This window comes from Ochotona curzoniae, unplaced genomic scaffold, assembly GCF_017591425.1.
Source record: "Ochotona curzoniae isolate NIBS_2020 unplaced genomic scaffold, NIBS_Ocur_1.0 scaffold_461, whole genome shotgun sequence".
Taxonomy (NCBI): Eukaryota; Metazoa; Chordata; class Mammalia; order Lagomorpha; family Ochotonidae; genus Ochotona; species Ochotona curzoniae.
The window spans coordinates 12,184,585-12,236,891 of record NW_024467120.1 but is presented as its reverse complement, the minus strand read 5'-3'; the positions used below and the strand labels follow the sequence as shown (position 1 = coordinate 12,236,891).

Here is a 52,307-nt window from a genome sequence, read left to right as displayed (position 1 = left end):
ACACACAATCCCCCACAGGTGGACCTCATCATGTAAAAGCACTGTTGGCTTGGTTGAATAATGAACCTAAGGGGAAATAGTCATCCTGGGCAACCACTCCAAAATCAGGCTTTGATTCAGTGCTGCTGCGTTCCTGCTCTGATGCTTAGCCAGCACCGAGCAACTGCCAGTCATGTGGAGTGGGGCAGGGCAGTACCTCAGGCTCCAAAAAGGGAGTCTCCACAGTCACCTGCCAGAACAGGTGACGGGAGGGGAGGAGGGAGAGGAGAGGGATGAAAGAGGAGGGTGAGAGGGTGTGCATGGAAGAGGGGCAGAGAAGGAGAGGGTTGGAACGCACCCTGCTCTGCCATTGGCCACGCAACTGCAAACCGGCCTCTGCCAAGGGTTCTAAAAGGCTGAAACCTCTGGGGACCTAAGAGTTGCCTAAACTTGCAGGAACCATGACTCCACAGCTCTGGGCTGCCTGGCTTTTGTCCCTGCTCCTGGTCAGCTTTGCTCAGGAGGAGCCAGAAAAGGTGAGTGTCCCACAGGGGATATTGGATAATGTCAGTGTGCTGTGACGACCCTGCTCATCACAAAGGCCAGAAGTTCTCTCCTCTCCTCTCCTCCGAGACCAGAGCCGTGCTTCCAGTCTTTGCAACTTTCTGCCAACACTGTGGGGAGGGGCAGGGGGAAGGAAACCCTTGGTGCATTCCCTTTTCCATTTCCTCTTTTTTTTTTTTTTTAAAGATTTATTTATTATAATTTTTTAAATTACAAAGTCAGATAGGAGGAGAGACAGAGAGGAAGATCTTCCGTCCAAGTCCAATGATTCACTTCCCAAGTGACCGCCACGGTCGGTGCTGCGCTGATCCGGACACCGATGCTGGGTCCCAAAGCTTTGGGCTGTCCTCGACTGCTTTCCCAGGCCACAGGCACAAGCAGGGAGCTGAATGGGAAGTGGAGCCGCTGGGCGTTCAAGACAGGACTTTAACTGCTAGGCCATGCCACCGGGCCCTCCATTTCCTCTTGAAAGCTCTGGCGCCAGTCTGATCCACTCTTGTCGGTAACTTGGGACAGGAAATGAGGTAGTCATTGGGCAACAGATGGCATTTGTGGGAAGCTGAGCTGGTTGCGGGGAGGAGCTGTTTAATGTGCTTTAGGAGACTCGGTCAGGGAAATGGAAGTCTTCCCCAGGAATAATAAAGCACTACACCAGCAATAGTGTTTCCCAGTATTAATTCGTGGGAATGCAGCAGGAAGTTTGTTCGCAGATGTTAATGTTGCTTCAAATCTCCTGACACTTGATATTGTGCAGAAAATTTCCACACTGTCGCAAGTCGTCAACCTGGTAAGAAATGTGGGTGCAATGTGGGAAGGTTAGGAGTGAGGGGATGACTAGAGGGAAAAAAGACATTCAAGGGGCCAGCGTGTGGTTCAAGTCCTGGCTGTTCCACTAGCAATTCAACTCCCTGCTAATGTACCTGGGGCTCACCCACATGGGAAACTCAAATGAAGCTCCTGGCATTGGCCTTAGCCATTGTGACTATTTGGAAACAAACTAGTAGAAAATCTCTCTTTCTCTCTCTCCCTCCCACCCTTACCCCCCCCCCCCCAGTTTCTCCTTAACTGGTATATCAATTGGATAGAAGATATCTCTCCCTGTCTCTGTAATAAAATAAATAAAATTTTAAAAAGAAAGACAAAGGCATTCAATAACTCAGTCTCTTTTAGGGCCTTTTACAATTTTTATAGTTTTGATATGACTCCTTTCTCTAAAATGTGGTGAACAATACCTCATTATATGCGAGAACTTTGAAAAGTTCATGGAAAAGGAAATGAAAACATGATCCCAATATTTTAGAGTATAAGCATGTTTTTCATAAGTCACTCTGCATGAGTTTCTTGAGGACCCTTCCTGTGCAGTGTGGAGATTCCCAGCCCTGAGCCCACAGAAGCATCACCTGGGAAGCTGCCAGGAAGTATGAGGAGTTCTTTAGGTCTAAGGGGGAACCCAGGAATTTGCATTTCTAAAGTGCCCCCCCCAAGAGATGTTGATACAGGCCCCCAAACCTTAGCTTGAAGCTTTTGTAGGGACAACTGTGGAAGAGGGGTTGGTCAAGGTGGAGGAGCATCAACAAAACTGCTAGGGTGGCCTTCCACTCCTCCCATTACAGGTATAGAGCTTTACTGAAAATATCCCCAATTTCCAGAATTAGCTGACTGCAAAGTTCACTAAGACCTATATATAACTTTCTATTTCACTAAAGCCCTACTCCCACCCTACTTGCCAGTCAGGTGCCTCTGTCACCCCCAAACACCACTCTAACGGTGTGACTCCAGTGGCCCAATGCCTCCCTTGGATTGGTGGACCTCACCCGGAAGTGTGGCTAACAAATACTCTTTGCTTGTTAGCCAACTCTCTTCTTTTCCTGGGTCGACCATATTCAATACTCCAACCATACAACTTTAACTTTTGTTATTGGGTGCACAGCAAATGTAAGGAGTTGTATACAAAATGCTGAAAGAATGGAAGCTGAGTTAAAATGATAGCTCACTTGCTTTCAACCAAGATGACTACTTACTTGAAAGGGAAACCTCTGTGGGGAATCCAGGTCTTTGTAAGCTACTGCTGCCTGATTGAGTGTGAAGTCCCTTCTGTGGAAAATCATCCTAAGCATGCGAAGCTGTGCTCTATGTCATCCTTCCTTTTTCTGATAGACCTAAATCAACTGAAACAAAACTGGAAGCTAGACAGGAAGGACTGAGCTCTAGCTAGCCTGCAACTTTCAAAGATTCTACTTCACAGTGCACAGGGTGATATTAATGCTGGAAACAAGCTTTGGAAGTTGTTGAGTCCGAGCTAAAGTAGTGCAAAGACCAGGAGAATGGCTGCACACAAAAAAACCAGCTCACAGGATGATTTCCATGTGACTTTTCTTTTTAAAAGATTTATTTATTTTTATTGGAAAGGCAGATAAGATTTATAAAGAGCATAAGAGACAGACGGAAAGATGTTCTGTCTGCTGGTTCACTCCTCAAATAGCCACACTGCCAATTTGAAGCAAGAAGCCAGGAGCTAGGAACCAGGAGCCAGGACATTCTTCCAGGTATCTATGTGGGCACATGGTCCCAAGGCTTCAGGCCATCCTCTACTGCTTTCCCAGCCCCATGTAGAATGCTGGATGTGAGGTGGAATATCCAGGACTAGAAACGAACTCTGATATGGAATGTTGGAATCCCACATAATAGTTTAACCCACTGTGCCACAACACCAACCTCATATTCTATGAAAATAGTTGGGATATTGTATTGTTTAGGAATAATGGTAACAAAGAGTCATCTCTCTATGTTCAGTACATATATAACTTTTTCTGAATATTTTTGACTTACCATTGGTTGAGTTCATAGATATAGAACCCAAAGATAGGACAACCTAATGGTAGGCACAAATGTTAGGATGCATAGGCCTATCCAAGTTCAAACTTCCTTCTCTGCAAAGACAATGAAGTAGAGGCTATTGTTTTCAGTGTTCTGACAAGAAAACTCACTGATTTCATGTAGACTCATCCATAGCCAATTTCCCCTCCGTGTGGCAGACCTTAAAGGCTGAGATGTCTTGATACTCAACTTACAAATGCTATGGCTTTTCTCCATGTAGTTAAGAACCTGATCTGTCATGAGAGATAACATCTTGCCTCTTATTCCAAGTTTTGTCCACTCTTTAATTTTTCTCTTGACATGCTTTGGGTAGAAAAGTTTTCCTCTGTGCTTTGTACTGTATAATCCCTAATCCTTAGGCAGTCCAGGGTGGTTCTCAACAATGTCATGCTGAGAAGTGGGTACTGAGGATGAGTTCATGGGTGCTGGCGAGTCCACCATTGACAAAGCCTGGAAAGGCCCTTTAGTGGGTTCCAAATGCAGAGCCAATTATAAAATTGTAGATCCTGATTTTCGGGGAGCAGTGATTGGAATATCAAAGCACACAAATGAGCAATTCATGTAAAGTTTATGTAAGGAGAAATTCTGTCAACATCTGTTAAGAATACTTGAGAAGGATCATATGTCTATATTGGAGAATAAGGATGTGGGAGAAAAGTACAAGATAGAGAATAGGGGTAGATGATGGTAATACTCCAGAGGACAGAGCACTCTGAAGTACTTGCCTTGTTGTACATACAACAATGGACTTTAAAGGGTAAGTTATTCTAGTGTGACATCAGGCCTTGTGAGTATTTTTAGTTTACAAAAGTCCCTTTCAGTTCTTGGAATTTTAAGATATTACGTGAATGCTTTGAAAAACTCACAGATGTTGGGAAATATTCTTTAGCTTTTTCATGTCATTACATTTCAGGTGAATTGCAACCAAGGTGTGTCAGGCACCGTCTATGATTACAAAGCCAAAACCCTTGATGGAGAAGATATCCAGTTCTCCAAGTACTCCGGCAAGAACATACTCTTTGTCAATGTGGCCACCTACTGCGACTATACAGCTCAGTATCCTGGTAAGAACTCAGGTTTGAACTTTCTTGAAACTGGCTTTGTTAGACAGCCAGAGTCTAACTCCAGAAGATTTTGCTAATGTGTTGTTGGGACGTTGGGATAAGGGACCACGTGACAATTAAATCTGGCTATTGGCTGCAGTTTTGGGAACTAACACTTTCCGAAGTCCGATAGCAGCACATCTGTAATTACAAGTTGAATAAATTGTTCAGTACCTGAGGGAAAAGAGATACGGTAGGGAACCATGAAATTTATTAGTAAGAAGGTGTTAGGAAACCTGGGTTTGTGCTAAATGATTTGGGAGCTGTTTCAAGGAACAGAATCTTCTCTCTGGCTTGGATGCCTTCAGGAAATGAAGATGAGGCCACCAATGCAGTGCAGTGACTTAAACCACCAGCCATTGTGCCAGAATCCTATATGGCGCTGATTAGAGTCCCAGCTTCTCTATTTATTATCCAACTGTCCACTAATGTGCCTAGGAAAAGCAGTGGAGGATGGTCCAAATGCTTTCGACCTGCCACACGTGTGGGGGAACTTAAAGAAACATCCTGGCATTGGCATGGCTCAGTCTTGGGTATTGTGGCCATTTGAACAATGAACCAGTATGTTGATGGTCTTTGTCTTTACCTCTTGTAATTCTGCCTTTCAAAAGTAAGTAGATAAATATCTTAATAAAAAGAAGAAATAAATGAAGAAATGGGGGCAATTGCGTGATTAGATATCTTAATATACATACCTAGAAAATGAGAGGAACAAAGTAACTGAAGAAATGCAATCACTCACATTGTCAAGATTGGAGCAAAGTTTAACCAATTTTTGTGATTTGTTTTTGGTGATTTACACAAATTTCATATTTTGTCTCCATGTGGCTATAAATCTGAGATAGAATTATTTTTGTCCTGATCTATCATGGTCACTTGTTTTGTGACATTGATGAGCTACAAAACTGTTTCTTACATTTTAAATTTTATTTTTAATTTGTTTACATAGTTAAGAGGAATGCATTCCCATGCGGTCCTTCAGTTAGGATGGGGAAGGTTGAGGTATGGAGGAAGGTGGGCGGGACAGATGTTTCAGTTCTTTTCATTTTATTCTGATCTGCTGGGGTGGAAGACCACTCCTTGCTGTCAAACTACATCAGCATCCAGAGGGTGGGAGGGACAGTCATTTGATGATGCCTTAGAGTTCTCTAGTTTAGCCTGACTCAGTCCATCACCACCCCAAGCTCTCATGCAAACCACTGGGTGCTGCAGTCCCACAAAGGTGAACCCACAAGTCCCCTGTAGAATCTGTTCCCGGATGTGGTTCTCTCTCATTTTTGGTGGGTGCTATGGCTCAGGCTGATGTGTTCCACCCTCTCCTCTGACATTCATGGGTGATTACTGTGGTATAGCTTTGCCAGGCATGCTCCAAGCTCCAGCTCCTGTGTGTACCAGCCAGAAACTAGTGAGGCTACTTAGCCCAGCCTTGGTCTCCCACATGAACAGGTGCCTTGGCCTGACTCAGACATATCCTCCAGTTTCCCCCTCTAACCCACCCCATCTCAGCTCCCTTGATTACCTGCAAATGCAGTGTCCTCATTTGTGGAAGACCCCAGAAGTCATTCCTTCCTTGTAAAATATGCCTGCAGCAGCTCCCACTCCAACAAGTCAGCAGATCAACTTTACCAAGCAATCTGAAACTCTTAAGGTCTGGATTGATGTGTCCCTACCCAGCATTTCCAACTTCCTCATACATCTTTTTTTTAAAAATAATAAATTCAGTTTGTTTTTGATGATGCTTACATAGTTAAGAGGGATGAATGCCCATGTGGACCACCAGTTAGGGTGGGGAGTGTTGAGGAATGGGGAAAAGTGGATAAAGTAACTGTATCCAGTCTCCTTTTATCTTCTGGTATCTGGGGAAAGTGGAGAGAGAAGGGGAGAGGGCTGCTTCCAGCAACCTAACTGAATTAGTATCCTGGGAATGAAGAAAGACTACCTGATGTCATCCTGGGGTCCCCAATATGAAGCATATTTCAAGGATAACGATTCTGATGATTCTCGGATACTGTTGATTTCATTGCTCCAAGATTGAGAAAAATCCTCCCAAGGCCAACCAACTGACATAGTCTTCCTTAGAGTCTTGTCTGGGATAGCTGTTTAGTTCTAGATGTCTCCCATGAGCATGTGACCATATTGCACAGGCCTCAGCAGGCCCGGTGACCCAGTTCTGACACATGCACTCCATGATCAGACCTCACAGCCTGTGATTTTCACTGCATTTGGAGTTCTGAGTCCAGTGATCCAGTTGGGGGTGTCCCCAAGAAACCTCGTGAAAGGTGACCCAAACCTGACTTCTGTGTGTGCCAGCAATATGGAGTCTGGCTCAGTCCATCACCCATATCAGGCTACACACACTGGTGGCTGCAGTCACCTGGTCAGTTCTGTCCCTAACCCCATCTCATATGCAAAACAATGGATGCTGTGGTCCAGCTTAACTCTACCAACCACACACTCAAGACTCACATACACCAGCGCAAACGGCAGCAAAATTAGAGTAACCACCAATCACCCCACTAGGCCTGTTTCCTGCCCTGGTACCTGTGCATGCCAGTATATTCAGAAGACTAGGGTAGCCTATCCCACTTCCCATTCAGCTTTTGCATATGTCAATGGGCGTTGGAGCTTAACTCAACTAACCCCGCTATCCAGCCTATACTCATGCTGGCACATGCTACTGCATATCTCGCCAGGTCTGCCCTAGCTCCGCTTCTCACGCAGCCCATCAGAGAGGTGCCACAGTCTCCCTACAGGGCCCACTCCCTGCTCTGGATCTTGCACTTTCCAGGTGGTTCTATGGTGTAGTCTGACAGGACTTGCCCCCAGTTCCAGCACTTGCCAGCTGATGCTTCAGCAAGCTCAACCAAACTGTACTTATTATGGCTCAAGTATGCACCAGTTTGGGAGCATACTTTGGCATGTGGCCAGCTCACATGCAGGCCAACAGGTGTTGTAGCCCTGCCCAGCATGATCTGTTCCCAGTCCTAGCCATCCTGGCTCCCACACATGCCAGTGTGTTATGGTTGGCCTGTAACCTGGACCAGCACCCTGCAGAGCTAAACCACACTTGCTGACAAGTGAAGCAACCCTACCCAGCCTGACCAACACCCAACCCTGACTCATATGCTCACTAGCAGGAGCTATGGCCCACAAGGGGCATTATCCAAGTTCCCCACACAGGCCCACTCCCAGACCCACATCTCACATGTGCCAACATGTGCTATTCCCTTACCTGGCAGTCTAGCAAGTCAGTCTGCACTGTCTTATTTTGTTGTTGTTATTTTTAAATAAGAGCCCTCTTTGCACTGGAAAGTGAAGTCACTGGTGGAAAACAATGCACAAGGTGAATCAGCAGCCACTTGGATGAGTTTTTGGAAACCTGTGTTTTAAAATACTATTCTGTCTTCTCAACTTCTGTAATCATGAACCATTCCCTTCCATGTCCTTAGTTCATTCATGTGATAAATGGATAAGTCCAGTGTTAATCCTTGCTTGTGCTAGGGCTTCTGACTAGCCTACTCCTGCTGTGTATTCTCTACCCACAGAACTCAACAGTCTCCAGGAGGAACTGAAAAATGACATCACTGTGTTGGGTTTTCCTTGCAACCAGTTTGGGAAACAAGAACCAGGAAGGAACTCAGAAATTCTTTCTGGAATCCAGTGAGTACCCTTCATAAGAACTCATCAAAGGTCTCTTAAATATTTTGCTTCATTTGCGTCTTCTAATTCTGTAAACTTTGAGAATGAACAGTAGATTAATGGGTCAAAGAATATCACCATATTGCTTCAAATTCAATCTAGCTTTATTGGTAGTGCTCAGATAATCTCAAAAATACTGTTTTCCCATTTTCTTAAACTAAAGACTTACTCTGTCTACACCCCCCACTTTAGTTCAGATTTCCTTTTATTGTGAGTTGGGAGTGGTTATTACCAACCATCCCTTTCTTAACTTGGATCTTCTTGGGACTTTCTGGTGCATTGCAGGTACGTGCGCCCAGGTGGTGGCTTTGTCCCCAACTTCCAGCTCTTTGAGAAAGGGGATGTGAATGGAAAAAATGAACAGCAAGTCTTTACCTTTCTCAAGGTGAGTAAACATCAGCCAGGCCTGGATTAGTCAAGAAGGCGTTTGCTGAATAGAATGAAGCTCATGTCTAGGATTGGATTTGGATTCTTTGGAAACAGACGTTCAGGTAAGTTCAAGGATTATGGCAATATCTGCTGAGAGGGCATTATCCATGATAGCTCCGTTGTTGACTAACCTCCTTTTTTGAATCATAAAGATTCATTTACCAATCAGTTTTCAGATTCCTAGTTCATGCAATGAACTGTGCTATAGAATGATTGGGAAGACATTAATAGGGCATATTCTCTTCCCCGAGACAAGCACAGAAATGGATAAGGCAGAGTATCGTATAATAAGGATCTTTAGAGTCACAAAATGTTAGAACCACAGGCTATCATGATGGAAGCATCCCAAATACTTGTCTACAAATAAGGTTGATCCCTGTTGAAATTTTCACCCATCAACACCAAACAGAAAAAAAAAATGACAATGAGAGGAGCTTTTCATAAAACTGATCTTATTATACATAAAGATTATCTTTTATTCTGATATTAAATTATGATGAATTACATCTTGTAAACAGATCTATTTCTCAAAAACAGTGATATCATAAGTTGTATGTGGCTCAAACTATTACTTTAATAATTCTTAAATTTGGAATCTGTGATTGTAATAGATTTTATTTTTCTTATTGTAAAACGAATGCTAGTTATTCTACAGTGGTCTCCAGAAAAACAAATGATTATTTTACTGGCCTATGAAGATCCAAACTCTGAAAACCACAGCCTTCAATCAACTAATTGGTTTTCATCTAAGGAAATAGAAACTGTGGAAATAATACAATTTTCCATGGAAACAGAAGACATTATTTTACTGGTGCACAAGGATAAAAACATAAGAAAAGAGGGGAGAGAGGGGAAAGAAGGACTGCTTTCTATTTAATGTTATTCTCTGACCTTGGGATGTTTGGATGGTAGTTGAATTAGAGATGATGGGTTGAAGTGACTGGGATTGACTGGAAGTATGATAGTCCATATGTTAAAATAGATGATGTTGAATAGCTTCTTTAGGGACAGGGATAAATTTATATGTCCATTTTTCACATTTCTGCTCCAGAACTCTTGCCCTCCAACATCTGAACTCTTGGGCTCACCGGACTATCTCTTCTGGGATCCCATGAAGGTCCATGACATTCGTTGGAACTTTGAGAAGTTCTTTGTGAATACTAGTGGAACCCCTGTCATGCGCTGGTCCCATAAGATTCCAGTCAACAAGGTCAAAGAAGACATCAAAAGCTATCTTGGGTAGTCCAGTGCCCGGTAGGAAGGGCAGAAGGAGCCGCCCTGCCTTACACTCACAACACTACCTAACAAAAGATCCTTTATTCCACACTCTTTTCTATTCAGGTTTCCGTATGACCAAGTGATCCCACACTACTCCAGCACCTGCTGTGCATGTGTGGAGCTGTGAGTGGGTGTTTGTGTTTGTATATGTATGTTTTATAGACATGTGTTTAAAGGTGAAGGAAAAGAGAACTTTGACTATCTGGTACTGAAATTTCAAATTTCCTCTTCAATTGATCCTGAAGGAAAATAGTATTGTACGGCAGATGTTTCAAACTGTTCATAGCCCTAAAAAAAATCAATCCCTAGAAGTCCCTGGAATCCATGTTTTTCCATCCTGATGATTTAAAGAAAGCAAGGTAAAACAGGATATTTTAGGATATTCTGGTATTGCTTAAACTCTTTCTCTTCTACTTCTTTATTCTTTATACATCTGTAGTTTTGAAATAGGACTTTGAGGGCAAAGCAAGAGCAGAAACCTAATCTCTATGAAAGGAGAGCCATCTCCAGGATGGACTTGGGTTTCAAAGACCCTTTGGGTTGGACCTACCAAAGCCTTAATGGGGTCAGGTGAATGGCACATGGGCCGGGATGTCCATTGATTCTAAATGATGGGTTTTAGCCTCAATCTGAGACTCCCTCAGTCTTAACCTTGTTCTCCCTGTCTCAAATAAACACAAATTCTGCAGCAACCTGGCTCCATGTGGTGTTTTCCCAAGCCCATATCATGTCTTTACTTAAATCCCTTCATCTCTCACTTTGTCTATGTTTTTTTGGTACTCTGTGCTAGAACATCAGTATTTTCTTCAGAGCTGCTGTAGTTGTGAACACAGGTCTCTTGGGATTGAACCCCTCCCATCCAAGTCTTCTGGCTGACCCTGACATGAGAGAAAGCCTCTCTTTACAAGGAATCTTCTCTTCTCAATACATTTTTGTTTCTAAAAAGAATGCATGTCACTGTTAAAATATAAAAACAGAAGCAGCAGAAAACATTAAGGATAGGGAAACAAAAATCATTCCTACTGTCAGATCTATAAAGGACCTGCTGGGAAGCCCTGTTTGCCCTGTGTTGTTTCATAATTTAAAATGTAATCTTTTTTAGATGGATGCATTCTTCAGGAAATCAGAAAGGAAGAAAATAGGATTAGATAAGGAAATGAAATAAAATTATTTTTCCCTCATTTTCATAATCATTTTGAATGCATTTTTATTGATTTAAAGTTGATGATGTTGGGGGAGTCAGGAATGGAAGATCTTCCATCCTCAATCCTGTTCCCCAAATGCCTGAATAGCTAGTACTGGGCCAGGATGAAGCCATGAGCCAGGCAGTCCATGCTGGGCTCCCTGGATGGTAGGGACCCAAGCATCTGAGCCATCAACTGCCACCCTCTCAGGCATGTCAGCAGGAAGCTGAAACAGAAAGGGAGAAATCAAAAAGACAGAAGGCAACAAATGCTAGCAAACACGTGGAGAGAGGACTCTTACACAAGGTGGTGGGGATGCAAACCAGTTACAGCTGTTGTGGAAATAGCAGGGAGATTTCTTTAAAAACTAGAAACAGCTTAGTGAAATAAGCCAAACCCCAAAAGACAAATATCCTACATTTTCTCTGCTATAAGGCCATCTTCACGCAAAATACGAGTCTATAGATGCATAGGTAAGCATGTATATACATACATTTATCAAGAATGGAGGCAAGTATACTGTGGAGATGCATCACAGTATGCATCTCTACTTCTGAATAAAAAACTCCCAATAAATTTGTTAAATATATCTTTTCCATAGGATGCTGGAATGTATAACATTGTTTATACCTACAATGTCAGGATACACTTAAATAGAAGAATGATGGACTATTGTTGAGGGGCTGTACTGTTGTTATAACGTAAAGAAAAACAGTGTGTGGACAGGATGGAAGGGGAAATCCTTGAGCTTAAGGAACTGTATCTTGATAAATTAAAAATTAAAAAAAAACCCATAAAAGTAGAAACAGGCTTGTCATATGATCCAGCAACTCCATTGCTGAGTACTTTGTGAACCAAAGAGGTTTATTTAGCGTTCAGTTCGTAAGCTGCAGGGCACTAGCGTCTGCCCACCTGCTAAGGGCTTCCGCAGCCTCCCTGCACCTGCACCTGCACCCCTCGGACCCCTCAGCGTCCCAGAGCCCTTTCCCCTGCCGTCCTCCCAGGGTCTTCGCTCTCCCTGTGCGCTGGGCTCCCTGCAGGTGCGCGGCAAAAACGCCAGCGGAGACAATCCAAGGGGGAGTCACGACAGAGGGACGAGGACCACGTAATAGTACCCCTTTGTGTGATTGAAGTTTCAGATATGCCTGAGTGACATAAACCAAGCCCACGAGGACCAGACAAAAGGTGGAAGGAAATCGGGTTGTGCAGATTCAGGCTTTTCTCGCTGGCGGATGTTTTATTGTCCCTTACGTTCCTGCGGGAGGAAGCTGACCAGGCAGTGGCCAACCCCGCGCCCCTGGAGAGCCGCTGCAGGTGGAGCAGAGCTTTGCGGTCCTTTTGGAAGCGGCTTTCGAGAAGCAACACCAGTAGACGCGGATCGCCCCGCCCTCCCGGGCAATTGCAGGCATCCCTAAGCGGGTCATGGGCCAACAACTGTGGCATAGAGGTCCTTGAAGACTCCAAGATACGCACACACGCACACATCAAGAACTTCAAACAGTTGGTGGAAGACGGGGTGCATTTTCCACGAACTTCGTGAAGTTCTCTCTCTCTCTCTCTCTCTCTCTCTCTCTCTCTCTCTCTTCCATCCAGTCTTTACCATCGCTGTAGAGCCACGGCTTTGCGTAAATTTGTGTAGCGCTCCTTTTTATGATCTTGCCACCGCCTGATGCTTTCCTCTGTGTGGTTTTAGTCTCCAACTTGCGTGGTGAAGAAGGGAATCTTTTTTGGGAGTTGGCATCTTCTCCAAAGAGCGTGTAAATGCCTCTGTTTAACAGCTGTAAAGTGAGTGGAATTCAACCGCAGGGGCTCCTTCACGTGGCTCTATGGCTTAGTTGGTTAAAGCGCCTGTCTCGTAAACAGGAGATCCTGGGTTCGAATCCCAGTAGGGCCTGGATTTGTGCGGGTTTTTTTCCCCCCAGCAAATTAGCTTTTTCTGAAAGTTCTCGTTTGTTGGCCTGCTGTCAAACTTAATGGCCTCACAGGACAACCACGTAGCTTATAAGCTATTCTGCAGCAACCTACTCAGATCCCGGAGTTTTAAAGACAGTCTTAGGATGATGACCATTCAAATGCAAAACACTTCCAGTTATCACAATCATTTTTCACTAAAGTTTTGCATAAAACTATCATAAAACAGGGCCAATATTGTGACCTCATTAGTTCAATCATCATAAAGTATTTCTGAACACCTTAAATATGTTCTGTTTACAGCACCTCCAGACTTAAGGATGTATATTTTTGACTCCAACACTATCCAATTACAAAATTCACCTCTGATGAGAAGATAAAATAATGGATGCACTGCTGGCCAGTACGGAAAACTAGGGTACTTGCAGGGGGTAGGACTACGTCGCTGTGAGTAAAGTTCAGCTTGGGGAATTCTACCAAATAAAATGATTTAACCTTGACCCTAGGGTTTCATGGCAATTGTACACTTTTTTTTTTGTTAACCTCCCACTCATTCTTCTGTTTAATAAATATAAACTCTTGGTTTTTTTCACAATTCAGGCATATTTCTGATGTGAGAAAATAAGCACTGAACACAGCTAGTAAGTCACTGCTCTAAAGGGTCTTAAATTTTCATAGGGGCATTTCTTTCTCTCCCCCCACCCCCGTCTCTCTGTCTCTCTCACACACACACAAAATACACACACACACACATACGCACGGATTATGTGCAAGAAGCAAATGTATCTGAGTCTGCTGATGTCTATGGAGAAGCATAAAGCAAGGAAAGAGTAAGGGCAGTGTGTAGGGTGGGGCCTGGGTAATCACAGGCCCCTTCCTGTCTCTTGGATGACATTAGAAGTGACTGACTTCCCACTGTTCAATGGGAAATCTTTGCAGTGTGCTTACTATTGTTATTCAAAGTACCATGGTAGCAGGATCAAGCTCCGCTAACCTGAAAACTCTCCTCTCTGCCTGAGACCTTTTGATTAGGACTTTGAGGTAGGTAACACTGCCTGTACCCAAGCCTTAGCGGCTTCACTGAGAGCTAAGGGACCTGTGGCACGTTGCTTTAGCTCAATGGGCAGCCTCTTTCTCATTTGTGAAAGGCAGTAATGATAAGCTGACCTCATACAGCAGATGGAAGAATTGATGAGTAAGCACAAGTGACACAGCCAGAACATAAAAATCAAGTTCACTTCATTATCTCTAATTTGTTGCTACACTTGTTTGGAAACTAGTATTTATTTATTTTTAAATAGTTTTTGGTTTTTTTTTAATTGTAAGGGGAGATTTACAGAAAAAAAGAAGGGATAGAAGCAGAGATAGAAAGATCTTCCATCCACTGGCTCACTCCCCAAATTACTGTAATGGTTGGAGTTGCACCGATCTGAAGCCAGGAGTCAGGAGCTTCTTCTGGGTCTCCCACACAGGTGCAAGGTCTCAAGGCTTTGGGCCATATTTGACTGCTTTATTAGGCCACAAGCAGGGAGCTTGATGGAAGTGGAGCAGCCAGAACATAAAATGGCACCCGTAGGTGAGCCCAGTGCTTACAAGGGGAAGATTATCCAATTGAGCCATCATGTCAGGCCCCAGATATTATTTTCAATTTGTGAATAAGTCCAGGCATATTTTTGGTTGAATTATGTACCTCTCAAAGATGTTGAAGACTTAATCCTCAATAACTGTTAATGCGACCTGGAATGTCATCTGAAAGCAGGCACTTTTTAAAAATTTATTTGTTTGTTTGTTTTTCTGTATCTGGAGTAAGCAGAGATAAAGGGAGAAGCCTCCCACCCATCCCAGGTCCCCAATGAGGGGCATGCTCCAAGGGTTCTGCTCAAGTGGTTTTGACAGTTCAACAGTTTTGAATTGCTGTCAATCTCACCATTCCAAACACGATGATATCTCTCCAGAATCCACTGGTTGACAATAGTCCACTTTGGAGTTTCCGTTTGCCCAGATTTTCATTGCCGACACGTGGCTGGGGCGGATATCAATTTGTTCTGTCCTCTGTTGTGGTACCAGGTGTCTTCTGCAGGTTCCGATGGACTGCCATATCCTCCTTGTGCACTTGGATATGCTGTCCACTGCTCCGTCTGAGCCACTGTGGAGGCTCAGCTTTGACACATGGAACCTGCACTTCTCTTCATGGTTGGGGTGCTGAGATCAGCAGTTCAGTTGGAGGGATCTCCAAAGAAACTTTGTCTGATTCTTGAAACTTTTACCTGATTCTTGTGTGTGTTTGCCAGTTCAAGGTCTGGCACCATCTGTCGCCTCAATCAGCTTATGCACATACTGGTGGTTGCAATTACCAAGTCAGTTCTGTTTCTAGCCCTGTCTTCCACGTGAACTGATGGGTGTTGCAGTGCAGCCCGATCCTGCCCAACACACACTTGACCCTCACATAAACCATAGAGAGCTGCAGCCTAGTCAGAGTCACCCACAATAACCCCCACCAAACCTGGCCCCTACCCAGGTTCCCATGCTTGCCACTATGTACAGCAGACTTGTTCAGTCTGTCCCACATCCCATTCAGCTCTCGTACGTATCAATGGGCATTGAAGCCTAGTTCATCCCAACCAACCCCACTATCCAGCCCACACACATGCTGGCAGGTGCCGTTTTGTCTAGCCATGCCTGCCCCTGGTTTTCATGCTCAGCAGTCGAGTAGCAACCCAAGAGGGAGGTACCCACTATTACCCTACTGGGCCACTCCCATTCCTGGAACATGCTCTCTCCAGGTGGTTCTGCAGTTTAACTTGACAGAATTAGCCCCCTCTTTCCATGCCAGCATCTGCCAGCTGATGATGTGGCAAAGCCCAACCAACCCTCACCCACTCTGATTTATGCTTGCACCAATTGGAACAGTCAACCAAGCTTGGCTTTTCCCTGATCTAGCCCACATGAAGCCCACAGGTGTTGTAGCCTGGCCTGATCTGGTCTGCCCCATTCCAACTCATGCTTTCTGGTGAGAGTGGCAGTCCAGTAGGGGGCCCTCCACATTCATCCTGCTGGTTTAACCCCCCCCCCCCCTCAGTTCTCACATGTGCTGGTTGGGTACTATGGCCCAGTCTGGCATGGCCCCTCTTACTTCAGCATGTGCCTGTGGGTGCAGTAGCCTGGTCTGGCCCACCCTCAATTCCAGCTGACATTGGTGGGGGTTACAGCCTAGCCCAGCCCAGCAAGCAATTAATCCCAGCATACTGTGTCCTGGTATGTGTTGGCACCAAACCTGGCCTGATCCACACTCTGTTCTGGTACTTGGATTTGCCAGCGGGTGATGTGAACTGGTTCAGCCTGGTCTGCCCACAACCTGTGCCAAATATATGCCTGTGGGTACCTTTTTCTGTCCTGGTTCTTGTGCTCACCTGCAGGGACTGTGTCCTGACAGAGGAGTTGCCCAAGCTCCTCCATCAGAGCCTCTCCCAATGCCACATCTCGGGCATGCTGGTGGGTGCATGGCCAGCCCGAATACAGGCACTTTGTAAAAGGAATTGAGTTTTAATGAGATAGTATTCAATTAAAGTGGTCTCTAATCCAGTAGATGATACCTTGATAATAGTAAAGAGGGAGATTTAGATACTGGAAGATAAAGTGGCAAGAAGATTCTTGAGAACTAAGGCAGAGGTTGCAGTTACTGACCGCAGGAAGGAAAGCCAAGCAGAGCTAACGTGAAACAGAAAGTGCAGCAGGACATTGCTTTAGATTGAATTCCTGCACTGGGCCACAGCAGCGAGGACTGAAGTTGAAATGGTAGAACGCTACACCACCAAGCTGAAGCTAAGCTAGTTATTGGAACTTAGGATAAACAAGTTGGTGTGACACAAAGGTCCATCCGCTTTACTCAGCGCACAAAAGAAAGAACTTGATCTAACCTGATGTCCATGAATCCATCATTTTCCTATTCTGTCTCATTGTCCTCACCTTACAAAGAAAGTGGCTTTGAAATAACTGATCCACTGTGTGTCTTTTGTTTCCCCTTTCTTCAGGCCCTATCTGTCTATACAAACCACTTTTCTTGGCTCATGGAAACATTCACTCTGTTTAGCAGAATCAAAGATTGTTTGGTTATAGAATTAAAAATAAAGCTGGTCAAAATCTTTAACCACTTTTCTTTAAACCACATTGCTTTAATTTTGCTATTTGCCACTAGCAATTGTCAGAAGCTGAATATGTGAGGAGGGATGCTTCCTTAGAATTCCACATTTTCAGCTTCTTTAACTATGAAACTGTTTTAAGCCACCCAGTTTGTGGTGATTTGCTATGGCAGTGTTAGGATCAAGCATCAAGCGTCGAAAGCATGATTTATACTAGCGAATAAACAGGTCTGTTATTTTAGCCATGTGACAAAGATCTTCAACAAAATACTAACTGCTTGCCAAAAATGTATTTTTTAAAAAAGATTTACTTATTTTTATTGCAAACTCAGATACACAGAGAGGAGAGACAGGAAGAAAGATCTTCCATCTGATGACTCACTCCCAAGTGACTGTAGTGGCCGGTGCTGCGCTGATCTGAAGCCAGGAGCCAGGAGGTTCCTCCAGGTCTCCCACTTGGGTGCAGAGTCCCAAAGTCTTGGGCCATCCTCGACTGCCTTCCCAGGCCACAAGGAGCACCTGGGGCTGGGGGACAGTCATTTGATGATGCCTAAGTGCCCCCAAGTGGGGAAGAATATTACAAGGGTGTTACTTGAGTGGTTTTGATAGTTCCGAGATGCTATTGGCTTCATTGCACCGTGGTCGAGAACATTTTTCCAAGATCTGTTGATGGGCCAAGTTCACCTTAGTGCATCCAAAGGATGCAAGGAACATGTTACAGAGCTTGGTCAAGAGAGTTGTTCTGTTTTCCATCCTCTGATGAGGCGCTCAGCGTCCTCTGCTGGCCTAGATGAACTGGCTGTTATATCACCCATGTGCATCTGGGCGTTGTATCCACTGCACAGGCACCAGCAACTGACGAAGCTTAGTTTCAATATATACACTTCATATATTTTGATTTTCCTTATGGCTGGGGTTTGAGTCCAGTGATGTAATTAGAAAGTCCCCCAAGGTGACCTCATCACCTGCACCAGCCACTGTACATACTAGTGAATCAGTGGCATACCTGGTCAGTGCTGCCATCAGCCCCATCTATGAAGTGAACTGACAGTGTGCTGTGGGCGGGCACCATGTCCTAGTCCAGACCATCCCCAGCTTTTGTGTGGTACAGTTAGCACAAATCTGACATTAACCAGGCTCAGAAGTCCCACAAGTTAGTGGGTGAATTTCTCCCAGTAATGTTACAACGTGTGTGGGTACAAGGCAACGTACTCAGTTACCAATAGCTGAGGGATTGGTATTATATTGGTATTATTTTGAATCACTAACTTTAATACAGATGTGTGGACTCAGGTTATAGTTTTACAATGTGCCGGAGTCTCTACCAAATCACTGTTGTGGTGACGGCTGAAGTTGAGTCCAAAATGGACCCAAACCCGGGATATCATGTTGATACCTTAGAAGCTTAGTGGGTAGGACAGTTTAAATACTTTGTGCTTGGGCAGCTCTCTGGAAAATAGAATAGTCGTGCCTTCTCTGAGGTTCGAACTCAGGACCTTCAGATTATGAGACTGACGCGCTGCCTACTGCGCTAAGAAGGCACCCCCTGTCTTTGTACCGACCCATGATTTTCTTTCAGTTTTCTTGTAGTAGCTTCACCAGAAAAGGTTGCAAAACAAGAATATATGCCATTATATTGTTTAGCATTGCTATAAGTATGTCCTAATTCTTGACAAAAATCATTTCAGTATTTTATCCTTTATTAAATAAATATGCGCCCCAGTGGATGTTCCACAATATCTTAAACATCACTGACCATGTGAGCCATCACATCTCATCAGATTGTTCACATTGGTCCACAGCAAGACACGTGAGAAGACACCACTAGAAAGTGACAGACAGGAACAAAAGTCCTGACATGGGTCTACAGGCAGGAAGAGTTGCAGGCTGCAAAAACAAGAGTGGAGCTTCTGCTGTGTCCTTATGCGGACGCACGTCAGGTTCCTAAGTGTGGTGGCTGTGCCTGACCAACTTAGCTGAAGGGCCCTTTCTAATGTGAATAGAAGGGAGGGAGAAAATGAGATGACTGAGAATGGTCTGAAAGAAAAACAAACTCTTGGGTTCCAAGATAAGGTCACCTGACCCAACTAGACTATTTTAAAAATTTCAAATTATAGGAGTCGGTTGAAAGTTGTCTATATGTTATCTATTGATTTAACTAAAATTCATTTGGCTTTCTTGTCAATGCGTTTGTTAATTTTGAAAGGTTTATCATCTGTAAAATGGAATGCTATTTGTCACTATCATGTAGGATGGAAAACTGAGTTCGAAAGGTTACTCATAAAAACTTTATGACATAAAAACTTTATGACAAAGAGATAGTAAGGTTCACTGAGTACTTAATGTGAGCCAAGTACTCCTTCAAGCAGCTGACATGCGTCTGTTCAAAATGAAGGTTATGCCATCCAATTTTCAGAGAAGTTTTACTGTCTTCCTTCTTCATATGACGAAAGTGAGGCTTGAAAACTTTAAGTGACTTGCCAAGAACTACTCACTGCTGGAATTTGAAACAATGTCAGGGCAGCATCAAGTGGGCCAGGCAGAGCTGAGGGAGAGGACACGTGGCAGGGAGGCGATGCGACGCGCGGGTCTCCCGCCGCACGTGGGGGTGGGCCTGCAGGACACTCCCCATCCGCGCGGGAGCGGCGAGGCAAGCCCAACGCTCAGGGCGAATTCACGCAGCCCCGAACTTTGGGAATCATGGCCCCCAACACGAGGAGTAAGGCGCAAAAGGCCTTTTTCAGAAGTTGTTTCTTTTCACAGATTTCACAGGAAGAAATCACATGCAGACGCAAAAATCACTTGGAGCCTGGGTGGGTGGAGATGGGGTCCCTCTGCCTTCGGCTTGTGGAGACCCAAAGTGACTTCCCTTCGGCACGCTCCAAGCACGCCTGAGGGATTAGAGACCCAACCCTGCCGGGACCACGATTTCTAACCATTTGCTCTAGGACGGAGTCCTTTTACTAAGTAAGCATTCGCATCTTTATTCTCGGATACCACAAGAACAGAGGACAGGAGGCAAACGCTAATCTCCCAGTTGCAAGGCAAGGGATCTCAAAGAGAGAGCTATTTGCAGGTTTTGCCGGTGCAGAATCCTTTCTGCATAAAAACAATAGGGTTTGTGCCTTTGGTATCATTTAAGATTGTCCCAAAACATTTTGTTATGTGGTAGCGTGGCCGAGCGGTCTAAGGCGCTGGATTAAGGCTCCAGTCTCTTCGGAGGCGTGGGTTCGAATCCCACCGCTGCCAAGCTTATTATTACAAAAGGAGAAAGCCGTCAGAAAGGAAAATGACACCTAACTACACCAACTGTCATTTCTCTTGCTTTATGTCACCACATCTATGCTAATTTGCTATAGAATTCACCGAAATTGATATGGTATCTCACTATTACAACCAAAACAGTTGTTTTATTTTTGTTTGCTTGCTTGCTAAGAACTGTCCATTTATTCCTTTTCCTGTAGTTTCCCTTTTACATTTCTTTCATTGACACTAATATATTTTCAGAGCCATTTGTTTCTTTTTCATGAGTGCAGTATTCATATGGTTTATATGTTTTTTTCCCTGTGAGGTGGCATTTTTTTTCTTGCTGAGATGTATAAGCTACATATTTAAAAAATAGATATTTTGTCCACAGTTTCTTCATTTCATTGCTCTTTATTCTTCTGCATTTTTAAGAGGATGAAGTTACATCCAGGAGGAATTTTTTTTTAACGCAATGAATGATGTCAAACTTACATTGGGCCCAAATTTCATAAAAAAATTTCTTTCCTACCTCAGCACCATAGAAAAATTCTGTCTTCATCTTTCCTGTAGTTATATTTGTGATTTTTTCTTTATTCTTGTAAAGTTTATATCTACTTGCAGCTTTTTTTTAAATCACAGGTGGCAGATCGACTTCAGATTTGTTTTTTCTTAGTTGGCTATCCAACTAGTTCAATATCATGTTTTGAATAATCCATCTATATCTATTGATGAGTTACCATTTGTATCACATTTTCATATTTATTTATTTTCCTCCATATTTGGAATTTTCATTTTGCTACATTCATCACAAATGAAGTCTTGAACCATAATTTGCCTTCCAATTTCTGGATATCCTTTTAAATAAGTTATTTGTTTAGCCTACCAATGATTTATTCTTTCTTTGGTAACACTGAAGGTCTGAGAGTGCAATATATTTGTTAAGAGTTGAAATTTTCACTTATTTATAAAGTAACAGAGTTAGCTTCATCCATTTTACCAGTCTCTACTAGTACTATACATACATATACTATACATTTTTCTGATTTTTTTTATAACACATATTTTATTTTTTCTGTTTATTTTTTACTTTTTCAGGTTCTGAAAGTTGTCATAGTTGTATCTAATTTACACTTTCACTTCAGTAACATAAAGGTTCAACTTAAACTCTTGGCTACAGATTTGGCTGTATGCTTTCACAAGGCGTACAGTACATGGGTCACTGTGGGTCCCACCGTAAGCGTCAGCTGAAGATGAAGGCAACTACTCTTCACCCTTGAGCTCTGTAGTCATAATCACTGTAGATGCTTCCAAATTCACTGCTCAAAGGATCCATGAACGAAACAAGGTTGAGATTCCAGAGAATTCTCGTGAGCTTCCTACAATTCGCCTGGAATTCTTATTTTTCCTAACCTAGAGACACAGACAGATCCTCGATCTTGCCAGAAGCAGCCTAAGGAAATAAAGCGACTAGAACTTAGCCTGTTCGTGGAGGAGCTGAGACCAAGGCTAAAGAAAAACAAGCCCAGGCAGCGGACACTGGAGCGGTCCACACTGAGAAAGGGTTGATGCTCCCTGCCGTCTCCTCCAACCTGCTGCCTGCCACGAGCAGGTGCCCTGCCAGTAAGCTCTGAGAGTGCCCTAACCCACTTGTCTGAGACTCTCCGTGGAGGTCTTGTGTGCGGAGATGCCCATTTAAAGCAGTCGAATGAAGAACCTCAGCTGAAAAAGCTGAGAGATGCAGTAATGGCAAAGATTATCTCATTTGGAAATGGTGAGTAGCCCCGACTTCAGCTGACGGTGATCTTTTGGATTAACTGAAGCGCTAATGGAGCCCTCCCAAAGGCTTTCCATTGTGATAGTGTGGTAGTGTATCTGAATATGGAAAACGTGTTCTTGGAATGTGTTCAACTTTCCCAAAGCTACCCGCTACGGATCGAATGGACTGACGAGAATATTTAGTTTGATATCAAGGATGGATTCAGCGTAAACCAAATAGCACTTCCAGGCCCTATGGCTTAGTTGGTTAAAGCGCCTGTCTTGTAAACAGGAGATCCTGGGTTCGACTCCCAGTGGGGCCTTTACTTTTTCCTTGAGGGGAACTCTTCATTCATCCATATTTGCACGTATCCATGGTGTAGTGTGAACCAGTTTGACTACAAAACTGCCACCCATAAAATAAATGACATAAACCTTAATTAGCTGTTGAATTATGTTATAAAAAATTTCTTTTCTCCCAAGAAAACAGATTCAAAATCTACATTAGGTTATGCAAGATTCAACACCTGTTATAAGTGAAGAGGAAAGCATCTCTAAACTCTAATAAGGTCTGGCTCTCTGGCTGATTCAGAAGAGTTCTGAAAAGTTAAGAAGTAGTTAATCCACCAAAAAACGGTGGTGGAGAAGTAGGCTATTTTCAAGATGATGCTTGCATTTGGGGAGCAGAGTATTTGCAACCCCCCTGATAATTTTACCAAAAGAACTAAGAACAGCTTATGATTGCCAGGGCTGTGCATCTCTGGGGCTGCACCAAAAATACAAAAGGAATAAATAAGTTGAAATATACTTTTCAAATATCAACACCAACAATTGTCCACCTTAGTTGAAATTTGTAAGGAGTGATAAACCAAAGAACGTCCTGCCATTCTATAACAAAAAATATTTTGTTGTAAAATTATGAGTGTAAATTCAACAGATTTTTAAAAATATGTATAGAAATGCTGTTATTGTAGTTTGACATTAGATAGTAATTTTAAATGAATAGCCTTTTGAAATGATCATTATAGACAACTCAACCTTTAATTTGAATAATTTCTTTCCAATTTGTCCAAGCTGTAATATAGGACTTTTAGAAAACAAGTTACCAAAAAACTTGTTTCCATGTTACATGATGCTATGCAAGCCATCTGGTACATCTGATTTTCTTTTTTTTTTTTTTAAAGATTTATTTTTATTATTTTTTTTATTGGAAAGGCGGATATACAGAGAGGAGAGACAGAGAGGAAGATCTTCCGTCTGTTGATTCACTCCCCAAGTGAGCGCAACGGCCGATACTATGCCAAGCCGAAGCCAGGAGCTTCTTCCGGGTCTTCCACGCGGGTGCAGGGTCCCAAAGCTTTGGGCCATCCTCGACTGCTTTCCCGGGCCACAGGCAGGGAGCTGGATGGGAAGCGGGGCTGCTGGGATAGAACCAGTGCCCATATGGGATCCCGGGCGTGCAAGGCGAGGACCTTAACCACTGCGCCACGCCCACATGTGATTTTCAAAGCATTAAGTATGCTTTCTATTATGGCCTTCAGACATTTAGCTATGTAGAATATTTGCAAGTCTCTTTGACAACATATGTATGTTCCAGATAGAATTAAACTTTTCTGTTATTTGTCTCTCATAGGATTTCTGGATCTGAAACCATTATCAACACAGTGCATCTAACTAAAATTTTTGTATAATTGAAAAACAATGAACAAAAGGTCAGACAACTGTCATCGATGACAGGGATTGTGTATGCCTCAAACATTCGTAAAATAGCATAACGCAATAGATACCGGCCCACTATATCTCAGTGGCTCCTTTCATGACTCTTGCTTGTTCACAAACACATTAGACAATGCACAAGGGATTTGGGAACATTTTTCTTACATATTTGTAATGATGTTCAAACAAAATGGAGTGGTAAGTCTTGCATCTTTAACAAATACATATTAAAATCCTGACATTTGAAGATTACTAATATTTTGCGCTGTTTGTACCAAAGCTAACCCATATATTGAAGCCTGCCAAGAAGAAATAAAAGTGAGAGCAAAAGACTTTCTTAAACAATGCTTTGCAGAAATTCTCCTATCATACAGGATCCTATATAGGAAGTAATACAAACTGTTATGAAGAAATGTAACTATCACAGATCTAGGAAGCAAATCCATTCAAGTGAGGAGAGGGAAAAGGTGATGAACTAAGCAACTTTGGAAATTGTAATCTTTAAAGACAGAAAGCCCTGTACACAGCATTGTACAGGAGTTGATTATGTTGTTGCCAGGGAAGTATAGATGAACAACTCCAAAACCATTGTGCACATATATTGGAACTGAACAATTAAATAGATGAGTGGTAGAGGATGAAAGCCAGATTTCTCCTTTTTGATGTAGAAGGTTACAGTCAAGAGAAAGTTAGAATAATCCATGTGGTCTGGATTAGCGTTTAAGACTTCAATATGATCTCATGTTTAGCACAATACATATTTATTTATTTATTTATGTACGATCATATATGTGTGATAGCTATAAGAACACACAAATATCATGTTACACACACTGAGATTTAGTAATTCTGTCAACTGAGAGTGCCTAAAAGCAAGAACATCCAATTTATAATAAGGAGACTCAATACAAAGATCTTGGCATATAATACCATTGCTTTATGAAAGGAATCAAGTCTCCTTGAAAAAATAGCTGATACAGGACTGGGGCAGGAGATTGATTAGATGAGATGCAATAATTTTATAGTGCCAGGAAGTAAAAAAGTGCTAAAAACTTCATAAAAATCACATTACACACACACACACAATGAGTTACATGGACACACATTGGAGCAACTAAGGAACTTTCACATGCCAAAGAATCTTTTGTGAATTGCAAGAATTCTCCTTCTGTATGCTGTCTGTGAATTCTAGCCACTTTGGCCACCCTGGGTACTGAGCTCCATCTCTGTTGTTTGTTGTTTCCTTGTTTGTTTCCCTGCCCTCTTGTTCAGCCTCTCCAGGTGTGAGTTGGGACAATCATATAGTTTAACTCATCTGCTTTTCAGAGATCTTTGTCCTGAAATTACATTGTCCAATGTCTGAAAATCATGCAGCATATTTTTAAAAATGTTTTTATTTGGGTATTTCTTTAATACCTACATTTTCTTTTTGTTTGTTTGTTTGTTTTTAAAGATTTATTTTTATTATTTTTTTATTGGAAAGGTGGATATACAGAGAGGAGAGACAGAGAGGAAGATCTTCCATCCAATGATTCACTCCCCAAGTGAACACAACGGCCGATACTATGCCGGTCCGAAGCCAGGAGCCTCTTCCGGGTCTCCCACGCGGGTGCAGGGTCCCAAAGCTTTGGGCCGTCCTCGACTGCTTTCCCAGGCCACAGGCAGGGAGCTGGAAGGGAAGCGGGGCTGCCGGGATTAGAACCGGCGCTCATATGGGATCCCGGGCGTGCAAGGCGAGGACCTTAACCACTTGCGCCACCGCGCCAGGCCCTACATTTTCTTTTTGTTTTGTTTTGTTTTTAAACTTTTTTGTGTATATTTTTTAGTTCCTATGTTTTCTAATGGAAGCCTGTGAATAAGTTGGTTACATCGATTCTATTCAACTTTGTATCCTCAGTACCTACGACAGCATGTGTTTAATAAATGTATGAATAAATAATAAATTGTGTATGTTCAATATACCTGCTTAGTTTCCCAATATTTTTAAATATTTATTCTATTTTTATTGAAAAGGCAGATTTGCAAAGAGGAGGAGAGACAGAGACAGATCTTCTATTTGCTTGTTCACTCACCAAATGATCACAGTGGCTGGAGCTGAGCCAAGAGCTTCTTTCTGGTCTCTGACATCGGTGCAGGATCCCAAAGCACTGGCCCAACCTCCTCTGCTTTCCCAGGCTGCAAGAAGGGAGCTGGATGGAAAGTGGAGCAGCCAGGTCACAGACTGGCACCCATATGCAGTCCTGGCACTTGGAGGTAGAAGATTAGATAATTGAGCCATTTTGCACCGCCTCCCACTGCCAATATTCTTTCTTATATATTGTTCTCTCATGGTTCATTAAAATATAATAATGCAATTATTTGTTTACATATCTGTCATGTTGGAGTTGTGCATTCTAATACTTAACACCTATTACACAGTTTGAGTTTAACTACAAACTGAGTAAGTACATCTTTTAAAATCTCATGGTTGAGGTGAGTTTGACTTCAGGGCTTGGGTGGATGAACCTCCCAGGAGTGTGGAAGCTGCTGGGGTATCTGAGCCAGGCAGGCCTCAATGTTAGGGGCCCTAGACCCAACCACTGCTGCCAAGTAGTGAGCAAATCCATCGGCGCCAGGCTTCACCGGCTGTCTGTCCAGCGGTGAGCTCTGGTGTCTGTGGGAGTGTGGAATTACCTCCTAGGGACATCCATGGATAATACCACTGTATGTATAGATGAGGTATGAATCCTGAGGGACTCCAACAACAGGGCCACTGTACTTACAAGTAAGTGAGGAGACTGAGACCAGGTGTTTTGGAGGGGAGAGACCAGAATATCTGTGTGGGTCATATCAATGCACCAACCCACATGGGGGTCCTAAGTAGAGCTTGTTAATATGGAACATTGCTGAACACCACATGCTAGTCCACACAAAAGCTAAGGCTGAGGGCAGCCAATCAGGACTAGATCCCAGTACTTGCTTGGATGTGACCCCATCCCCAGTACAGGGGATGGGTCACATTAGGCAGGGTCGTGTCACTAACCAGCATGCAAGAGAACTGGGTTTGTGGGTAGATTCTATGGGGGATGTCTGAGCCAAACCCTGAGGAAATACAAGTTCTGTTGGTTAGCTCAAGAGTTGAGGTGGTGATAGGCTGAGCTAGATGTGACCATGGATCCTGCCACACTCACGGGTACAGGGACCGAGAATAATCTGGGCAGGTCCAGGCTTCAGTATCCGCATATGCATCTTAAAACACAGTGTGGGGTGGGCTTGGTTGCAACATTCACTAGCTCATAAAAGGCCAAGATGGAGGAGCAGGCTATGCTGGGCAAGGGCCTAGCACATACTGGCATGGGTGAGATCTGGGTCTGGGAGTGGGCTGAGTGGTGGAACATAGGAAAACTCTCTTAGTGGGTCCAAGCTTGGGAGTCAGGCAGGCTGGTCACGGTGTGTGGGTTGGTTTTGTAGGGGGCGGACTAGACAGGGCAGAGCAAACCTTAGCTCACTGGCAAGAGCAGAAATCAGGCTGGAGTACAAGTCATGCCGGGCTAGGCTGTCACACCTACTGGTTTGCATGTTCCAGGGAAAAGCCAAGCTTGGCTGACTGTTCCTTCCGGTGCAAGCATAAATCAGAGTGGGTGAGGGTTGGTTGAGCTTTGGTGCATCATCAGCTGGCAGATGCTGGCATGGGAAGAGGGGGGCTAATTCTGTCAAGTTAAACTGCAGAACCACCTGGAGAGAGCATGTTCCAGGAATGGGAGTGGCCCAGTAGGGTAATAGTGGGTCCCTCCCTCTTGGGTTGCTACTCGACTGCTGAGCATGAAAACCAGGGGCAGGCATGGCTAGACAAAACGGCACCTGCCAGCATGTGTGTGGGCTGGATAGTGGGGTTGGTTGGGATGAACTAGGCTTCAATGCCCATTGATACGTACGAGAGCTGAATGGGATGTGGGACAGACTGAACAAGTCTGCTGTACATAGTGGCAAGCATGGGAACCAGGGTAGGGGCCAGGTTTGGTGGGGGTTATTGTGGGTGACTCTGACTAGGCTGCAGCTCTCTATGGTTTATGTGAGGGTCAAGTGTGTGTTGGGCAGGATCGGGCTGCACTGCAACACCCATCAGTTCATGTGGAAGATAGGGCTAGAAACAGAACTGACTTGGTAATTGCAACCACCAGTATGTGCATAAGCTGATTGAGGCGACAGATGGTGCCAGACCTTGAACTGGCAAACGCACACAAGAATCAGGTCTGGGATCACCTCAGACAAAGTTTCTTTGGAGATCCCTCCAACTGAACTGCTGATCTCAGAACCCCAATCATGAAGAGACCAAGTCACCCAGTGGATTCTAAAAAGATTTCATTGTGCTTGGAATGGCAAGATTGGCAGCAGTTCAGAACTGTTGAACTATCAAAACTGCTTGAGCAGGACCCTCAGAGCATGCCCCACATTGGGGACCTGGGATGGGTGGGAAGCTGGATAAGTCTTCTCCCTTTGTTTCTCTCCTGACCCCAGATACAGGGGGAAAATGATGATATTAGTGTGGAGACAATGGTCTTACCCACTTTCCTGTAGCCCTTGATCCTTTGCAGCCTAATAAACTATGTAAGATATGAAAAAAATAATAGAATCATTCAAAATAAAAATAATTAATAAAAATAAAGAAAAATCTCATGGCTGTGTTAGGAGTATCAAATTTGTTTTTCATGTAAGTGGCATGGATGATAAAGGAAAAGGTGTTGTGGAAAAAAGAGACCGAAGTGTTCTAGTTATTATGTGTTGCTTCCCAGACTACATGTTAGCAGGAAGCTGGTAGGAAGTGGAGAAGGGACTTGCTCGCAGCGACACCCCTATGGCACTTAGGCATCCCAGGCATTCCAAGTTGCTCCCAGTGCCTGCTTCACCACCTTGACCTCTCCCTAAGTTCCATTTTTGAATCACTTTTAACAAATAGCAAAAATATTTTCAGATGTAGACAGTAAAATCATGTAGATAAAACATAACATTTGTACGTATAGTATGTGTATGTACTGTTGTTCAACAAAGACCTCTGTCTTCTGAGCTCATGATAATATCTGCACTTCTTGATCCCCTTGTGTCTGGGAGGGCCCATTGTGACTTACTTTGGCCACGAGTGTGAGTTGTGAGTGAAATACCATCACTTGCACTTTTGTCCTGCAAGCTGTTAGTTGAGCTCTTTTGTGAGGACCAGCCATATTTCCAATGAAGCTGCTCCATTGCATCGTTCCCCCAGGGAGAAGGATGCTGAAGGAATGCCTCAGTTGGTGCCAAATGGGTTTGTGGCATTTAATGTTTAAGCCACAGAGAATTTGAGTTAATTTGTTCCTTCATTGTAAAACCAGTCTTTCCTGATTGATACAAATCGGTGGCACTAAAAACACAAAAACAAGTAAGAGTTGTATGGCCGATAGGTAAAAACTGGAACAAGTAAGGTGTCAAAAAGAGCATTTGTGCCAAAGTACATTTAATTCTTAACTATCTTCAATGCTAAGGCAAAAGGTGTAGCTTGGTGAATTAATTTTTTTTAATGTATAATTTTATAACATACTGCATTCATGTTTATCAAAACTTTTTCCTGGGGTGAATCCTTGCCCGAGTGTGTGCACTCACAGCACGCACTGGGATCCTCACTGTGCTGTGCAAGAACGGGGCAGGTGCTGTGGTTCATAGGATGCCTTAGCTGATGGGGATTTAAACCAATCCTTAGACTTTCCAACTGCAGCCGACATGTTCTTTTCATGACTCTTAGTACCATTTTGTGGACACAGGAAAAGTGTTGTGAACGTGTTAGTGATAAGTATCACGGGCCTCAACCCAACCACTTTGACTTATGATAACGTGAGACGTTCTCCTGCCCTTGTGGCAGTTGCACTCATAGCTGTGTTCATAGACCAACAGCAACTCAGATTTCTGTGTGTTGGTGGAAAGGGTAGAACCATCAGAAGTCTTTCTTTACATTTACCTGAAACCACACTCTCAACATGGAAATTTCTCATGTGTACCCACATTTTAGAATGACTGGGGAGGAAAATCAACCTTCTGGTTTTACCATCATATTCTAATGTTAATCTGTAAATTGGACACCCCAAAGATCACCAGTGACCTCCAAATCATCAGACTTGGCAGTTGTTGTTAGAATCACCTTTATTTCTTTTTTTGTTTGTTTGTTTATTTTTTGTTTTATTTTGTTTTTTTCTTTTAGAATCGCCTTTATTTCGAATAGGATAAGGTGCCATAACCCTATGACTGTCAGTCTGGAAGAAGTGCCTAAGTGAGATTTGGTGACTTCAAAAAGAAAGCAAACCAGGAGGCAAACTTTACTGCTTCTTCCTTCTGTTCAGTTTAGGAACACAATGACTACTTCCACCCTTCACTCTCCTTAGGAAGAATTAAGACATAGAGCCAGTATTCTTAGAAAAAGTAATACATTTACAACAAATTTTATTCAGTTTATTTAAACTGAAATGGATTTATGATTATTACCTTTAAGTTGAGCAAATTATCTATTTTTCCAAAGCAAGGAGATGTTTAAAAAGTGAAAGCAGCCAGGACTCCTGCACGTGTGGAATCCTGGCATTGCAGGTCGAGGCTTTAATGGCTATGCCACAGCACTGGCTAAAATATTCTATCTTTAGACAGAGAACTGACTGGCAAGCCTGGAAAGTACATACTTGTGGTTCTATTTATCAAGCTCTAAGTGCATAGGTTCTGTAACCATGCACACCTTTGATCTATGCTCTGCTAAACTTCATTTATAAGTAGTTTCCAGTTGGTTATTTTTTCAGTCTAATTTTTAAAATATATTATTTCTTTTAGATGTGTAGTAATAATAAACAATATGTTATTTTATCTGCATAAATATAAATAAAATATACTCATAGTATTTTATGCAAGGAAATTGCACCCATTGCTTTATATAGCTATTGAATTCTTCAGTATGACTTGCCAGGTTTTCTCTATTCAATCTGTACTTTATCACCTATAACGTTCAGTAATCCTCCAGCCACCAATAGATGAGTATTCATAGCCTTTCCAGAACATTTTTTGTGGTATGTCTGCTGAACCTCTTCTCTGTTGTCTCTCTCTCTCTTTTTTAATGAGGAAGAGAAGTTAAAGAAAAACTTTCCAATCCTTAAACGCTTTTCTGAATTCTGATATAATATTGCTTCTAAAGAACCTAATACTGTGCTATTTGTTTAACATGTGATTTTTGTAAGCATTATTAAATAATAACAAGAATAGTTTATATTGGCTTAAAAGCATCTAGTCTCCAAGGAAGAGTTTTAGTCTCTAAGGGAATAAATAAATTGGCTCCCTAGAAATTGAAGTTTAGTTCTATAAATTACAAAAGTGGAATGATCCTCTGTTGTAGTGATTCCCTCAGCTTACATGTGAGTTTGAATCACCTGGGGAGCTAGTTAAAGTAGTTTCTTTAGTTTCATCCCCAAAGGTTTTAATGCTTGTTTGGCTAGGGACCTACAAGGGTGCATTTCTTAGAAGTATTCTAGGTGATTATGAAGCAAGTGCATTACATTTTCAAAACTCGGGTTTAAAAATATTATACACAGGGATAGGCATTTGTCAGCAGTTGTGAACATACCACTTGGAATCCTGGTATCACATATTAGAGTGCCTGGATTCAAGATCCAATTCTGCTCCTCATCCCTGATTCCCATTATTGTGTATTCAGCAAGACAAGTTACAGCTCAATCAAGTAGGATCCCTACTACCTATATGGGAGACACAACCAACCCAATCCTGGCTGTTGCAGAATATGGGATCTCTCTCTCTCTCTCTTTGTACCCTGTTTTTCAAATAAACCAAATAAATAAACCTTGCTTTGAATGAATAAAATATTATACACAGAGCTTAAAGTAAGGTTCGTCCATGCCGTCTGCAATTCTGTATTAATTCATTCACATACTTGCCATCAGGGGGAGGAGGAATTAGCTACTGGAAGTCTTCTATATTCCAGTGTTTTCAGACACTATCTCATTTAATTGATCTAGCCATCTATTAAATATATATTATAATAATCTCTTTGAAGATGAAGATGCAAGTTCAATGAAGTTCATTGTAACATAGCCAGTAAAAGGTAAAGTTCAATTTCAAATTCAAACCTGCCTAACTCTGCAGCTCTTGCTTCATATATATGTATGAATATATATGAATATATATTCAATTTTATTAGAATCAAGGACAAAATTTATGACTAAACAAAATCAAGTGACCTAGACTGACCTCAAACTTTAAATTTATGAATTAGGAAGCCTATATTTCTCTCCTGTTTTGTGCAAGGAGAAGAAACCAGCCTAGTAAATTGTATTTTAAGTCACTCTAGTGTTGGAGTAATCAGATATTTATGTAGGAGATTCTCCATGGAGAAGGAACAGGCCATGTAAGAGCCTAAGTTAATATGCTCCATCATTTAGACTCTAGCCATCAATGTCTAGAGCCTTGGTCATGTTCTCTTTGTGCCCCTGAGTCTTCAGATTTAAAAGTAGGAAGGAAAGGGATCATATGGCACAGTCCCAAACAAGAGGTTACCCATGATGATAGCCAATAACTTTGGAAGGGTAGCCTAGAAAGGAAGCTTTGAGGCTATGAAGTGTCTTTTTGGATCCAATTCTCTACAAATACGCTTGGAAAATGACAGATTATGGTTCAAGTACTTGAGTTCCTGCCTCACCTGGGAGACCAAGATGGAGTTCTTGGCCCCCAACTTCAGATTGGCCCATCCCAGCTATTGGCCACTGAAGAGTTAACAAGTGAAAGGGAGATATCTCCTTCTTTGCCTCTCTCTCTGTGACTCTGCATCTCAAACCAATATTTTAAAAATACTTTCACTTTTAAAATAGTTAGAAATCTTTTGTTGTTGTTGTTCCATCTTGTTTTTTGGAATGATTCACTCTGAGAGGCTCTTACATGATGGAGATAGTTGAACAAACAGGAAGGGGATCTTAATTAGACTAGCAATGGTGCTAAGGACAGTTGGAAATGAGAGTCCGAATATTTTCCTTGAGGTGCTTTCAGTATGACTGAAAAGACCAAAGAAGCACCCAGATGCTGTAGATACAAGAGAGTCAGTGTTCACTCACAACATTTGCAGAGCATCCCTTTGGTGCTTGAATTCTGAAAATGTGTGAGCTTTGTAAACCTTGGGTAAACTATTTATCTTCTCAAAGCTTCAAGTTCCCTAAGTATAAAATGTGGACAGTAGTGCACTACATGGAATTGTTAGGAGTGTGGTTTTCATTTAAAGCATCTAGAATGTGTTAAACACTTGCTATTATCACATTATTTGTTTGCATTCTGAAAATTGGTAGGGCTAAATCACACTCTCCCTTGCTATTAAGCATTAATGAATGGGAAAACTGATGCAATCTATACTCACAGCAAGAATGGGAAATACAAGACTGGTACTACTTCCCCAGGGAAATCCATTCACCAAGGACTGTCCCTAAGAGATCATTGTCACCCTGCGTGAGAATCTGTTTTATCTGTCTTTGTGTCACACTTGGAACCAATAGAGAATACTTTCTGCTTGCAGAATGATAGTCATCCTATCTTCCATACCAAGGTGACTCTTACAGGTGCACTGGCCTACCCACCTCTCTCAGGACCTTGAGACTCCGACTCTTCCACAGCCTTTCTCCCGGCTAGACTTCCATAGCTAGTCACCCACTTCAAACCAGTGCGAATGAGAAGAGGTATGTTCTGATGAAGCTTGTTTCTACACAAAACAGCCTAGATAGCCTTGGGTTTTGTCTGGTTTAAAAAAAAAAGTTCTGAACTTTGAATAAGATCAAATGAGATAAGATGCCTCAGTGAGTTAAACACATTTTCATTATACCAGGTTAATGGCTGTTAGTCATTTACCTCAATTCCATAATTATGTCCAAAAGATCCAATGGTCTAGGAGAAGGGAAAGAATGAGAGAGAAGGCAGTCAATAAACATCACTTATATTAAATCTAATATTTTGAAACTCAACTTGAGAATCAAACAATATGAATGATGACAAATAAGCAAAAATATTGAGACTGTTTTTGACAGAGTACAGTGTTTTCACTTTTTTCTTTGGCCATGATATATGCAAATATACTGATGTTTTGTAAAACACAGATTCATTTTCTTTTAATTTTAATTTTTAAAAGAGAGAAGCAGATACAGAGAGAAAGATTTTCCATCTGCTGGTTCACTCCCCAAGTGGCTGTAACAGCCAGAGCAGAGCTGATCCGAAGCCAGGAGCCAGGAGCCAGGAGCTTCTGCGTGCAGGACTTTGAGCTGTACTCGACTACTTTCTCAGGCCACAGGCAGGGAGTTGGATGGGAAATGAAGTGGCCAAGACTAGAACTGGCACTCTTATGGGATCCTGGCGCTTATACAGTGAGGACTTTAGCCACTAGGCTACCGTGCCTATTTTTCATAATACTGTTCCTTAGACTCTAGGATTTCCCCTTTCACCCTCTCCATTTCATCTCCCTGACACTGATTTCCTTTATATTATTACAATAATATAGTCCTTCAACAACAATCACAAGTCCATCATGTACATTGTAGGTATAGACAATGGTAGAATGTCCAGCATCCCATTGTCGAGATATATCTAATGGTTTCATTGGGAGTTCATCTTTTATTCAGAGGTGGAAATGCATTCTGCTATATATCTTCACTTAAAATGTAGATTTCTATTTTCTATTTTTGGATACATCTCCCTCGCCACTGTCTACCTCTATATCCACCCCAGTTGCTGCCTTTGGTAATTCAACAGCTGACACAAACCACCCCAGACAAGGAGTCCTATAGTTGTATGATATTTTGCAAATTAGCACTGGTGAAATTGACCTACACTTGTCTGGAAGTGACAGAAATTCCTCTGGTAAACAGAACTTTGAGCTAATCCTTGTGGGCACACTGAGAATTTACCCTGTTTTAGGTCTCTATTATTAAATTGTTTATTCCAATCAATCCTCACGTATATGCCCCATTCTGTTAGCTTCCTTTTCATTATTGCAGCATCTTAGATTAAAATATCAGCTTCTTTTAAGTGCATCTTTTGCTTTACATCCATCCCTTGCTCTTGATTTTCATTGTCCAGCTAACATTCTCAGCATCTCTCCAATAGCCTGTCCTATGACCTCTCAACTTTGTCTCTTCTTTAGTCCAGCAATACATTGCCATAGTAAACATTCTAAAGTATGCTCTAATTATGTCTTATTCCTTCTGAAAATCTTTCATTTGACCTGACTCCTTAGCATAGTATTAAAGATTTTCTTGTTTTAGAACCAAGTCATTTTTAGTAGATTTTTTTTTTTGCCACACCAATATGTGCATATTATGCAATTGAATTTATCAGATCTGCAAATGTGATAGACAGAACTAAGCATGTTTAATTCAGAAACGTTGTCTCTTTGGTAACAACTGATGATGTATGTTCTTTATCTGTTCAAACACGGCCTTTACCTGCTATGCTCCTTATCATAATTTATAAATATTAAGATTCTTTCTGGGTCTAGCATTGGGGCATGGAAGGTTAAGCTAACACCTGTGATGATAGCACCACATGGCCACCAGTTCAAATTCCAAACGCTTCATTTCCAATTTAGCCACCTGCTGATGCACCTGAAAAAGTAGTGTAAAATGGCTTGGGTATTGCTTCTGCAACCTACGGGAAGACCTGGATGGAATTCTGGGCTCCCGGCTTCAGACTGGACCAGCCCTAGCTGTTGTGCTCAACTGGGGGAAAGAACCATTGGGTGAAAGATCTGCCTCTCTCTATGTGTCTCTACCATTCTGTTATCCTGCCTTTCAAACAAATAAGCAAATCTTTTTTTAAAAAAACACTTTATATGTTTTCTTTACTTAATTTCTATTTTTTTTCTTACAGATACAAATGTGCAGGATTAAAAAACAAATATTAACATGAGCTTGCAATGAAAAATAGCAATGCTTTTCCTCACTATTTCTCACTTTCCAGAGGAAATATGTTCTTCATAATTTCTCTGTTTTCTTCTATTTAATCATACTTCTTAACAACAAGCTTTGGTCTATACCAGGAAAAATCTCCTACCTCCTGGTTCAGTCCCCAAATGGCTGCAATGACCGGAGCTGAGCCAATTCAAAGCCAGGAGCCAGGATCCCCTTCCAGGTCGTCCACACTGGTGTGCAGGGTCCCATGGCTTTGGACTACCCTCTATTGCTTTCCCAGGCCACAAGCAGCAGGGGACTGGATGGGAAGTGGAGCAGCCAAGACACAAAGCAGCACTTATATGAGATCCTTGAGTGTTCAAGATGAGGATTTAGCCACTGAGCCATGGTGCTGGGCCCAACATATTTAATTCTTATATGACAGAGAGACAGTAAGAGACAGTAAGAGACATAGAGAGAGGTGTTCCTTAGTCTCCAAAAATTCATGCATCATGCTTTTGGACTAGATTAGCATCAACAGTTTACATTTTCCTAACTGTTGAAATCTTAGTAAAATCCTATATTGGGTTGTGGTTACCTAGAAGTCTTCTCTCCATTCTGCCATCCCAAAGTGACAAGTTTGGGTCGATTCTTTTTAATTTTCTCCTTAGAGACCTGGCTTTTCCCATTTTTCTTGGAGACATGGCTTCTGGAGCCTTTTCAGTGCTGCTTGTTTCCCAGCTGTCTCATGAGACCTCTCTTCCCCATTGTCATGGAGGATTCCTTCATTTCGTGTAGGCTTTCTGACCTTAAATATCTTCTTTTTCTCTTTATCATTTTGGTGGTACATATCCTCCAGCAGCTTCCAAAGAAATCATGCCTGGAAAAGAAAACTTTGGGGATGCTGTATGTTTTAAAATGTCCCATTCCAGCTTCATTCTGTTTGGTTCCAGATGGAATTCCAGATTTGAAATTCTTTTTCCTCAGTATTTTTAAGTCTTACAGTCTCACTTTCCCAGTCGCTATGAAGACACCTTGTCCATTTTTTATTGACTTTTTGGTTTCTATGTATATTTTCTTCCTTCTGAAAATTTTTGGGGTTGCCTCATCTTGTGTAATCTGAAACCCTTTTAATGTGCTGCCTACATGGCCCTGCTGTCCTTCAGTGTGGGTGCTTTCTTATAGCAAATTCCTTTTCTAATTTTCTCCCCTACATTTTGTTCATTTTTTCCTATTAAAACCTTATTGGGAGAGGAGGAAATACTTGTTCTCTAACCTCCAGGTTTCACAGAACAGAATAATTTTTATTATGCTGATTGAAAGTGGAATGTAGAGGAAAAAGGTTTTCAATTTGTCGTGTTGTCCATTCACAGCATCACAGAAGAAAGAGGAATTAATCATCTCGGTGAGTTTGACAGATAGATCCAAGGCTGTCTGGCTCAGCCACTTGCTTTTTCTCTGACTGAATCTGATCTGTCTATAGGATTCGTTGTGTTCTATTCCTTCAGGGCCTGAATTGGAGGCACAGGTTCATTCACACATTTCTCTCCCTTCATTTTTTCATTTTCCAATGAATTTAGAAAGGAAGAAATGTTAATGCTTAAGACCCATTAAATTGATAATTAAAAGCTACAACAGCCAGACCAACAAAGGAAGACTGCCAGGGCTAGAAAGGAAAGTGGGTGGTGGAGCACCATGAACACTGCATATAGTCTAATTCTAATTCTTGGCATACAACTCTTCATCATCACTGTCCTCACTTACAAAAGACTAACAGAATATTTCGACTTATTTTCTGTTACCAGTTTTTTAATTAGTCAAAGTGTTCAATTGTACACAAGAAACAGCAATTCCAGTCGTTGGAACAGATAAAGAAAAAAGTAGAAGAATGGTACTTCACAGAATCAAAGGGAAAGGTCAAGAACAAAATTTGGCCAAACACACACACACACACACACACCCAGAAACAAGCCACAGCCAAGCCAATATCCTACCTCTGGAAGAGACTCTAAGAACACATCCTTTGGTGCGTCACCACGGGATGTACATCAGGAAGGCAGCTGATCTGGATTTCTGGCAGTCCCTTGTCCTCTTCATACCATTGTGTCATTTCACTACATTCAAATTCTAAGTGGAAGCATCTGGTTGATCAAATCTACCTCAATCAATTTTTTTCCAGCTGTCTGGGATCTGAGAGACGAAGATGCTCCCTCCTTCCATTGGCTTAAGACTTAATGTTCACTCATCACACAGGACTTTAATGTGGGAAACATAAAATCATTTTCCACACAAACAAAGCTTTTCAAATGTGACTTTATAAGGTTAAATGTAATAATTACTTCATACATGGTTGTGATTTCTAATGAAGGTATGCCCCATTTTTCCTCCATATTTACTTTAATTCTGCCAACTCAGAATTTTTTTTAATCACTCTCACCTTCTTTAATTTCAACAGATCCTTCTCATCAAAATTCAATGAAACACATGAATGAAAGTTTTCCAGAAGATTTTATTCTCATGGGCCTTACCAAATATCCATGGCTGGATCTTCCTCTTTTCTTTGTCCTCATGACCGCTTACTTGTTCACGTTGTTGGGAAACATTGCTATTATTCTGGTCTCTCAATTTGATTCCCAACTCAAAAGTCCCATGTATTATTTCCTCACCAACCTTTCCTTTTTGGATCTCTGCTTCACCACTACAACTGTACCTCAAATGCTGTTCAACTTAGGGGGGCCGAACAAAAACATCACATACACAGGTTGCATAGCCCAGGCCTATGTATTTCACTGGCTAGGCTGTACTGAATGTGTCTTGCTTGGCATCATGGCGCTAGACCGCTATGTGGCTGTGTGTAAGCCTCTAAGGTACTCTGTGATCATGGATCATAAACTCTGCCTGCACCTGTCGAGCACTGCATGGCTCACAGGTCTGGCCAATTCACTACTGCAGTCCACTCTCACAGTCCAGCTGCCTCTCTGTGGGAACCAGGTACTGGACCACTTCTTTTGTGAGCTGCCTGGTCTTATTAAGATGGCTTGTGTGGATACCACAGTCAATGAGCTTATTTTAGCTGTGGTGGCCACTCTCCTGATAATGGGTCCCCTCTCAATGATTCTTGTCTCTTACAGTTACATTGCCAAAGCTGTATTTCGAATTCCTTCTGCTGCTGGGAGACTTAAGGCCTTCAACACATGTTCATCACACCTGCTTGTGGTATCATTATTTTATGGGCCTGGCATCTACATTTATATGCAGCCCTCAGGGGACGGTCCGCAAGACCTGATCAAAGTCTTGACCCTGTTTTACTGTGTTATTACTCCTATGGCCAATCCATTCATCTACACCCTGAGGAACAAGGAAGTTATAGGAGCTTTGAAAAGGCTTCTGAAGAAGTTCATTTCATCTGGGAACGTATGAGAAAATGATGATTTGCTGTTGATGTGAAAGCCATACAGTAATACACTCCATCAAAACCATGTTCAAAAGTCAAATCAAGAAAACATCTATCTATGAAGAACACCTTCATAGCAAAGTCCCTAAAATTTAGTTTGAAAATGCTTTGAAATTTTTTGGTTTACTATCAGTGAAAAATTCTAAGAGTATTTGATATTATGAAATAAATCTTAAAAATATTTCTTGAAGTTTTCTGTCTCACTCTTGCCTTTCAAATAAATAAATAAATCTTTAAAAACATGCATCTTGCTTTTATAACTTGCAACTTTCTTGGATTTAATCTTCTAATACTGACTCTATTTTGATATATTTTTAATAATAATAATGTAACAAAAGAAATAAAATACAGACTAGAAAGATAATAAAATTATTAAGATACTGTATGTTTCTGTCAAAATTTGGATTCGTTTTCTTTTTATTTAGGTTCGTGGGGTGTAAGATTGTTTATACAAGCTCTTTTTTATTTAAAGTAGACATTTGTGGCTATAAATTTTTTCTTATTAGAATTGCTTTTGCTGCATGTCATCCAGTTTAGATTGTTATATTTGTATGTTCAGTTCTATTAATAAATCTTATATTTTTTTCTGATTCCATCATTGACTTTTTGCTTGTCCAGGGGACGGTTACTTTATTTTCACATACTTATATTTGTGAATTTTCCAATTCTTATCCTGTATTATTAGTCAGCTCTACATTACTATGATGAAATATTTGAATAAACTAATTAAAGAAAGAGGTTACTCAGTTCATTGTTTTGGAGGTTCAAGTTCAAAAGTGAGTGACCAGGCCGGCGCGGTTAAAGTGGTTAAGGTCCTCGCCTTGCACGCCCAGGATCCCATATGGGCGCCGGTTCTAATCCCGGCAGCCCCGCTTCCCATCCAGCTCCCTGCCTGTGGCCTGGGAAAGCAGTCGAGGACGGCCCAAAGCTTTGGGACCCTGCACCCGCGTGGGAGACCCGGAAGAGGCTCCTGGCTTCGGATCGGCATAGCATTCATCTTCCTCTCTGTCTCTCCTCTCTGTATATCCGCCTTTCCAATGAGGAAAATAATAAAAAGATACAGAAAGATCACTTGGTGAGCCAGGAAGTAGAGAGGCCATTCACTTGGGCTTTAGCCAACCCTCCTGTACAAACTATCTTCTGAGAGAATGCCCCCAGTGACCTTTGGACCTCCCAGTGTGTCTATCACCTAAACTCAAACTGCGCTTTCAACCTTCTTACTACCATTGACTTTCAGGAGCTAAATGATGTTTGAAGGTTTCCACTAGAGTTTGCATCGGAATTCACTGGGACCTCCGGCTGGACCCAGAAGAGGCAGTGTAGAACCGGCACGTCACCAGGGCAATGGAGCCTTAAAATGTTCAAGTCACATAACATCCCGTATTCATCTCTAGTTTTATCACATTTAGGCAGAAAAGATACTTGACATAACTCACATCTTCAGCTTTTTTAAGTATATATTTTTAAAGGTTTTTTTTTTTTTTTTTTTTTTATTGGAAAGGCAGATATATACAGAGGAGAATCTTCCGTCTGATGGCTCACTCCCCAAGCAGTAGCAAGGGCTGGAGCTGAGCCAATCTGAAGACCTTAACCACTACGCTATTGTGCCGGGCCCAACTATGTTCTTTTAATGACCATTGTAGGAGGACATTGTGAGCCTGGAAGGCCAGCAGCACAGGATTGCAGTTCATTGGGCAGTATTTGCACGAAAACAACCAAATGGCTACCTTTTGTATACCTGTTGGGAGATAGTTCCCACAGGTCGAGTAAACAGCATGTGAATGAGAACACCTAGCGTGATATACAAGACAAAAGGAATTCCAATCTAGAGTGTGAAAACAGTTGATGGTTTTGTTTATGAGCTCGATACTTCCTCCCATAACCAGTACGGACTCTCAGAGTATAAAGTCTGATGCCCCTAATAAACTTCAGCTTTGACCATCAGTCAGGGTCCACGCGTATTATTATCAGCTCCGTGCACCAAGTCCGTCGCTGCGGGACAGCGACAGACCATTACTTTTATCATTTTGAAAATTAACCAGTATATGAGTTTGAGAACTTTCCTGGTGTTCAGCAGCCACTCGACCGCTAAAACAGAGTATTACTCACACCAGTGATAGTCACAACGAGTTGTAATTACAATGTGAGGCAATATGACCGACTGACCGGGACCGACACCCATTACCCGAACAGCACATTTACAGAGTTTTTATAGGGGCAGTCTTTCCAATTAAAAAGAAAGAAAAAGAAAATAGTCTTAAAATATGATAATAATAATTTAATAATGAAAGCACTATTTAAAGCTAAAATATATCCACACGATGGATGTATTATGCAGGTTTTTAAAAAAGAGGAGCATTTCTATAAAAAAAATTTAGAAAATTTTCTGGTTAATAATAAAGCAGCATATGGAAGTGTCTAAATAATATGATAACTTAGAAGGGTAAAGGAGGTACATACCTATTTTTGTTGGAAAAGTAATGGAAGAAAGTGAAAGGAGCAAGGAATGTAAAAGGAAAGATGAAAGAGGGGGCAAAGGTGAGAGAGGAGTTAGTGGGTAGTAGGCAGTTAGGGTATTCTGGGTCCCCCAGTAAAAGAGAATTTCCCCACCATGTCTTGAACTCACCAGGGCACGTCTCTTCCAAGGGACAGAGGTGCTATTAGCATATCAATTCCCCACCTGAAGTATCGGCCATCCCCTCTGGCCATTGTAGGAGGGCCTCAGGCTGATCTCTTTATCATTGAAAGGAGAGCAGGAAGAAGTAATACACATCTGCCTAAGGCCTGGAATGTCCTATGTCTGGTATCTCTGTGACCTTTTGTCCCAAGGCCAGGTACCTTGGAAACCAGGAATTTTCTTTGTTTATGGAGAAACATCTTTGAGGGAAACCTTTAAAAGGTGCATTCCCCACCATTCATTCGGGTTTTGCTTCTTTGCCTCCTGCCACTATGGCAGAGCACTAGGGTTCTTTTTACTTTTCCTCCTGCCACTATGGCAGGAGGTAAGGGTCTTTTCTATCTCAAAACCCCCTCCCGTCGTTAGGACGGGAGTCTTCTTTTCTCAGCCTTTCTAATAAATCCTGCTTTAAAACTAAACTGTGTCCGCATGAAAATTCTTCTTTCCTGCGAGACAAGAATTTGAGGTTGCTGCCATACTCGGAGTCAAAATTCCTGCAACAAAGGCAAGACAGGAGGAACAAAAACAAAACACTGATGAAGATGAGGGTGGTTGTGTACCAAATAAAGGATTCAGAGATAGAAGCCAAACTCTGGATATGTTGATTTTCAACCAAGGCAACTTTTTCATATTTAAAAAGGAGTTGCAGATGGAAGAAAACCTTGAAATTAAATACAAATAGTCCTGTTTATCAAGCTTATAATATAGGCATATAGAAAAAATTAAATCAAATCAGGTATTTGCACAGAATTCTGTCTATATTCCCTAACGACAATATAATTCAAAAACAATAAAATAAACAACTCCAAATTCTACATAGCGGACTGTTATTGCTGGTGATAGTGATATGCGCATTTAATTTCTAACTTGTAAATTTGCTTTGTAATTTTGCAGTTGTTTTTCTGACACAACTATTCGGGTGAATGTTTTGATGCTGTTGGGAATCAGGTAGGGAAAGAAGGAAAAACAGATTGCAATGGTGAAATGGAAAGATTCTGTGGATTCGCGTTTGGGAAGTATCCTGCAGAATCCTCATTTATATTTTCTAGTTCTAGCCCACTGATGGGACCCAGAAGCAATGACACATCCTAGTAGCAACGAGTTTGCTAGTTGTCTCAGATCTTGAATTTCCGTGTTCACTTCTCCATTAAGTAGAACCACGGTTCCCTGGAGCACTGGCCACTTCCAGGCCTGGTGGAGGAAATCTTGGCTATTGAATGAGCCTACCACATATCGTGTGGGAAAGGAAAAGGCACAAAAATTGCTGGGAACTTATCCAAGGGCATAGAAGCCAGTTTGGAAGGGCTACTCACATTTTAGATTATTTGAGCACCAAAACAATGACAACAGTTGTTTATAAAGTTGAATTTTAAAAGGACGCACTAATTTATTGCTACAGTAAAATAAGGGAGCTGGGAAAATATAACTACTACATGAAGACGAATTGTGCCTCCGTTTCCTCATCTGTTGAATGAATTAATTGGCATAAAGTACGGATAGCTGTGGAAGAGGATGCGCCGCCAGCACCGTGGCTGCAGAGGGCATTCCAGGAGGAGACCACAGATGTGTGGAGACCTCCGGGCTTGCTAGAAGGAACTTAGCCAGAACCGCTGTTCTACAGAGTGCGGGCCTCTGTGACGCACTTCCGGCCTTAGTATTTCATCATTCTCTGGGCCGCAGTTGGCAAGGATTCAGAGGTGGTGTGATCTGGGCTTGGTGGCATCTCTACCCACGGATGCGTTGGTGAGCTTCGTATTTGGGCTGCGGCTCAGGGTTTTAGGAAGGGCGACCCACACCAGGCATGGGAGGTCGCGGGAGCTTCCGGGCAGAGTTAGGCGGGGCAGGTGCGGGGCTGCCCGGGGCTGGGAGGACTCCCTGCCCGCTCCCCTTCCCACCCTCTGGCTCGTCCCTGAGCTCCTCAGCTCCCGCCTGCGGGCTGGCACTCCTGTAAGCCTGGCAGGCTTGGAATCCATTCAGGGGTCCAGAAATGTCTGTGTTCCCTCCTGTGTCCACTTACATGAGCTGAGACAGCAAGCAAGGACGGTTTTAAAATACACCACAACTCTTGTTCATTGTACACAGTGTCTGTTGCTTTGCGAAACAAATACTTAAGTAGCGCCGGTGTGCCAAACGCACACTGTCCTAAGCACTGTCCGAGTTGGCTTATTGTTATCTCCATGATACCGTGTGGTATGAATACTCCCTATCTCGCTCCCTCCCGTGCTTGTGTTAATATCCGAGAAGAGTGAGGTAAAGTATCCTGCCCAAGATTGCACAGCTGAAGAAGAGGGTTCTCTAAATTCAAAATCAAGGCACTTTAGCTCCAGGCTCTGTTTTCCCAAAACTTGCTATGCTGGCTTCCATTCTCTAATTAGTTAGCTTTACAGCCATAACCCGGCAGTTTACTTCTCTCATTTGACTTTTAGATTTCAGAAGTCCAGGGTTCACACTGGTGAGAGACCCTATGAGTGCAAAACATGTGGCAAGAACTTCATTTACCGCTGCAACCTTATCTAGCATCACAAAGTCCCCGCTGTGGCTGAGCTGAGCTAGCTGCTTGGATAAGGTAGGGCAAAATTTCTCAGCATCAGACCACTAGCCTAGGGAGCAAGGATATGTTGCTTAGTTGGTTTCTGAGAGAGCAAAAATCTTGGGAGCATAAAAAGTTCCAGACAAAGCCGGGGAGAATGCACTCATTCTTGCACTGGAAGAAACTGATACTCCCATATCACATCCAGACATCTGAGCTGCCTTATTCGATGCCTGCTTCTTGTAAAGCATTTTATTTTACTTTATTTTTAAAAGGTTTATTTATTTTTATTACAAAGTCATATCTACAGAGAGGAGGAGAGGCAGAGAGGAAGATCTTCCGTCCGATGATTCACTCCTCAAGTGAGCGCAACGGCTGGTGCTGTGCTAATCTGCTGCCAGAAGCCAGGAACTTCCTCCAGGTCTCCCTCTCGGGTGCAGGGTCCCAAAGGCTTGACCCTTTCTTGATTGCCTTCCCAGGCCACAAGCAAGGAGCTGGATGGGAAGTGGAGACACTGGGATTAGAACCAGCACGTTCAAGGTGAGGACTTTAGCCTCTAGGCCACACCGCCGGGCCTGACAATGTATATATTTTTCCTGCTTTCTAAACACCAATAAGAAGCACTTGAGGTTAAATTTGTGTTTTATTTAAGCAGTAACTAGAAGTAAATTATTAATTTATGACTAAATTGATTTCTCCATACTTGACGACTGTATTTTCACGTCTTGCAAATCATTTTGTCATCCGACAGCCAGAGCAGATAGAACACCCAGTCTTAGACTCTGAACTTCCAAAACCATGAGCTTGTCTTCAGTATTTTGTTATAATAACAAAAAGCTGTAGATTTCAAGCAACTCAGCTAAGCTTAATGTAAAAGTGGCTGAAGCTCCTCGGAGAAGTCCTCATTATTCTGAAACAAACAAAAAAGGTGGTGGTCTGGGATGGACATCCAGTGATCCATCCATTTGTATTACCGTTTACAAAACAGAATAAAGATTTAGACTTCAGTTTATCAAGGTTGTAATCTATACTTAGAGACAAAATGAGGCCAAAGTCTTGAGGCTTCTTTATGCCCACCCTATAGAACTCCATCTTTATATTCTTTGATTATGACAAATGTTTCCTGTCATTTAAAGCCTACTTAGTTCTGATTTTCATGTGTAATTTCATTTTATCTTCTGAGTAGACTCCTTTCTTCTCTCAGTGAACTAACTCCTTCTAAAATATTTGCTTTCTCCATATATGCTGTTTCTAAGGTATAAATGTTTGTGCTCTCCTGAAGTCACGTTAGAAACTTAATGACAGGGCCCAGTGCCATGGCCTAGCAGCTAAAGTCCTCGCCTTGAACAACGCCGGGATCCCAGATGGGCACCGGTTCTAATCCCGGCTCCTCCACTTCCCATCTAGCTCCTTGCTTGTGGCCTGGGAAAGCAGTCGAGGATGGCCCAAAGCTTTGGGACCCTGCACCTGTGTGGGAGACCTGGAAGAAGTTCCTGGATCCTGGCTTCGGACCGGCATAGCATCGGCCGTTGCGCTCATCAGATGGAAGATCTTCCTCTCTATTTCTCCTCCTCTCTGTATATCTGAGTTTCCAATAAATAAATAAATCTTAAAAAAAAAAAAAAAGAAGCTTAATGACAGATGCAATGGCTTTAGGATGTGGGGCCTCTGGGAGAAACTCACGAATGGGACTAGTGTAGTACCCTGTAAGATCAGTGGTCCCTTCCCACCGTGAGAGGGTGCAACAAGAAGAAACACTCCTGAGTGATGGATCCTCATGAGACTCTACATCTTCTGCACTGTGAACTTAGACTTTCCACCCTCCGGAACTGTGAGAATCAATACTTGCTGTGTATAAATCACCCCGTTTATGGCATTTTTGTTACAGCAGCCCACAGAGATAAAATTCAAGCTTTTTTTTTTTTTTAGTCTTTTCTGATTTTTCTTTTTCTTTTTCAACTGGGCCATTTATGAGAGAGTTGTAGACACCGTGAAACTTTGCTCCTAAATATATACATCCTGAAAAAATGACAATATCAGTATTACACAATATAAACTAATTCTTTTTGTAAGATTTATTTGGGTTTTTTTTTTAGATTTTTTATTTATTTTAATATAAAGTCAGATCTACAGAGAGGAGAAGAGATAGAGAGGAAGATCTTCCATCTGATGATTCACTCCCCAAATGACCATAACAGCCGGTGCTGTGCTGATCCAAAGCCAGGATCCAGGAACTTCTTCCGGGTCTCCTACGTGGGTGCAGGGTCCCAAGGCTTTGGGCCGTCCTCGACTGCTTTCCCAGGCCACAAGCAGGGAGCTGGATGGGAAGTGGAGGAGCTGGGATTAGAACCGGTGCCCATATGGGATCCTGATACGTTTAAGGTGAGGACTTTAGCTGCTAGGCCACGGCGCCAGGCCCTCCCACCTTTCTTATCTTTCTGTTTTATTTATTCTACTTTTTAAAGGGCTATTTGTATTATTTACTTTCAATTTTCCCCTTTCCTTTTTCTTTCCTGTTTTATTTTTCTTTCTAACTTATGCATTTTCCTCTCCCTTGGGCTTTTAAAAAAACACTTCTTTTCCCTCTCTGGTTTGTTTTCTTTCTTTCCCTTCTCCTGGAATAGTAGCCTAGTGGCTGAAGTCCTCACCTTCCATATGCCAGGATCACGCTGGTTCTTGTCCGACTGTTCCACTTCCCATCGACCTCGCTGCCTGTGGCCTAGGAAAGCAGTCCAGGATAGGCCAAAGTCACCCTGCACCTGTACGGGAGTCCCAGAAGAGGCTCCTGGCTTCAGATCAGCTCAGCTTCAGCTGCTGTGGCCACTTGGGAAGTGAACCAGCAGATGGACGATTTTTCTGTATCTCCTCTCTGTGTATCTGCCTTTCCAATGAAAACAAATAAATCTTAAAAAAAAAAAAAAAAAGGAAGAAGGAGTAGGAGAAAGAGAAAAAGAGAAGAAGTGGTAGTAAAAGCAGCACTTCTGCAACTGTTAATAGGGGACATTATTTCTGGGAAATGTTTCTTGGAAGGGCAGCTCTACAGGAGGCACTGCTTCCTTTGACCTTAGGGAACAGGTAGGATTAGGGCCAGCTGCTACCTACAAAGGTCATTTCAAATATAAGTAAGCCCGGTGCGGCGGCTGTGAACAGTGCCCCCTTTTGTTCTCTGGTAGCATAGCAAGTCTGTCAGCTGTATTTCATTTTTCTGTAAGGCTTAGTCCACACGGAGACAGATGTCTTGTCAGGGGGTGGCACCGCTGAGAGCAGAGCAGGAACCTAATGTATCCCTGCTGCAGTCCATGAAAACCCAGACACAGTGTGAACATCCAGACCCTGAAGCCCAGCAGAGCAGGACAAAGCAGAGAAATCCCAACACTGCACAGAGGCCCTTTTGTGCTTAGCGCTGTTTCCAGTCATGAACATTGAGAAGGTCTCTCAGGAAATTGATAGCTCAGCAGCAGATTCTCAGCCTGGTCTCTCTCTCTTTTAAAGATTTATTTTAATTATTTAAAAAGTGACAGAATAACAGAGAGAGAAAGGGATGTTTTATCCTCTGGTTTACTTCCCAATGGCTACAATGTCCAGAGCTAGTCCAGGCCGAAGCTAGGAGCCTGGAACTCTATCCAAGTCTTCCCACACGGTTACAAAGGCTTAAGCACTTGAGACATCTTCTGTTATTTTCTCAGAAAGCAGAGCCAGGAGTGGGACAGCCAGAACCAGAACCATCTCTATGATATGATATGCTAAGGTTGCAGGCAGTAGCTTAACCCACTGTGCCAATACTGGCCCCTCTCTCTTCTTTTAATATTCATATTTTTTTCTCTAAATTCTGTGTGTGTTTTATCTGAGATCACTCAATTTAATCCTTCTGATAGTTATCTTACTGTGTACTCAACTCCCTTTTATTTCTTTTACCCACCAGGCAGTACCACTGTCTTTCACTTGGACTCTATATTCCCTCCTTCAATAAATAAACCTTTGTATCCATTATGTCTGCAACTTACTGTTAGAGGGGGGGAAAAGTGTACACTTATAAAGAGACAGATTAATAAGTAAATAATATGGAAAATGTAGAAATAATATGGAAAATTGTTACTGCTTCCTCTGGATTTGTTTGCATATTTAATTTTTTTAAATGAAAGTCTGTGTTGTTTAAAACCAAATTTCTATTCCATGCAACTTCTCCAGCCACCTGGTCTCCTTCTTCTACTCTGAACAAGACTGTCACTATTATTAGTTTCTTGTATGTCTTCCTAGAGATTGTTGTCTGATGATCCTAGAGATTGATGTGTGATGAGTGTGGCCCAGCCTTCAGACAGAGGTCAGAACTTGGTAAACACCAGAGGAGCCACAGTAGAGGTGTTGCTTGTAAATGTGCAGAGTGTGGGGAATTGTTTAGCAAAACTCAGCTCTGGTTCAACATCAGACTATCCTCCCAGGAGAAAAATCTGTTTCTGAGGAAAGCTGCCTCATAAAGTGCAGGCTGTGAGAGATGGTAGCTTTGTCATGATTTGGGGCAAAACTTGAGTCACTTTTCTGTAAGAACTCACTGTTTGCTGTCCATTGTATCAGGTGCTGTGGAGAACTAGAAGTATTAAGAACATCAGATTCCTTTTTGGAGTTTACAACCTAGCATGAGATGTGTGAAATCCACACCTTTTTAGTTAGATAAGACTGCAGAACAAAAAAAAAAAAAATGATGCTCAATGTGGCACAGAATAAACAAGTGGCACTTGATAAACAACAAGTGCTGTATATTCTGTGGGTCATATTTCTTTTGCCAAGTGTGATCAATTGTATTGACAATAAGGATTTGATGGAAAGAATTGGAAAGCAAGGATTAAAACATTTAGGTCAAGTAAATGTAAACAGAAGTAAAAGCTTGTGTGATCTGGAAGCAGTAGTGACAAGACCTGCAGAGTTCATTCACATTGAGCAACTAATGGCCTTAAATTTGAAAGTACTTGGAGACAGACTGTGAGAGGACTAGAATGCCAATAACTCTTGTTTATGGAGATAGTGTGTGATCGCTATGTTAGCTGCAGTACTACACAACTTGAATGCAGGTCTATGACTTCTAGGCCTGTCTGTTACACCAGTGACTCCCCAGTTATGATGGACATCAGGATCACCTATGGAACTATTTCAACTACCCTGAGTCCTTCTCACAGACACTCTGCTTCACTGAGCCTAGCATGAGGGTTGATAGTCCTAATTTTAAAAGCTCAGGACCACCTGATATGCTCTAAAATTTGAGAAATGTTATATTGAATCATAGCTGCCTTCTTGGTTGCCTGTGAAGTGTAGAAGCTGATACGGTCTTATGAGAGTTCACGATAGAGCTGCCCCAGTTCTTTAAGAGTGAATAGAAATTAAATGATCATTATGCCCAGAACTAGGGTTTCAAGGTGGCTTTCCTGTCCAAACCTAAAATGTTTCTACCCTGCATCACAAACTCCACTACACAACACAACTTCTCTCCTCACTTCTAGTTGGTTTGTAGGTTTGCAATAGTGGGATGGTGATAAAAGGGAAGGAAGAAAAACCAGAGTCCTCCCCACTCTTCAGTTTCATTCCTAATTATCTTTTCTACCTGACCTTATGTCTTTGTGGTATCTTCTTCCCACACAACCTAAGCAGTTGCCTATAGATGGGGAAACAAATAGTTTTAATTCTACTTTTGCATGAGCTTCTTGAAATTCTCTTGTATTCAATATTTTGTGAGCTAAATAGGCTTTATGAGTACCCTAGCATGCATAAAAAATCATATGTATAACATTTTAGTGAATGTGGTTTAAAACAATCCATCACTGCATTGCTGGGCCCTTGGAAATTTGGGACTGCCTGTTAACGTTCTTCAACAGAAGACCGTGTAGGTGTCCTTCAAAGTGTCTCTTTTAGCTTTGGTTTCATTCTTCTTCTTTTTTTTTTTAAAGATTTATTTTCATTATTTTTTTTATTGGAAAGGCAGATATACAGAGAGGAGAGACAGAGAGGAAGATCTTCCGTCCGATGATTCACTCCCCAAGTGAGCACAACGGCCGATGCTATGCCGGTCCGAAGCCAGGAGCCTCTTCCGGGTCTCCCACACAGGTGCAGGGTCCCAAAGCTTTGGGCCGTCCTTGACTGCTTTCCCGGGCCACAGGCAGGGAGCTGGAAGGGAAGCAGGGCTGCCGGGATAGAACCGGCGCCCATATGAGATCCCGGGGGTGCAAGGCGAGGACCTTAACCACTTGCGCCACCGCGCCAGGCCCGGTTTCATTATTCTTTTAAAAAGAAACAGAGTTCACAGATAGTATATTGACAGATGTTTTCCCTTCTAGAACAGATAATTTAACATTTTGTAAGCTAATTAGTTAAGGAACATGCATTTTTATCCCTTTCCATTTTAAAGCCTACTGGCTAAAAGAGAAAAGAATCTCAGGAAGTCACCCTTCAACAAGTCTGTTACATGGTCTAGATTGCACCCATCCATAGATGAATGAGCCGTTATATTAGATAGTAGGTCATAAAATGTAGAAATTTTAAACTTTGCAGTGATTATTTCAGAATTCTGGTTTGTATCTGTTTATGTCCCTAAGTATTTACATATGCAATCCAGTCACTATTTTAAAAGGTACACTGAATTCTCTAAAACACATTTCTAGTATTTACAGAAATCACATTGCTTTCCTTCAATCTGTTGTGATGTAAATGGACTTCCTAATATTGAAACAACCTTGTGTTTCTGGAATACATTTCAGTTAATCATCTGTATTTTTATTTATGTGAGGAGAAAAAATGATATGGAAAGTAGTATACCTCTGCTTTTTCACTTCTCCAGATGTGCACAACAGCCAGGGTTGTGCCAGATAGAAGCCAGAAACACAATTCAGTTATCCAATGTGGGTGGCACAAATCAAGTTACTTGAGCCATTATGGCTACATTCTGTGGAACGTGATGGCAAAAAAGTAGAACCTCATATGGAATCCAGATACTCCAATGTGATGGGCATGCCCACATGGCATGTACTATAACAGGAATGTAATCATCTTACCCACTAGGCAGAATGCTCATTCTGTCACACTGCATTCTTAAAATGCCTAATAAATTAACTTGCTAATGTCTTCATATGTATTCTCCAATATTCATGTGAAATTGGTCTGTAATTTTTAGATTGCATTTTCAGGTTTAGTTTTAACCCTTAAGATTGTAAAAAGAATGCTTTGTTTTCTGAGTACATCCAACAGGATAGCTGGGACAGCAAAGGCCTATGGGATCCTGTTGAGAAGAGGCTCCAGGAAGGAGGGGAGGGCCTCTCTCCCAGAGTGCACTCTTGCCCCCAGTAAGTCCTCGGATGTGCTTTCATACTTCCTGCTATATGGCGAACATCTGTGCTCTAGTTAGACAGTCATCCTAAATAAAAGCAGTGTTCATTATCAACAGCTCACAACAATGGTGCTTAGATCCAGGTGCCTTGTTAGTGCTCCTGGAACTCCTTGCTTGCTCATGTGACACAAGTTGAAAATCAAACCTGATCATTGTAACCCAAGCTTGAACTGAGCTGAACTGTGCTTGAACTATTGTTTTGCTGAATGTATATAAACTGGAAGCCTGGAAGTAAACTGTCAGTAGCTCATGAGAGCACTGTACTCACATTTCTTTTTGGTTGCTCTCCTGCCCAGGATCCGCAAGGTAAACTTGCACTCTGTCACGTTTAAAGTCCTAGAACAATTCAGGAAGCATTAGAACTATTGGTTTTTGAACCTGTGTGAAACCCTTTGAGCTGATGCATGTTTAGGAGATTGTCCTTTGGTAATTTCTATTCCATAGAAATGCTCAATTTGAATGTTCTATTCATAACATGGATTCAT

General features: G+C 42.2%; 2 protein-coding genes and 4 non-coding genes across 6 annotated transcripts; 5 read left to right on the top strand and 1 right to left on the bottom strand.

Annotated features, from left to right (window-relative positions):
• Positions 1 to 440: 440 nt before the first annotated feature.
• LOC121147760 (glutathione peroxidase 6-like) lies at positions 441 to 9,894 on the top strand. The gene is made up of 5 exons (XM_040967663.1): positions 441 to 521; positions 4,334 to 4,484; positions 8,069 to 8,183; positions 8,508 to 8,607; positions 9,703 to 9,894. The coding sequence occupies exons 1-5, from the start codon at positions 441 to 443 to the stop codon at positions 9,892 to 9,894; spliced, it is 639 nt and encodes a 212-aa protein (XP_040823597.1).
• A 3,039-nt stretch (positions 9,895 to 12,933) lies between these two features.
• On the top strand, positions 12,934 to 13,007 carry TRNAT-CGU. The gene has a single exon. It is a non-coding gene; the product is annotated as a tRNA-Thr (tRNA).
• A 5,624-nt stretch (positions 13,008 to 18,631) lies between these two features.
• Positions 18,632 to 18,704, bottom strand: TRNAM-CAU. The gene has a single exon. It is a non-coding gene; the product is annotated as a tRNA-Met (tRNA).
• Positions 18,705 to 20,330: 1,626 nt separating this feature from the next.
• Positions 20,331 to 20,412, top strand: TRNAL-AAG. The gene has a single exon. It is a non-coding gene; the product is annotated as a tRNA-Leu (tRNA).
• Positions 20,413 to 22,413: 2,001 nt separating this feature from the next.
• Positions 22,414 to 22,487, top strand: TRNAT-UGU. Its single transcript has one exon. It is a non-coding gene; the product is annotated as a tRNA-Thr (tRNA).
• Positions 22,488 to 38,267: 15,780 nt separating this feature from the next.
• On the top strand, positions 38,268 to 39,212 carry LOC121147824 (olfactory receptor 2B11-like). Its single transcript, XM_040967740.1, has one exon. It carries the CDS (start codon positions 38,268 to 38,270, stop codon positions 39,210 to 39,212), a length of 945 nt encoding a protein of 314 aa, XP_040823674.1.
• Positions 39,213 to 52,307: the final 13,095 nt, after the last annotated feature.

Coding starts and splice junctions, on each gene's coding strand:
- LOC121147824 (XM_040967740.1), top strand. CDS start 38,268: ATGAAACACATGAATGAAAGTTTTCCAGAAGATTTTATTCTCATGGGC.
- LOC121147760 (XM_040967663.1), top strand. CDS start 441: ATGACTCCACAGCTCTGGGCTGCCTGGCTTTTGTCCCTGCTCCTGGTC. Junction 522..4,333: donor AGGAGCCAGAAAAGGTGAGT/GTCCCACAGGGG, acceptor ATTACATTTCAG/GTGAATTGCAACCAAGGTGT. Junction 4,485..8,068: donor CTATACAGCTCAGTATCCTG/GTAAGAACTCAG, acceptor CTCTACCCACAG/AACTCAACAGTCTCCAGGAG.